This window comes from Opisthorchis viverrini, assembly GCF_000715545.1.
Source record: "Opisthorchis viverrini unplaced genomic scaffold opera_v5_41, whole genome shotgun sequence".
In the NCBI taxonomy this organism is placed as follows: Eukaryota; Metazoa; Platyhelminthes; class Trematoda; order Opisthorchiida; family Opisthorchiidae; genus Opisthorchis; species Opisthorchis viverrini.
In genome coordinates, this window is record NW_008751697.1 from 2,113,324 (window position 1) to 2,174,675 (window position 61,352).

General features: G+C 43.8%; 2 protein-coding genes across 2 annotated transcripts; one reads left to right on the forward strand and one right to left on the reverse strand.

Moving 5' to 3' along the window:
• Positions 1-18,865: 18,865 nt before the first annotated feature.
• Positions 18,866-38,121, forward strand: T265_03057 (hypothetical protein; the record flags this gene model as incomplete). Its single annotated transcript, XM_009167446.1, has 3 exons — positions 18,866-18,939; positions 33,965-34,049; positions 38,029-38,121. The coding sequence occupies 3 exons, from the start codon at positions 18,866-18,868 to the stop codon at positions 38,119-38,121; spliced, it is 252 nt and encodes an 83-aa protein (XP_009165710.1).
• Positions 38,122-39,806: 1,685 nt separating this feature from the next.
• T265_03058 (hypothetical protein) lies at positions 39,807-57,916 on the reverse strand (the record flags this gene model as incomplete). The annotated part of the gene is made up of 8 exons (XM_009167447.1): positions 39,807-40,155; positions 40,356-40,528; positions 41,573-41,890; positions 47,795-47,889; positions 49,446-49,599; positions 51,546-51,780; positions 57,523-57,836; positions 57,872-57,916. 8 exons carry the CDS (start codon positions 57,914-57,916, stop codon positions 40,092-40,094), a joined length of 1,398 nt encoding a protein of 465 aa, XP_009165711.1.
• Between the last annotated feature and the right edge of the window lie 3,436 nt (positions 57,917-61,352).

Genomic DNA, 61,352 nt, shown 5'->3' on the forward strand with positions numbered 1-61,352 from the left:
ATCCAGTTTGATTGAACAAATTCAGTGTATGCAAGGGTCACTTCATCGGATGCCCAATATTCTGACTGAGAGAACTGCTAGCATCTAATTACATCGAGCTTTAGCCTCTAGACTAGTCTAATGCGGCTCACTTGGTGAAGCAGTAATGTATGTTTCTCATGGCGATTCCATAGTAAGCAGCTTAAAAACGGTGTTTCAATCCAGTAAGTATAGTGAAGTCGTTCCTGGTCTTGTAGTATATTATTTGTATACAGACCGGATTTCCTGTTAGAATCACAGGCTGCTCACTGGTGTTGATTTCCAACATAGAACAACCGTACACTGCGGATCTTCCGCACAGATGAGCTTCGCTTGCTGAGAATGATTGAGAGTTGAATTTTCAAGTCAGCCTTGCCTTCAGACTAAAAATATTTAATAAAGGTTTCTTTTCCTGTAAAACGCGTTTTTTTTACCATGGAGACCTTCACGTTCAAAAGTTGATCGCACTTCAGCCGGGTTATTCTGTAGCAACGTGTTTCCTCAAACTTTCGTTAGAATGACGAAATATTTTTCAAGCATTTCCAGAGATGTGGGTTTCCAACGTAGCCGCAGTTCGTTCGCGGAATCAGTAATGAAATGTGAGGTATGAAATTATCAGGACGTTGATATTGCTTTGTCCGGCCCCACCAAATTGTTCGTTTAGCTTCCATTCTAGGCATCCTAGAACTTTTTCTCAAAACTCAAAGTCGTTTTTCACTGTATCAAGCCATAGTTTTGTGCATTTAGATTGCTAATGCTGACACTCACCAAACAATCTTTTGAAAGTTGTCAACATAAATTAGAAGGGGTGCAATGACTCTTCTACCGTCTTCTTTGGATGGCATACGTATTCCTAAGGAGATTTTTCGCATGCGCACAAACACAACAGCATGTTCACAAGTTTATCATTTATAAACCGCTGATAGCAGGCAGCTACTTTTGTACAAAGTCATCTGAAGAAACTTAGCATAGTGGTTTCCTTTCCTCAGACAGCCTCCTTTCCAATTAATCCCATTCCCATCGTGCCACAATTTCTCATCCGATCACCATCTTCTGCTGCGCATGCGCACTGTTTGAATGGTAATCAATCTTACATATGCGAGATATTTGTTCACCCGCATCATCGGACAAAACGAGAAACTTAGAGTGGTACTAATGATGGTGGAAGAAACTTGAGGAGAAGAATGCGGGCAGTTGTACCCCGAGCCGCAGGTGGCTTGGAACAAACCCAGCTTCCGATACCAACCACATCAATGGATAAGTGGTAATGACATGCGCTACCTTGTCAGCAATTTGGTGAGTTTCCAAAAATTACGGCAGTGCACCTGCTGTTTGACATTTGTTTGCATGTTCTTCCCATTTTCTTTTCTCCTCAGATTCCTACTCCTCTTTCTTGTGTGCTCGAAGACACACATGTATGTTGAAATGCGTACAAACATGCTGTCAAGTGCAGGCATTCTCAACTTCGTCCAAGCCATATCATTGTTTAAACAGGACCATCATAGATTATTTGTTCCCGCAACCAACCTGTTGTTAGGTTGATAAATCGGCCCATTAGCTCTCCTGCTGAGTTTGATTGAGTAGGTCGGTGGGTCAACAGATGAGTGCGTGCCTATGTATTTTACTCGCAGCAATGTCACCAATTTGGACCACAATGGGTTTCGTGTCAAAAAGTCATTAAACCGACGTGTTAGAGGAATAACTAAGGCTGGAATGGGTGGTGGGATTTAGCACGGGTAAACACAGTAAATTTTGGAGCATGCAATCGTTAGAATAATACTCAGACACTCACACACCTTCGAAGACACAATATTTATCATGAAACGTTCAAAATTGTAAACTTCGTTTTCAACAGTCAATCTTATTGTATCCTAGAGGAAGTACAGTATGTACAGACAGATACAATGCGTTTAAACTGTGAAAATCCTCGAACGGAAGACGACCGTTGCCCCCGAGAGATTTTGCAATCAACTGCTGTGGAAAATTCACAGAACATTGTGCCTCTGTGTTATGTCAAACGAAGACTCCCCATGAAATTTCCAAGTTAAGCCCCATACAAATAACCACAAAATATCTGCTTCCAAGCTTTTGTTGCCACACTTTTTAACTAAGGAGAGAAATGCTTCTACGAAAAATACAAAGGAAATACCCGGCGTGGGATATCATCATTTATTTTTGAAGAGCATGGTCACAAACATAAAAAATGAATGCAAGCGATGAATGCGAAAGAGTAGCTGGAGAATATGGGAGAAAATAGAGAAACGTCTCAATCGAAATCATGCCAAGAACATTTCCAGTCTGATGAGGTGAATCTCGAAGTATGTAAAGATTTGATATGGAAACACGCGTCTAAAGACCAACAACCGAAGAAAGGACAAACAATAGTGAATTATTATTATTTCCTCTACCGCTTACGGATCCAAATACCCGCCGTAGGTGCACTTTTGCGTAATGCTAAAGGACAGGAATATAACCACACATATGGGTAAATAAAATGTAGTTTGTCGGAACTTGACTTTAGGTAGCTGCTTTCATGGACGCTCTGGTACTGAAAAGTCCCAGATGAGGAATGTTACTGTAACAAAATTTCACAGATCTTGATGACAGTTGGTTCATTTTGGATATGCATTTTATTTACTTAGATTTCAATTGATATTTCGTACTGTAATCCACACTGTAAAGCTGCTTCTTCCTTATGGGGAGTCCTCACCAATGCACATCTCACAAAACCCAGGGTTTCGAACCCGCGAACTTCGGCCAGTGGCTAAAAGTTTGGTTGGTCGGCTATGGGAGATTAAACAGCAATGTGATTAGCTCTGTGTTCAGTTCTGCCCTTCGAAAATGGGATTTTCCTTGCACAAAATTTGAATTTGTGGTCGTTTCCTACATAGCCCAGGATGTCTGTTTTTGGCGGTGGGACAGACTACCTATTTCACCTACTTTGACTGCCCACGCTCGCCGATCGGTAAATATGCCTGCGGAAATGTTTGGGTGACCGGTTTGAGGCTCAAACCCACCGGAACGGGACGCTATAGTATCAAGTCTTGTGGACTCCTAGTCCTTCAAGTTTGAGTTCAAGCAACATAACTCCAACTTTCTTGTAAGGAATGTGAGAACGCAAGAAGTATGAGACAATGCTTGTGCATGCATATTTAGGCCATGCATGCTTCAATCTACATTTCTCAAAAACCAGTTATTAGTAACTAGGTAAAAATCCAACGATAGAAATGGAATTTTGACGTGAAAAACTGCTCATCAGTATGTGATCGATTCTACTCAGCTAATACCTTGCAGAAAGCACCCGAAGAGGATTGCCAACTAGATTTGAATTTATCGTGATATCTGGCTCTCCGAATTAATTGCTATAGAATCATCCGGTTGTCATAAGTAGCACAGAACTCTTCTCCATATGAAGAACGCAAGATTATCTCAATATTCTACGGGTTAGCTTCCGTCCAACTCCTATTGGTAGCGTCTTCCTCATAGTAGGGCTGCCCTGTTCAAAACCTCAATTCAGAGCTACACAGTTACAGCTAAAGGGCAACACTTCAGAAACGCTTCCGTTCAGTACACTGCCTCAACATTTGACAACTCGCAACCGGACTTACCAGGAAAGGGACAATGACCTGAAAGTACCGCAAAATGAATTGTTCGCGTTGTCGTTGTGTGTGTGTGTGTACGGGCACGTGCTGCTATTTCGGTTGACCGCTCATTCTGGTCACCCTACCACCGGAACCGAAACGGAACAACCAAGCGATTTACCTTCCAAATGTCCACCTGGTGGGCGGAGTGACACAGAGAAAAAGGAAACCAAACTACAGCCCTCAAATTCAACGTGAATGTGGGTTCATTTGAACCGCAACAACCATTCTGTTGAGGTAAACTTGGTTAGTATGCAAATGATGTTTCACTGCCGGAAATCGCTGTCCCGCACATTCGCTCTTTGATCAAGCCTGTTCAGCGTGCTACTTTGTTTTGTCTTTTGATTCGGATTCCGTTGCAAATCAGCTGGGGCACAGTTTTCCAAAATGTCATTAAAAATTTTAAAACTACCAGGTGACTATACACTTAACTTTGTCAATATGTGGTCTCAATAAATTTAGTTCGCTAGTCGCTGTACCCACCTCCCATAAACGGTGATCATATATGTTCATAAAGGAAACTTCTTACAAGGTCGCTGAAAAATCTTCGACAGCCCACGACCGGTTTCGCCCTTGTTGGGGCTCATCAGGTAGGCACAGTCCCGAGTTTCCGTCAAACTTATGTTCCACCTGTTCATATATCATATAAAAACGCAATAATACTAAATGTTTGAGACATATTTGTTCTTCTCAGAGTCTATTTCCTCTGTGAGGATGACCGTCTCTGTGTAGCATATGACGCCTTATTTTCAGTAAACCTGACGAATCGCTGCGCACATATTTATTGCTTAACCTGCACACTCCTGGGATTTTCGTGTTCTATCAGCACACAATTAGAAAGGAAACTGCAAAGGACCACACGGCTGTTGGCACGCATCGTACTAGCGAAAATTCCATAAAACGATACAGTAAACTTTTTACTTGTCTTCATTCAACTCTACTGTCTTCCCAATACACGAATTCAGAAAGTCTGATAAAATGACAAAACTGTGTGCCGCTTTGGCCGGATGCAGAATGTTATCACTTGCGTACCGGGTCATTTCACACATCCCAAATCAGAGCTGTCATATTATATGCCTTGTGCACGTTGTTCCAAGCCATTGCAACAGAGCAGACAATCAGTCAATTTCTGAGTTCGTTAGCTTCCATTAAAACTGTGAACAACCGAAGAATACAAGATTAAATGGATTCAACAAGCGTTCACGACTAGAGAATACTCTATCGCTGGATTACTGACAAACACAGTGGCAACCGATGCTTTTAAATTCGAATGGTTCACAGATTCAAGACAGTTAACTGTATTCAAGAACTGGGGTCTTCGTGAACTTGCGAAATTTATGAAATAACCACTGCAGCGTAAAATCGCACCCATCGATGCCCATGTGCCATGCTAAGACGTAATGAGCATTTCAACGAAAAAGTGCAACATAAACTGGTACAATGGACACACGTCACCTCACATGGGTCGTATGATGTTCGTAAAATGCTGAAAATGTCGTGATATTTGGGATTTTAGTGATCCGTCATTCACAACATATAGTTCTATTTTTACGCTGTTGGCTGAGAATACAACCTTTTCCGTTCGACCGGCAGTCCCGATATGAACACGGATCAACTGATGACTGAACACTGACCAAACCGAAATGGCTCGAGTTAGGTTCAGTGCACATCAGGATATCAAGTAACCAGGTGTTTTCTGTTGACCGAGAAATAACATTTAGGGAATTAACCAGTACACGATCATCCCATGCGTGAGTGATAATGAATAGTACATGTTTATTTCAACTCACCACCGAAAACGGTGGTACAGCAGACTCCTATCTTCTATTTTAACTTTGAAAAGGGATGGGCGAATGATTTCATGTCGATAAAAGAGAAACTTCAGTCTGTAAAATATACATTGTTGACTCTGAGTTGGGTCTCAATGCGAATTTTGCTTCACGCTAAATTCCTTCTGGATGCGCCTGTCTAGGTGACTAACTTACTAATCAGATTTTAAGAAACAATACCATTCTAAATCTATCTAGGTTTCGTGAAGCAATGCACGATGTGGTGCGAACAACTTACTCAAATGGCAGTGTGTAAAATTCACCATTTTAAAACATAACAACAAGGTGAGTTAAAATTGATGTGTACATACACGTATCCAGTTTTGTTGCTTCGATTTTTAGTAAAAGTTTTTGGCTTTTGTGGCTCGACCCAGGTTTATGTAATTCGCACCTGAGAGATGAATTAGGAAGTATAAATCTTCCACATTGTTCATAGCAAAATCCGTTAAAGTATCGGAAACTCGGTACATTCACCTCACCAGCATGATAGATGTAGTCTTTCCTGATATTGTGAAAAGTGGTCAAATGTGACCAGAACAACGCAACCAACCTTAGTCAAGTAAGGCTTGCATACCTGTCTAGTTTAGCGAGATGTGACGCTCGTGTCACTTGTAGTGCATTTTACTAGTGGGCAGGTTACTTATAGTTTGCTGATTTTATAGTTCCACTGGAGTGCTGATTATATAAAGAAGGAAAATATGTGGAAGACCAAACGAGGAAGAAATGCCCTTCGTAGTCGTAGAGAGACTAACTGTTGAAAAATGTGACCACGCTGGAATTGATTCGGCTAATTTTGGACACAGATGAATTCCCATTGGAAAAGAGACCGCACAATCATTGAAGCTTCCGTGCTCCGCATGCGGGCTGATTTTCTGCCTAGGTAGTGTGTGGGATCCACCTGAACTGCACCGGATATTGAAAATAACGGGAGAAAATTATAAAGGCTTCTGCGAAAATTAATTGAAACAAAATTTTAAGCAGTCGCTGGATGCATTTATTCTCTGATGTGACTATTATGCCACTTATGTCGAATACCGGCTGTTGTTTTAAATTCAGTTACACAGGGACCTCAGCAGTCAGAGTTGTTTAGCATCAGCCAGGCTTTTCCGCTTATTCTGATCTCTTTTTTAAAGGCAATCGTACTTGCCTACCAATCCATGTTTAATTTCTCATTAGTAGAAATGACGTCCTAAATTCAGATCCATGTCCACTTGTGACGGAAACCATTTTTCTGCATAGGCGAGGAAAGACTACTTGAGGACAGTCAATGTTCGAAACTGAATCTTGGTTTTGTGATTACATGGTTTTGCGTTAGCATAGCCGACACAGAGAGACACGCATAACAGTTGCGAGAAACTTATGTCGTAATGGAGGACTAGCTATTAGTCTTCTGTTTCCGCGCATTTGACTAACAATGTCTTTGAATGAATTCACTGCCTAGACGATTCTGGCATGGTCATCGTAAAAATATCAGATTTGCCGAAAGAGTAATTAATGTCTATTAGGTTAACCTGATGGGGACATGAAATCCACATGATCAACTACCGCTCTCAAGTTGTTCAAAACCATTGCTGACTTGAATGTTGGGAGGAAAGGCCGTGACCCAATAGCAGAGGCACAACATACCAAAACGGTATGTTATGGGATTTCCCCACCAATCTGGCTGGCGCCTATATGATTAAGTGTGTACGTGGCTATAAAATCTACAAGACATATCCCGTAACCACCTTCGTTTTGGGCATGTTTTATGTCTCATTTGGAGGTAATCAAAGTTGAATGGGGTTCGGAAAGCACGCCCCACCAGTATCAATCATGCCGCATTGTTCCAGATGGCCCGAGCACCCTTGGCTTTTACCCGATACCTCCATTGTTCCCTTCTCATGGCTATGAGGCACTTGACTGCCAGCATTTACTTATGCCACACTGCCGTCAATGACGGTTTAGCCCACTTTCACCTAAAAATAGTCGTCCAGCATGACTATTAATTAATGCACACATTCTGCGATGGCAAACTACAACAACCAGAATACGGAGTTTTGAATTAAGGGGCCAAAGTAACATCTTTAAAGAGTAAAAACTTGGGCCGGTTGTTACCCTTTGAAATGTTAGGCCATTTTCAAACAAACAGGATATTAAGATATTCAGCTAGCTTGAACACGCTCTTTTTAGTTTGAAGAGAGTTACTGCATTGAATCGCATCCCAAACTTGACTAATTCAGGGTTGCTAACCCGCCTTGAAATCTTCCAGTAGATCAGAAAGAAAATTCAGCTCCCTGAAACATACGCGCAGGATCTTTGAAAAAATTAAAGTTGACCCATTTACAGGTGGAAAAAACTTAATGGGGCTCGCCTTCTAGGAGTGACTCCTTGTTGGGGGAGCTCCTCTCGAACGAATGACTGTAGAATCCATACTGTTTATATAAAATTCTGTTCTATAAAATTCTTCATAAGTTAAGCATGGTCCTCAGGAAACGATGGTGCTCTAACTAAGACATATCACTCCTCGGAGGTGAGACCTGATACCTCACTGATACTTTTGTTGGAACTCAGTTTCTGCAACTTCAAATATTTCAGAAAGATCAACAAGAAGAAGTCTGACGAAGAGAGACTAATCTGGTCAAATCTATCTATCTTACTGTGGGGCGTTTTGGAGGCAAAGGTGTATTTTTCATTGCGGCGAGAATGCGCAAGCAATGTGGTGTTTTCTCAGGTGATTACTAACTTCGCATCCATAAAGCAGTGCCATTTTCTCCCGATGAGTGACGCTTTAAAAAAGACTAGCCAGAAAGTTCGCACGCGTCGACTGTGTAATGCTTAGGCGTGTGTGCCGGCTTATTGTCCAATGCAGTGGAGATATTTCTGAAAATCTGGTATCGCTCAGACAGCATGTGTTTTTACACAGCATAGCACAGTAAACATGCTATCGTAAGTTATTCCTTTTGATCTGGGGTTCGATCTGACCTGTGGTTCAGACACTTTGAGCAAAGTTCCGGGATACAAAACCCAGAATGGGCCCCCTGTTTACAGTTAAAACCGGTCACCAAGAAGCAGAAAGCGCTTCTTCTAAGACTCAGCCTGAAAACTGAGGACTGAGATGACGTGCCTCAAGGACAAACTGCTCTCGTTGGAAAAACCGAAAAGCTATGAGACAGACTTCACCATCTCAAAGAACACAGCTGACTGAGTGCACGGAACTACAAGATGTTAGATTTGGCTGTACTTTCTGTGACAATGAACCAAAATACATCAATTTGAATAAGATATCCCACTGCTTACAGCATTTTTGGGAAAGGTTCGTTACAATTATCAAATTTTTTGCTTTCCAAATCACGATATTTAGACGAAAAAAAGAAGGAATTCTAAACCACGGGCCTATTCAGATTTACGTTTTAAATTTTCTGCCGTTTCCTGTTGGATGGACATTAAAGTGAAAATGTAAAATGTGTATAATTGGCAAAACACTCGTTTACAAAGCACATGTCAAAAAGTAGACCCTTTTTTGTTTTTTTTTCACGTGAATATACTACATAGTGATAGCCTCATGCTTCACTTGGTGTAATATTCGAAATATCGCAGTTGTGTAATACGGCTAGCTCGGCTGTACTGCATGACTAGTAGCCCGCTTGCCGAGCTCAACAACTGGACTGCAAACGTTTTGTCACCAATTGAATAGACATCGTCAGTGCGCTGACTACTGACAATGGAAAGGCTGCAATCCAGTGACCAAGCTCCGCGAACAGACCAACAACCATATCGCGGTGTATTTTTATATATACTACTCATATGGTTGTTGAAAGTATTTCCGGAGGCGATTCAATTCTATCAGTACACCCAAAATTCCAAACTTGCGTTGATCAAAAGCTTAGAAGCTTATCAGTAAGCTCACACTCACCTACTTTCTATACCAAATCAAACTTTGGTTATCTTATTCTATCCAGTAGTAATTTCTTGTGTGACACGTCGTCCAACAGATGAAAATATCCATTTTTATGGTAATGTGAGGAAAGTTGGCCAGAGGGTTGTGGGTTTGAAACTCTCTGAGTTTCATGAGACTGGTGGACTACAGTGTTCTTCGGCTTTTCAGCATATATTGACTTCACCGACAGAACGAAATTCCTTTTCCACAATCCATATAGCTATTGCAGATCATCCGTCTGTAAGTTTGTCAGTGACGTCCCTCGGAACCGTTGGCCCATTGCTATGATGGGTAATTTGTGTTATTACGTTAAAAGTTACGCGAGCCGAAAGGTAAAGCAGGCAATTCGAAAACGAATAGATGTTCCTTACCGGCTTTCAGTGACATACAACCTTGTTTAGACCTTTGCCCGTAATACTAACATTTCTCATTTCCTCCGTTCCACAGCTGAATCCAGGACTTCCAAATAGCACCAGATACTGCTGCCGCCAATGATATTGTGGTTTAATATGTGCATGTGTCCAACAGTCTAACCAGTTTTCTTACCGGAGAGCCCACCTCATATGTTAGCCATCTGTGAACAAACGTGTGTGAGATTTCCCGGATTGAAAGTATCTTCAATAAAGGAGCCACTTTACTCTTTTCCCCCTTACAAACCTTTTGAATGAGACACGTGAATGGCGGAGATTTTCGCCTCAGTATTCGCTAACTAGGGCAGACTTACAGGCTGCTTGGTATGGCAATCGATCCCCATTTAGCTTTGATGGGCCCTGATACTCGAACACCATTTTGGCACGTTTCTAGTACTGCGAAATGAGCCTGACAAATAAAACTTACCTCACGAAAGAGTGGTCTTAGCAAACCATGTGATCTATACATAGTTAGCCTAATTCTTCTGGTCAACGTTAGTAAAAACAACGTGTTGGTGTTTGAGCTCCGTTCTGCGGCTCTTAATTCAGCTTACTGGCTCAGGTTGTTGAACAATCATTCCATATTCCCTGTAGAAATCATTCTCTTTAGTCAGAAAGACTTCACGGAACACTGCTCAGCTGGCGTTAAAAGATGTCGGATAATGTTGGTATGACAGGAAATTTGTGAAGTTAGAAGATTCTCGTTTGCCGTTTTTTTGGCGATAAATGAATAGAACACGTGGTCCCACATAACCACTACAGATTTCCCGTTGATAGGTCAAACTTGATGTGACGGGCAGTTCCCTTGGAGAAGAGCGTGGGTGTGTGTGCAAACTTGTGATGTTGATGTGCGTCTTGAGCATCACCAGTCAAGATGGCATTGTAATGAGCAACGCCATTAGGCCTTTTATATAGAAACTCTGGTTTTTCTCATCATTTTTAGAGCTTTGGGTAACAAGCACCATTCTTATTGCGGTAAGAACGCTTTAAGAAGGTGCATATTAGCGTACCATTTAGGAAATGGATAAGTGGGCGACGAACCAGCAGTCGGATAACCACTGACATTGTCATCTCCTTCTGACGGTATGGTCTACTAGGTACTGATTTAAAAATAGGATAAAGCTTTCGTGCTCGCTAGCCTTTTGCAGTAGCACTATTTGGACTAACCTCGAGTTAGCGCTATGTTCTTAAATTGACCTTAAATGGCGTTTGGGATAGGGTAATACGTATCCGTTTAGCTGAACGATATCTACCGAGCATCCCAGGTTGCGAAGACAGCCTCAAAATCCGATAAATTTCAACCCTATTTTCCACGAACAAATCGAAGTTGCTCCAAACGCATTTACATGGGTGCCCGAATACAGCTCTTGCCTTGGTAACACAAACGTTTAGCCCAGTATCGATCATCCAGTCTATAGACGGGGTGATGCCTTGGTAACGGGGATCTAAATAACAGTGTATTGCGCAACCATTAAGTTGGATGAAAAGTGTTTGTTGTTGGGCTCCCAGGACATATCATTACTACGCAAGTGTTCTAAATGAATTTGTATTTGGGACAACTGACACAGTTATGGTTACTCCCTGCAATAATGCTTCTAGACGTACAAATAAGGCACATTCATTCAAAAGAAAACAGCGAACGTCTCTGGTTTGTGCTGGTTTGATTTCACCCAGACTTTTTTTCGAGCTGAATGGATAGCCACTCAGCGGATAAGCAACGTTCCGCAAACGCCTTTGCACAAGCCGTAGTCAGATGCCGATTGATTACAGTGAAAACTTATTGGGAGGAACTTTTGGACATGCAAGTATACATGATATTTTCTGTTGTATCGTGTTACGTATTAATATACATATTCAGTACTTCACCAGATTGTCTCGCTCCTGGGAAGGTCTCTCACTCAACTGAGACCAGTTTACTCCAGGCTCGCCAACCATGACCTGAAATCCGTGGCGTGGGTGAGCACTGCAGTCCCACTGATCTAACCTTTTGTTTAGTTTACAGGCTTACTTCACTAATTCAGATGTACGGGAAGTGTTATTTATCTATTTGGTACATTTTGTCCGAAACCCTTAGAATGCTTTCGCACTTGAGGAACGTCCCATTCATTGGCCCTCTGGTGAATTCCCTACGACATTACAGATTCGGCGTGTTCAGATGGACAAAGCCATTCAGCCGGATAATTCCATGCAAATATTTTAAAAATAGCAGTATTGGTCCATCCAATTAGACCACGGCGAAACAACGAAGCTGAAAAAAACAAGCGTTGGCTGCGGTTTTGTGACATTAATATAAACAGTCGAAAGTCTTGGTCCCACCACGGGTGGCAATTCACTATCCTCCTAACACGTCTTATTTACAGAAACTTCCGGGCTGTCCAGTTGACTGGCCCGCGTGTTCACTGTGCACCACCGAACACCGACGACACGTTCTAAATTCCGAATCAAAACAAGATTAATGATATAGTGTGACTTTTTTTAATCTTTTTTTTTGAATAACACGCGTGTATCGTTGAGGTTTCTATCGGACACAGGTGACCACATATTGACAAACCACTGCACTGGTTTCCAGGCTAGTGACTACGTCTTGGGTCGTGAGGCTTTCGTCGAACGTGCCCCATCTTCGTTCGGGGCGCATGACATTGTTGATGTATAGCTCAGTCTCGAAGGGGAAACACGAACTTTTCAACCTAATTCGAGGACGTTCATTTATGTGTTGTCTTCATATGTTCATATGAATCCGGTTCATCTATGGAAAGCAGAGGAAGCTCGACTGGTTTCGAAATCGTTTGTGAAACTGTTTGGTCTAATGACTGTTTTATAAAGCAGAATGGTTTCATTAAGGCACTGCTCACCGAGAAAACAGTAACTCCTAAGGAAAAGTTTGTCCAAACATGAAAAGACCTGTTCAAATGTGTATAGGTACGCACATGTTGACGAATCACCGTTTAAGTAGCAAATTGAAAATGTAGGTAGGAAGCAAGCTGTTTCAGCAGTGTGACATCAACGATTATGGCTCTGAGTCCTAGTAAGGACGCTGTACTTATTCTGACTCAAGAACTCTGCTGCACAGAGGATGACCACCTACCATAATAAAATCGATATGGATTGTAACTCCATTTGTACTGATGTCACGAACGTAAGAGTGTACCTTCCGGAATTAAGGTGACAGCGTGGTATTGTCGAAAATCCTTACATGAAGAACGGCAGTAATTCAGGACCAATATCCCCCCTACCTTGCAGAGTTCACTACCTGCATAAAGGTAATATTGCACAAGATGTGGACTGCGACAAAAGCAGTACATGAGCTGTGCCTCCAGAAAGCCCAAAACAGGACAAAGCCGGTAGGATACTCATCAAAATCACATGGAATATAATTTAATATCACTATTAGATGGGGTAAAGATGTCATACTTGTTAGCACATCCCCACACCTCGCCACCTGCAAATACGCGTTAACAATTTACTCGCAGATGTGATTTTTAAATGTCTTAGGCCTCCATTAGTTTCTTCTATATCTTCTGATATCAATTCATATATTTTGTGTAGCAGAATAACATTTGAGTATCCCTAAATCTCCATCCAAGCACAAGAACTAAAAATAATCAAATAAACCTATCCTAGTGAGTAGGTGATGATATCGGGTGTGTTGGAGCACCGTTGGTATCCCGTTTCATCACTAATCTACACAAATCTAGAGGCCACCCACTCTTGACTCTGTGCTGCACATCTTCTCATCGCTGGACTGCGAGTGGAACGTATCGGTTTTCAGACCGAAAACCTCATTTACATTGCTACATGGAAAAACCAAAAGCGATACACACGCACAGATCTGTTTGCGGTAGGTCAGACACATTGAAAATTGGTCAAATTCATTCGAAATTTATGAAGTGCTCATTCTCTTTGGCGCGATTGCCGATAATCTACAGAATTGTTACGATCTTGCGGTAACATGGTCGGGTGTTTTAAAAAATTCCCGGTCCTCAAGATCACATCTATTCATCGGTTCGAGTCCAGAGTGTGCATCAAGCTTGCAAACTGCTACTTGCAACGGATGATTTAAAAACAGAGCTGGAATGTTGTAGACTAATTCATCGACCTGTTTGTATTAGGCTACCATTCTGATTCATTGGTGAAATTCCCCATGGTTCCAAGTCCTGGAAGGACGCTTCGGGAGAAAGCAAAGTTGGAGTGAAGGCTTGACCAGTTAAGGTAACTGTTGCATTACGAATTATCCTCAGATTCCTAAATGAAACTGGTAAAATTGAACAGAACTTTCTGTGGGTTAGTTGGACAGGTGGAATTTGTCACCATTGGCAATATACATTCTGTTTTTAAATAATCTCATCAGCGACCGTCGATCGGACTGTCGAAGGACGGGTGTTTCAAAAATCTGAACGTTGGCTCTGTTCAACCAACATCCACGTTTCTCCGTTTATATAGATAGCTGGCGAAGCTTGGGATTAGAGTCCATATGCCTCTTGCCACAAGCCTATAGTAACCTGTCTTGTTAGAGTAATCGTCTTACCAGAGTAAGACGAGACCGCTGTTACGGTTTTGAGGATTGATCGTTGCTGATGCTTTTATTGGGTTTCAATTGCTTGCTGCTTTGTTCATTCCACCTTATGTCTAAGCGAAACTTTTTACAGTTTTTCGTCAAAGGGCTTGCATCGTTCAATATATACAACGTAGATAAGCCCATGTAAACAGTGGCTTAAAAAAACTTTCCACAATATATTTCTTCAGGGACCTAACGCTTTAAGGTTCCAGCCAGTTTAAGTGCCTGTTAAATTTTTCTGTAAAGTAGATTGTATCTCTTACTGAGAGCTGTTGCTGCTTCTGCCGATTTTTGTGCTAAAAATAGATAAGTAGTCTCCTGAATAAACGCAGCCCATAAGGTTTCTGAAAACTTCTCTTCAATCCACGGCCGGCTTTGCCCTTCATGAATTTTATCAGCTAGGGGCATTCCCCAAGTTCCCCCAAACCTTATACCCTGGTAGAGTAAACCTGGACGAAGTTTGCCGTATACACTCATCTGTACACCAACTTGGCATTCATGGAAGACTCACCTGAAGCCCAGTTGAATCTGTCGCTTAGGATAGTCATGAAATAAATGTACAACGTAAAGAGACCCTCACGTCTTAGATGATAGACCTTCGATATATCACATCAGATATTTTTGAAACAAACTGCTCCAAAATTTCAGTGAAAACTCAGCCTATAACTTCCTTGTTCAACAGATTTAGTTGTGCGCTGTTGACACACGCTGCTCTTCAGACTTCCTCTAGACGGCAGTTGGTCGCAGGTGGGTTTCCAGGACCCTGAAATGATTTTTCGTTAGATTCTTCATCGTTCCAATGTTTAGAAAGCAGGGCAAATCACCCAGGTTTTAGTGCAGTCAGCCCGTTCCTTCATGACAAAAGTGTACCTAGGTTCGTTTCAATTGTGCCAGCAAATTCCCTGAATAAAGGTGAGCCACGTGAAAAAGCTTTCTTCATAACCATTTTATGTCTGGGTCACCTGCACAACTGCAACTATTTCGGCATTCACACTGTGATACTCGAAAGCATGTGAGACATACCGGTCCGAGAACGCATTAATCACTAGAAGAGAATAGCTTGATCGGTGGTGGAGAAACGGTTTTGTTATACTGTGGCGCGTGGAGCATGTGGCTGACCTGCGTCTACCCAAAGTGGCTATTGTATTGAGGCCACCAAATTCTGTAGGCGACAGTAGGGTAATTTGCTAGTCTTTTGTATCTTATACATGCATACAGCCACAGGTAGAATGGGAGGAGCGGCAAGTAGCTACCCACCACGTCGAAGTAGGCAGTGCATAGCACACATTGCAAGCATGCAAGAAAGCATTTATAGGCATACACACATGCGTTAGCAGCGTGTATACTAACACTGAAAGGCACAATACAATAAGTCGACTTAGATATAGCCGCAAATCACATAAAGGGAAAAGGCACACGGTGATTCGCAGTGGCTTTTGGAGAAAAATTGCGATGCCACCCCGCGCAAACGTGCTGCTACTGCCGCACAGTGGCTTCCGGATTAGTACTCTTCCTACCACGAGTAAGGAAGCGCGAGAACAAGTTGCCAGAACAAAAACCTAAGCCATTGATTTTCATAGGTCCGCATTAAAGAGCCATGGCAACGGTTTCGGAAACTCGCAAGAGTGAGTTTATAAATCAAACGGCTTTAGGCGAAGCAACTGCGAGTCCATGACCTGATGCCTGGTGAAAGCATGATTTGTTTTTCTCATCTTATCTACTCATACACAGTCGTACGGAGAAGCCTGCTTGTTTGCGAAAACAAAGTTAAATTTTGACTTCTACTACGTGTCTTTGGTATATGATTGACATGAACTCGGTTGATGAATGTGGCTTAGACACAAACCATTAGGGTCCAAGTTTTGTTCTTTTTGCGTTCGAATTCTCATCGTTCAAAATACCAGCTCACACAACCAGCCTACTTCATCACACGTACTGTTCAGCTCGGTTCTTTGAATAAAAAATTGAGGAAAACATTTCGCTCGATTCTGAAACGAATGCTGCGTTCCATTAGTAAGAGCGGGTTACTGATTTAGTCCTAATTCGGATCACTATAAGAGTGATTCCATGGTAACCATTCCAGCAAGCAGTCTGAGAAAAGCACTGAACGATACCCTCTCAAGGGCACTGTAGTTCTTGACTACTTGACCTGTCATCTACAAATGACCTACGGTGCTACTTAGTGGAGAAGTCCCGACAAGCAAGCCAGTCGACAAAGCCAAGACAGTTATTAGTTGGTTGTTCGGGGTGTTGGGCGAGCCACGCACATGCCCTGCTGAGACATGGTAATTCAGCCGTGTAGAGCATGAAGCAGTATAGTTGTAACAGACTATCGCCGCGTCCGGGGTTCAAATTCCGCCACAAGCAAAGGGTATGCTCTGCTGACGAGCTCTGATGAGAGCAAAACCTATTTCCCCTGCTTCACTCATTGGTGTGGAAGCATCAGATCAAAAAGACGATTATTCTAACCTCCGTAAAATGAAGGCAGTATATGGTAAATAAAATAAAACGATCAATTCAGTAGCACGGAGGGATAAAAAATTGTCAGGGTGGCCCATATAATTGTCCCAGGGAATTCTGTCGATTCTGTAGACGAGTGTTCATGCTTTAACCGGTAATCTTTCTGTTCTCGCTCGATTGTTAGGGTCAGATCAGCCCGAATCCTGATAAGCTGAAATCAAGTTTGCTCCTGTTACAACTCGCCATGCTGGGCTGTGAACTCCATGCATACGAGATACCAGAGGCAAGCACGTTACCACAACTTGACCTAGCGCACGCTGACGATGAGGACATCTACTGCATCTTCCTTTCAAGATGAAAGATTCACCAATTAAGTCGCTTACAAGAGACAACGTTGGATAATTTAAACGAGACAGGTTTCTTTCGATACGACACCGGATGACATTTGCCCCAAATATTAGATATCCAGATTTTAACTGCAGGAACCTCCGAGGCACTTTTAAGGCACTGTTAATAAGCCTCTGTAAGGGCGAATTCAACACTATCCGGCAAAACAAAATAATCCCACCGAGGCAAAAGTAGGACACTGACAAGGATGCTAAAATTCTCGAGACGTTTTACGAGCAATCTGCTAATTCTGGCTAATGTCGAATGCATCACTTTTATGGACGGTATTTCAGTAAAATCCCATTAGACAAACACAGTGTTTTATTCATCACCCATGAACAAGCAGACTTCACTATACGTGAACGTTAATTTCAAGCCGCGCGACAGTGATGAAGAAATCGTAAGGCAATCAACTAGTATACCAGAAGAAACTTAGGTTAAGTTACCGCTGAGATAGGCATCGCCAATGAGATCAGACAAGACCGGAAGTCGAATCCGATATTACGCCATGGTCTGAACGCAATGGGATTGTCGCGTCAGGACAAGAGAACAAATTTGACAGCCTATACAAAATTTGCAACCATTCATAAGTACTATGGCCTTGTAAAGTAAGGCGACCTATAGCTGGTCGTTTTATTCAGCAGACAAGCTGATCATTACCACCTCTTGAGGCAACTGATAAATTGGACAAAATAAGTGGTTGATTTAACTGTTTAGTGATTTTACTGGACGATTGGGTGAACAGTTTGTAAAATTGTCAGTACTTGCCACTTCAGATAGGAGGGTGATAAATCTATCCACAGTGTTTCCTTGACTTTAGAATACAGCTAATACAGCTAACTTTGAGAAATGTCGCCTTAGAAAATGTGGAATTGGGCATGTCCAAAGAAGTTACCTGTTAATAGAGAGTGCGCGTGCAGAGCCACCGCTGACTGTTGGTTGTTGTAGATGCTTCTGGCGAGTAACTTCTTCCCTTAGAAATCTCTGATCGGTGAAGTAACACATTTGACAATGGCGCTTTCAGAAATAGCTGTTTGACTGGTGTGGGTGAATTTCAAAACACAAATTTTAGCGTCACTCAAAATTATTAAAGCTGTAGATGAAATTCACTGAATGAATCAAATATTTTACCAGTGCTGCTACCCTAAGTGTTACTTTGAGAAATTCGGAACTCTTTCAGAATGAAGTCGCTCCCGCACTTGTTTTCCCGTCAGAATATTGGTATTGAATATTAGTTCTGTATACTGACAAGTTGATACAAATAAATCGAACGGTTTTGAAATAAAGTGCATGGAATTAATTCATGTCCACACTGAACAAGTTGCTCAAAACATAGATATAAAGACATTGTTGTTGCCCAAAACATTCGAAGACGCCAGCGGCAACCACGGAAGACATGGCTACTTCGTAGTCTGGTACTTTATTCCCCTGTCGGAAACATTCCTTGTCGCCACGCGTACACTTCATTTCTTCTAATTCATGCATACCAAAACGTATGGTGTGCATACGAAATTTGCGGATAGCTAATTTCATCTGTGTACTAGCGGAAAGCTTGGCGCCACATGTGGGTGTGCCCAAATAGTAGTTCGCTCCCAATAGCACCGTGCTGGTTGCTGTTGGCAGGTGAGCGAACAAATAGACGAAGAACTATGAATGTACCAGCTGCTGTGATTGTCACCAGACTATTCGAATCGGATGCGTGTGGCGCCTTGAGTTCGTACAAGTACGTTTGAATGGCATTCGGATGAGATGAGGTTTTCTCACCTCCCTGCTAACCCGCACACGACAAGTAGGCATGTGCTCACAAAACACGCGGGTAAACGGGCTTGGAAATGTTTTTTTTTTTCAATCCACATTTTATCCGGCTTCTACAAGTTGTCTGGTTTGTTGCAGAAAAGTTACGCCTGTGTCGCTAAGCTAGCAGGAACACTAACCGGTAGCAGCGCGTATGTGCACGTATCTATCCAGGTGTTCGCTCCATCATGCGCAGTTACACCACACCCTAGGAAAACAGTCGCTTGTGTCAGTGGTCAAAATACTCACTCACCTTGGTCCTTAGTGGAATCGAGGCGGGTGGAACATGTCAGAAAATGTACAAATCTATAGAATCGCTTCCACATTCCATTTTCAAGAGGGTGGGGATAAGTAACTGCGGTCCAACCCAAAACTCATTGCCGACACTTTCGCAGAAGCTGAACCAGCAACATGGAGGGAATGGCTGTCTACTACTACACAAGCTAAATTAGTGGATAAAAGAATGAATTGGATTGGCCCAAATGGGCGTGTATCCACTACGACGTAGGAAAAGATTATTTCCTACTGATTTGCTCTGCACGCATATGGTGACCGAGGTGGCGAAACCAGGTTGGTCACGCAAATCATATACGGCGTTTTTTAGATTAGAGAAAATTCCCGTAGTAGAGACTACCACTTATTTGTTCTGTGTATGTGTGTGGTTTTCTGGGGACGCATTTATCGAGACTGATCTTCAAAGGTCATCACTTCTATTCTTTATACCCAACCCAAGTAAATCGAAGCGTAATGGGTGATTGTGTCCTTAGCAAGCCCTCTAGTGGAAAATAAGCAACACGAATATTTAAGAATTACTTAACCATACGGCCCCAAATGGAAGACGAATAAGAAACATAGTTTTGAATCAGCTGGATTTGTGTTCGATTGTACTTGAATTATCCGACAATTTGGCACTAGTGATACACCAACAAGCAGCCTTGAATGGGTTGCAAAATGTTTAAAAACCAGCCGTTGGCAGAGCTTGGGCTGAAAATGCTCAAGCATCTCCTCGTTTGCGTATAATTTTAGCGTATATATCAGGTCCAAAATATACTCCAAATGAGAAAGGCTGTTGGGATGGAAACATTCCAGAAAAAGGTGCATTTCTAGGGTTACTACAGAATTTCCTTGAAAATTTAAGTTGTCCTACCTATAATCTGTGGCCTAATGAGGTTTCTCACAATTACAGGATTGAATGTCTAAGATCAATCTAGCAGATGGCTCAAAACAGTTATTCCTATTTTGGCTTATCAGACTGATCATGAGCTCCATCTTGAGCGTGTTGAAGAGCATGTGGGTCCAAAGCGTTAGGTTGGTATATTCCGTCAAAAAGACGAACTTTTCCGTCTTTCTTGCTGTCCAAACTTATTTGTCACTGATTCTATTAAGAATATGAAATAGCATCTTTACTGGACAGGCGGGGTATCTAAAGCAGCTCATAATCTTAGAATTTCCAGATGTATCTGTCGCTAATCATCAGACCATTTCTCAGCATTATCGAAGGCATATTTCGTATAAACTAGGTGACAATGTCTGCTAAACCCGAATTAAATGCTCATATACAAGACCGAGTACTCTTCTTTCCATTCCGTCACATGGTGAAGATAGATAGACGAGCTAAAACGAGCGTCCCACGCTATAAACGGTTTGAGATCAACTGGGCCTACCTTCATTCCAGGTTACAATTAATAGGGAAAATTTTGGGGTTCTGCGGGATAGGTATTTTGTTCATTGTCATACCACTCTCGTTTGAACGGCCGTGTTCCTGTTCTGGCGTAATCATCCCATTGAGTCCACACCAAAGGAAGCACTGGACTCGAGTTTCGCTCTTATTAGAGCTCATCAGTAGTGCATATCCAATGGCCGTGCCGGGATCTGAACCCCGGACATCTGACATGCGGGGCGAGCGAAAAGTTCGGGAGTTAATTTTTTAACGGGAACTGCATGGCAATAGGGAAGCTATCCCATTGGTCCATTGATAATTTTGTGCCTCACATGTCCAGTTGCACTTCGGTTCATAATACGACGTCCATGGTACGCCATGATCTGTGAGATGGCCCAGCAGCCAGTACAAAAGTTAAGCAGTTTTTTACCCTAGGTTCAGATTTGTCGTACGCAACAGATATAAAAATGTTGCACATTGTTGGATACCGGAAGCTAATTCATCACAGTGCGAAGTCCTTATGACTATTAAGTCAGTATCACTTGTCTTCCTGAGGATTTCTCGTGGGATTCGTCACACGAAGCATCAGAATTCCAGAGGAATAAAAGCATCCTATTGGACCTACCAGGGTGGACTAACCGATGATTTTGCCCTTCAGGAAGCGACATGTGTCTTGAGTAGCCATGGCAATGCAATGCTTATTGCTCCGGAACGGATCCAACAGGTCCTTCCTCCGTCTGACTGAAACAGTCATTCAGACCACGTTATTTTCTGATATTTCTGTCCAAGATCGATTCCACAGGTGAATTCAACGAGTGACTAATTGACCACGGCTTTCTTTTAATAGCTAGCGACGAGAAAGCGGAAACCAATGCTAGCGATAGCATTACCTGCCCTAATTTTAAACATTTTGGCCCCGAACATTTCTGTTGAAACAGTAATCTCCGATTCATGTTCGTGTGTGTGGGGTTCATTTTGTCGCAGCCAGCACCCATTCCAGACATCAGGGATGACATAAACTTACACGGCTGTATCCCAACGTTCCACACATTACTCCTAGCGGGGCGAGATGGCCCAAGTGGTTAGAGCGCGAATTTACTGACCGGAAGGCCCGTGGTTCGAATCCGATCTCCGCCACTCGACTTCCCCTGTCTAGGCTTGGGCAACCTGGCAGTATCCCAGCCCTCGTGCTCGCGGTTCGAATCCGACCTCCGCCACTCGACTTCCCCTGTCTAGGCTTGGGCAACCTGGCAGTATCCCAGCCCTCGTGCTTCCTTCGGGTGGCATGGCAGCTAGGCACCGGAAGGGTGCTACAGCTGAACGCTTTCTTTTCTTTCCTAGCTTTTATCCTAGAACAGAGACGGTAAACAGCAATGATCAAACCACACTCTTACTTGCAAAGATGAAAATTCATTTAACTCCTTGACCCATGAAATTGGTTTCAAGTCTGGCAGGAGGGTAAAAACGAATTCTCATCATCCGGTGTTCATCTGTTCAAGTCCGAAGACAGTTTAGTGGAAACATTAGATTGGCCAAAAAACGCCAATACAGTATGCCGTTTCTGTGAGGTTAAGGCATATTTGCTCATGTTGAAATTACATTTTTTCCCAAATGGTTAAACTACCCGAACCAAATGTGCCTCTACCACACCCAACGTCTGCAGTTTACTACGCCAGGCTACTGGCTATACAAGAAGAAAGCATTGGAGATACTGTCAACAACCTACCTCTGATATAAATGAAGTTTCACATCCTGGCAACTTCTCGAACTTCTTTCGTTCGATCTGTCGGGCTTCAGGCTAAGACCGTGTTCAACAATCTATGTTTTGCAACACTTATAGTGAACTGACAAGCACGAGGAGCCAGAGAAATAGATATAGCGTTTCAGGACTCTGTTGAGCCATCGCTGTACGCATCGAACACATAGTCCGGTCAAAAACCGCTGAAATCGTGGGCCAAAAATTATTAATCTCCGGGCAAATGCCAGAAATATTCATTCCACTCAAAAATAAAACGGTGACTTTTGAGTTTCGACTGATCTCGTGAAGACAACAGTCGAACGTCTTCAAAAATCGCCCTGCTTGTTATAGAATAGTGAAACCATTCCGGACGAATGAGACAATTCAGTACTATTTTCCATACCCAGGAAAGACAACAAGATAATAAGTGGTAGTCATTTTTAAACCTGTCTGATAAATATCACGTTGAGGCCATTTACCGATTTACTCCTATTCCATCCGAGAGGAACGAGTAATTCGCCCTAGCTGCGGTTGTGTTGACCATGTATCCACCAATGCACTCTTTCGGAATCTCCCTCAAGTTCCAGCAACAAAAACTAATTTTAGAGCGCTGTTTTTGGCTCTGTTCAGAGAGATATGTCGACCATTCTTAAATGCAATGGTAGGTGTAGATAGCTGACTTTCTTTGAAAGCCTGTCACTTAGGAACAAAAGCTTGAATCTGCATTTATGTTTGGCGCACATGAATTCCCGATGTGGCTCTACAGAGCAACAGCAACGTTGTTCACTGTTGGTAATGTTATTCAGTTTCTCGAAGAACTGAACAGTGGATAATCCCGTACAAAATTATCTGGGTATTCAGCTCAACTCAACCACATGACTCATCCTATCTTATGCTGATGAATCTCTCATTCTGATTAACTCTTCAACACAGCTTCACGCGGTGCTCGAGCCTTTCAGCCAATATGTATTAGTTGCTGGAACGGAAATCAATTTAGAAAAGACATTTCTTCAGTACAGGTTTGGAGTTTGTCATATGGATGTCCAGGCAGACTACCTAAATTATACCCCTCAGATAGTGGAGATATGTCAGTTGTTCAAATAAAATAGGAGATTAGCTATCAAAGCGATGACGCCAGTTTTGTGTCCTGTCGAAAACTTCGTCTATTCCTGCTTGCGCATCCCGTTCCACCCGGGTCGCTGTTATCCATGTGGTGTGCGTAGGCGAGTGTGGTCGCGGTCTGATTCAGCGCGTTGATTGGCTGCACTTATGATCCACTGAAAGGCAAGAGGCCAGTTTATGTCTTCAATCTTTTACTGTGATCCGCTGATGAATGGTCGGTTCGTACCATGTTGCGTTCTATGGACAACATATGAGGGGCAGGATAGTGTATGCAATTGTACAGTGCCTTATCGCGAAGCCATGAAATTAACCCCACTACAACTCTCGTTTACAATGCAGTCGTTAGGATTAAACGTGGCTTCTTCAAGCTGTTGATTTACACAGACAAGAGACGTTTCATCACCAGTGACTTCAGTGCATTTAAAGGTTTGCTGGATAAAGCATTCAATAATGATTCAAGACGAAGTTGTCAATATATTCTTTGCCCTTCCAAACTCGTCAATCAAAGTTATCTGCAGGTATGGTATGGTATGGGTGGCGCAAATCTACCACTGAGTTATCAAACGTTTTCCCGTTTCCATGGTTCTGTTCAAGATAGAACTGTCACATAGAAAAAACGGATGCAAATATGGATATCAACTGTAAGAAGCAGATTTGAACGCCTGGGAGTGGATACGCGACATACAGCTAATAACCAGTGTTACGACCATTCAATGGGAACTTTTCAGAATTACGTCACTTTCCCACCTATTTTATGAAAATCTCGGTTAATTTTCAACCGAGCCCTGGATTATATAGCAAAATTCGGCAATTTATCTTTACTGAATTTCCAGAAGAACGTATCACTTGAAAGTCCTTTGAAAAAAATCTTATACATAACGCTAAACTCTAGATCCATTTTTTTCCGTTACATGGAGTCCTTTTGCAATATGTTTTAGGGACATGGAAATTTCTGTAATCTGCTTGTGGAATTCAAACAGCGTTCATGGATTTGGCCGCTTTTATCTACACTGCTTAAAGCGCCAACGGTCTCCATGCATTGTATGGGCATTTTATAACCGTATTCGCTCTGAAGAATTTCTGATGGATACAATTTTTTTGGGGTCATAGCAACAACTTGCGTGATTAAAAAGCTTTACCCATACGATTCTATCTGGGCAGATCTAGGCTATACTGTTATTTCCATTGTATCGTTGTATTTTCTGCTGAATAATGGTCATCTATGGGGAACGACGTAACAGGTCCCATTTGAGGCTTGGTCATTTTGGAGGAGACACCCTCTGTTGACCTTACGGGCAACCAGTTGATAATACTGCACTGATACACTGAAGCTATCGTATTGTCATTAAGATCCTGTTTCATAACACTGACATTCTCTTACAAAATCACTAGTCGCACACGCAAACCACCCTTGAAGCAAAAGTTTGGAAAATTCTTGCAGAAGATCGCCACTGAGTGTACACCCGCTGGAACGGCACCAGAGACTAGTTTTCGTGTTCGAAGTTGCATGTGATCTCACTGTAGGTGATCTTACTCTGCTGTAGGCTATCTGTTCACTGAGGAGAAACTCTATTGTCGAGACTATCTAAAGATGCACCAAATGTTTAATAAATGTCAACAGTGAGATGCACGAATGTCCTGTTTTTACCCGTGTATCACCATACTGGTCATCCTAAACAGAGGTCCACTAATATAAAAGATGCTCCAATTGGCCCACGATGCACATTTAAAAAATGATCTACCAACAAGAAGTTGCCGGCTTTGGTCGCTTCGATGAAGTTGTCTATCAGGAGAAAACAAAGGTATACCTGTTTCCTTTCAAAGAAGGTCACTTCTAAGAGGCTCTTTCAAGTCGTTTTCCCGGATTAAGAAGTCCTAGTAAAGCCATTTCATTTTTATGCGAGGAAGTACTAAAAGTGATTCCTATTGATACCCATTCTATTCTAGGAGGGATGCAGCCCTTCAGAGGACTCACATGAGGTGAAACGCAAGTGGTCTCGCCTGAAAGCCAGCCTTTACAGAGGAGGGAAATTGGTTTCCTTTACTCATGTAATGAGATGAGGTCGCATAATGCCGTCGCTATTACATCGGTGTAAAGATAAATAAAACAACTTTTCCATTCATATTCTTATTGGGACGGTGTTTACGCCCAGAGACATTAACACTTGTCATTGCTCGGATGTCCTCTCTTCAGAGATGAGAGCTTCAAGCTTCTTCTAGCGAAACTTGAGTGAAGGTGCCTTAATTCGTGGGCGGGGATAGGTCTCCTTGAAAGTAAGGACTCATAGATATTTACTATTATTGATATACTTAATCAAGTAGTAGCTATTTTAGTTTATCAAGTGGCCACTTTGAGTCGTCATCCTCGTAAATACAAGACAGTTTTTATGCAAGATGTCTTGCAAGACACTTTTCAGAGATGTCGCCTCTTTTATCTCTGTGAATCATAGTTTTTAAGTGTGTAACCGAACTTTTTGCTGTTAACAGATGTGTGGTTATCAGAGTACCCTCGTTTGAATTTATCTAGCCGTGCTCATCAGGTTTTTTTTAAACTTTTGTCTGCCCCCGATAGGCCTTGATAGGATATTTGTAATTGCCGGTGATCAGTAGCTACCCAAATTCCTCGTGCTTGTTCAACACAGTCTTTTAGGTTCGCTGTTTGACGTATTTTCCTCGTGTTAGCTGTCCGAACACAACTGCTACCATTGCTGCCGCTGCTGTTGTTGCTGTTTAGTCCGATGTCCTCTTGGTAGCATACGGTGAGAAATGTGCTATTCACAAGCTCATTGATCGATAAGCCCTGCTTGGAGAGGTGCTGACCGCAGTTGTAGCGTTTCAGAACGCTTACGACGCCAAAATCCCTGCTTTCTGTTGAGTAAGATGGATATTAACATTACCAGAAAATAAAAATACTTCGTAACTAGTGTTTGGGGTCTTCGAATTATGAACTTATAGCCTTTCTGGACAAACTCCACCAACTGTTGCACGTGATTTTAGAGTAAGCTAAAGCTATTCTCATGCCGCCACTAAATAACCCCTTTTGAGGAGGGTGAACTATATTCAGAGAGATCACGCTTTAAATCATTGCGATATGATTGCTTTCGATACTATGCAGACGTTTTCTGTCAATTTTGAATCTGCTAATCACGCAGTACATATACAGAATGATATTGTCGTACATCATGCGCTAACACAAGATGAGCTGAAAAGTTCCGGAACCATTGGATTACAGAAAAACAAATTTGTCTGTGAATAGTACGTGGGTTACAAAACCGCATTAATTTTCACAAATTGGGCTGAAAGTTTCGTTGGTAGGATCATTATAATACCTTCACAACTCAGTAAAAGTTGGTCTATTTATGCAATGAAGAATGATGGAGAACGCAATTTTGCTGGCCTCACAATAACACCATTAGATCAGAACTTTTTTGGGTCACTGCCGTCATCTTTGGGATTCACATGGCCCAAAATCTTGTTCGTAACATTAATTCGCTTTGAGGATATACCTGTGTGCATTTAGTGTCTTGGTGAAAGAGGGAATACTGTTCATCGGGGACGCATGAAATGGGCTTTGTTGCAAGTTTGAGGGCGGTCCGCCAAAATATTTTGGTTCCATGCCGTACCTAGCAGGACCGAAGTGAACTGATCTTGATTTAGAGGGCGGTCTCTCTTGAAGGTTGCTTAATGGGAGGGCCGTCATATTTACGGTGTGTTAACGACGATGAACACATGCAGACCTAGTTTAGTAGTATCAAATTTTTTGAAGCGCAGTATCTCCGCAGTTGCGTAAGCATCCTCAGCTGACCTCAGCACTGGTCGTTTTTAGATTAAAACCGCTTTAGCATGGTTTTCAAGGATAACCATACAACCAGTCACATCAGTATGTCCATGTAACCCTTTACTTACCCGTAAATTGAGATCTATCCTAATTTATAATCTAATCCTTCCCTTGGTGGTTGAGGCACAACAGTGTGCTATAGTTTTCTACCTGGGGGTGAAAATTTACTTGGGGTGAAAAATAGCAGTCTCCGGGTGCATGTTTGTTGCTATAGAGTGGTAGTTAACTTGATAGAACAGAAGGGTTATCTGAAACTTTTCGTTTGCAGGAAATCAGCGGTCTACAAGTATTAAATTGCACATCTTACTGAAGCAAGCACTCTACTGGTGTTATCCACAGAGGAAAACACGTGTGGATCGAACAACTTTTGGTTTCCAGAGATGCTTGTTCTTGCAACATTATGACAAATATTAGGCAAAAGTGATAAGGGATAGGCGCTACCATGCACCGTCATTTTTTTCTAACCTGCCATCCATTGTTCGCCACTTCGTAGGCCATTGTCAAGCCGATTGTGTCCAGCCAGGCAAAATACTTGTCTAAGGAACACGTGACTTATCAAAATTGCTATGTGGTTGCCCACACTCTGGATAACTCTGAACCACCATGTGGTCAAGAAGTTTCTTGAAGACGGAATCTTGTCATGTTATCGCCAAACTGCCCAACGCCCTCCCCCGTCCAGCCTGAACGTGACTAGATGTGCGTGATTTTCGGTCCAAAAACTGGTCTCTATAACACCCAAATACGTGAGTGGAGAACTTATTGTCACCATATCCCTTGTCCACCTCTAATTGCTACCTTCTGTGTGAGTAGTACATACACGATTCTATCTACTGTCTTTTGCAGAAGCCTGTCATGTATTTCTCAACCCTTTCAAACAGCACGGCTGCGTGGCCCTTTTAAGCTAACCCAATGTTTACCCACCGATTCACGTTGCTTTATTTACCGTGTTGATAAGAATGAGTGGCTGTCGGTGGTTTTAGTGATGAGATACTAGACTGTATATCGATAGTGTACGTCGGTTTGATGAAAGGATAGTGGAACTGGTTAATTATAGGTCATTCGGAGATCGACTCACCATATGGCAAACGTGGGAAGACCGAATCTTTGACCGTCTGTTCACTGGAACATTTGTGGTTTGCTCCCGCGCGCACCGTAAATGTTTGATGGCTAGAGGCAAAACTTACCGTCGACTTGGAATCAGAAAATTGCTTCAATTCCCAGAAGCATCGGCAGCGATTAAGTTACAATATTAGGGTGCTCCTCTCATGAAAGAAGATGTATGGAGTCCTCCTCAGGAAACAATGCGATGCTGCACTCCCTGTTACACTTGATATAGAGATGGAAGGAATGTAGACTCACCGTTGGTTGCCGTGAAGTGCTCTCTCTTTGTAGCCTTAGTTGGTGGTAACAGGTAAAGTACGCTGCTTTATACCAAAATAGAGAAACTGCAGTTGATCAGCCGGAGCACCCAGTCGAAGAATGTTTAACAGGTACTTAATTTCTCTGGGTGGAAGCGATTGCTTTATGAGGCCTGCTTGTTTGGACTAGTTGCGTGGCAGGAAGTTAACAAACGACGTTACGCAGATCGTAATGAGTACAATAATCAAACCAGCGGTCGTGCAATCTTGAATTCATTACTTTCGGAGATACCTTATGCTATCTTCGGGTTTCACGATTATGTACTGCGTATAGTTATGCAAGTATTCTCTTTCTGTGACGAGCAGAAAACGAAGGTTGGTGGTACCTTAGTTACCGAATTCGATGTACACTCAAACCGAGTGAGTCGGATCAGACTGTCAGCATACTACGATGAACACAACAACACTCAGCCCGCACATAATCGATTACTCTGATTTCAGTGGTGAATGGTGAAAGACACTATCCGACTGTTTTGACTAACCGACAGTTTTGCACAGCTAAGTGGTCAAAATACAATATAATTAGCAACAAATTCATGGATTCATATAACTATTCTTTCACCTTGCGATAGATGTCGGATATTTCGGTCTTGATGATACTAATCCGCGTACCTGAGCTTCGGAATTCTCAAACCACAGAGCTAAGCTCCATTTATTGATAACCGACTGATCATATGGCCACCCCTTTTTAGGCTTCAGAAGTGAAATGGCGAATACACCAAAGGGTGGAAACGAAACGGAAGACCCTGCCAGCATAAGAAATATATTATGTGGATTGATTTCCGAATTGAACAAAATGAGGGCCGCCAACTAAATCGCTGACCTATATGGCTTAACTCTAAGTTTGTACGCTGTAAAATATGAGCCGACACTCATCAGCGTTATTATTAGGCCTCATTCGATTTCTAATAGACACCTCCCTGACTCGAATGTCATACTATTAGGCAACAGTGCGAGAACTAACCAAACTACTTGTTTGCCGCCCAACCATCCACGCTCACATAGAGCGCGGTAATGGAACTGAAGTATCCCGCTAAAAATTGGAGGAATTAACGGATGATGTAAAAGAACAAGCGATGATTAGGGAATTATACTCGGTTTTAACCAGTGAATCACCTGAATCCAAGTTGAATCTCTCGTTTTTGACCAACGGTAACTTTTATCATTATGCCGGCATGCCTAGGCCAGCTGATGACAATCAGCTTGGATGACTGCGATTGGGTTCGACAACGCGACAGTTAGACTTATGCGGGATTTTCCAATTCGTCAGCCTAGGTTTGGGTCTCGGCTCGTGCACAGGTCATCTATTTTTCGGTCGAATTCGCATACGTCCATGCCGACGGTTCTTACTTATCCCGTCCACTTAGTTTGACGACAAAATGCGATTTGAGTTACTCGTTTTATGCATGCTAGTTGATATATCTGGTAATGTACTTATGAGACCACGAAAATTACTCCCTATAGACGAACAAGTTTTTTTCTCCAGCGTTAAAATAAGCAGACGAGGAAACATCAGAAGGCATAAGGAAAACATGTGACCAAGTCGAGGAGCAGACGGAGAACTTTGTATTTGATAACACAGTCGTTTCCCTTCGAGCTATTGGCGATTCCCACACACGGCTGCAAAAGGCAGGTTTATGTTGCACTAATTAAGACCCAATGAAAGTTTTCATGTGTGTTACAGATATCAGCACTCGACTAGTGATTTGGACTATCAAAAGGTGAATGCGTTATAACGCTTCCCATGCTTCTTATCCAGCCTACGGTTATGTAATGACTGACTTACTCGCTTTATAGAAGTTTTCAGCCATCATATGAGTGGTATGCTACGTTCAGGTTAGTTTAGTTACACGTGGATCCTACTGGTCATGCCTCGAATTAACCAATCCGTTGAAAAGGAACAAGTTTCTATTAGATAAACTTGTCTAGAACGAAATACAGAAGTCGCTTGACTGAGAGTGAGCAGAACACAACTGCGTTATTGAATTATCGTTGTGAGACGGATAACGGGAGTGCCACACCTTTGAATGTGCGTAAACATTGGGGTTATCGGAGAGAGTAAAAAGGAATAAAAGACTTGTAGTAAACCTATTCGGGACAAACATAAAATTACCCAGCTTACGGTACTTATTATCTCACCAACCAAGTTATGAAGCACCTAATGAGAGAAAATAGAAACGCACTCTGTTGATTTCACATGCTACAACCAAAAGAATGTTACTGCTGAAAACCGATAGCCCAGAACTTCGACAAGCGCATTCAGTGAAAACCGGAGATGTTGAAAAAATAGGAGGGGGATTCACTGAAATAAGATGGATGTCCAAGTCTACACAAGATAGTGGTTAACTGGCTTTGCGATCGACAGTGAAAAACTGTCCACCGAAATGACAGGGGACCTATTTTACTGCGTTTACTGCTTCGATTACATCCCACCTCTATAGCGGCCATCTCCAAGTCCAAGTTTCATGATAGTAGTGCTTCACAGATCATCCTAGGTTGTTGTGTAATGTCGCAACCCGTAACCGATCCTGATACGCTGGTTGATGAGTCCCGTCGAGGAGAAAACCCGTGACGGATTTCTTTCCTTTCCTTTTACCTTTACATTCAACATCATCAAAATATGCGAGACCAACTTACACAGCCAACGTCTAACCTGTGCTATTGGATATGGGAAAGCTTACGGAAGAGAATATTGGTATTGTTCGGTAGACGTTGCAAGCGACTTGACATCAAAAGAGGTGGCAGCAGCGTGTCATTTCGTGTCCTTGCTCTACGGGGGAGAATATCCACCACATAACACTGTACACATGATTTGATCTCATCCTGCAATCCGAACGTCCAATCCACAGGGAATCCTTTCCAGGTTTTCCTTAATTTCCAGCATGATATCGCAGCGAACTCATGATTGGAAAAAGGTAGCAGTGATTTGTATCATAGTCACGAGTTAGATGCGAATGATGTTCAGGCACGATACTCTGTGAAACCAGCTGATAGCTCCCAGTCCAATGTAAACGTAGATTAAGTAGTGAGGGATAGAATAGGTCCAGACAGTATCTTCGAGGCGGGCGCGTTAAATAACTTCTGGCGTCGTTGAAACTACTGTGAACGGAAAATCCTTGCAATCGTAAACAATGCTGCATAAAACAAGTTTTTCTTTTAAAACAACACTTAAAAACATCATTTTTCCAAACACGAGTAAGATTTTCAAGGCTACATTTTGCTCAGGTTTCTGGTACTTATAGGTAAATTTTAATACTGGAATTCCCAAACCAGTTCAGTCCCTGGTCATTCCTGGACAGTGTTCAGGGTATCATGCGAAAATATTACTGGGAAGTATCCCAAGTTTTGCAGCTTTTGTCTACACTGGGACGTATCAAGCATAGTGATCTAGACAAACACTAGGATAGATACACCCGCTTCTCGTTATCATTTTCTATCCTGCCCAATCTGGCCCACTCGCCAGCTGGTAAAGTGCCCGCATTTTCAACTTGGAAAATAAGGTTGCTAAGGTAAAGATAAAAAATGCCTCTACAGTGCTATCCCCACATGGCAATTTTATCAACCATCTTCTCGGAGCTAGCCAAACCAAATGTGTTCCACTTAAGACCCTCTGAGTAGACTGTTATTCTACCCCAACCCTGTATCACACTACGCACTTGTTATGGAAATAAAGCCCCATTACACGCAGTCGGTTGAGCTGTAGGTTTTCCACACTGAGAGTTGATATATTCTGAGGATATTTGCGTGCACACACACACACACACACGCAGACACGTAAGTGCCTCAACCAAGAAACTATCTTATCAATGCTTTTTATCACAATCCTCATCCGCTTATATGCCCATTACCAGTTGGTATTCTAACTCATCCTACAACAAAATTATGGTTGTCGCCTGCCGTCGTATGCTACTCATGCACTATATGCATTTTCTCTCGGTATGATCAGTGAGCATCTTCCGACTGGGCGTAACAGTTTAATGAGAGCCATTAGCATAAGCGGCCCAATTTGATGACCAGTTAACATCATCCAAGCAACAAGCATGATTATTGGCAAAAAAAACCACGGCTTATCATTTCATCATCAGCTTTCTTTGGGTTTGTCCAAGTGACCGCAGTCAGCCTCAGGGAATACTGACGGCGGTCATTAATGGAACCAGTTGATCATATCAGTCGTGGTCCCAATCCCGGGTGGAAATGATGACACACATGAAGTCTCCAATGCCCGTGTGTTTCCTTCTGATTCCTGATGAAATGTGAGATGAGTGTCTCCAACTTCTCCTTGGTTTAATCAAGTCTGTATGTTGCTTTCGTCCATACTCACAATTTCGGTCAGAGGTTTGTGTGAGAAAGTAGTATTGAAACCACTGAACACTTGGCTGTTTCCGAGTAAGAACGCTTAAGTAGTTTATTTTTAGAAGTGTGTATGATGAAATCTAGGCTTTTCGTCCAATGTTCATTTTTATTGATGACGAAAACCCTAGTCGGGTTCAACAGTGAGAGGAATTCTATTGCTGAACAAGTGGAGTAACGATGACGTAAAGATTCCACCATGTTATTCTGATTTACTCGACAAACCTCCGAAGATAAGACGACTATCACAAAAGCCCATCTGAGATACTGTGACGATGAAATTCTCCATTTCCCCATATCCGAATACCCGTGTGATTTTTCTGGTGACACCTCTGGGCAGTTTGTTCCGTGAACGAACAGGTACGGATCAAAAGAGACTGTTATCGCTCAATATATTAACCCTCCTTCGGTAGGCCAGCGGACTTTGCGAAATGAAGTTGCGCGAGGTTCAACGTAGAGCCGACAAACAGCCCTACTTATTGACAAAGGTCTTGATTTCTTTCACCGTTCCAGTTGCAGTTGAACCTCGATTTTCTCTCCATCCGAAGAGTCGATCGATGAAAGTGCCATTTTCCGAAAGATGCACCACCAGTTTCGTAACTTATAAATGACTAACAGAAAAGCGTGCCGAACAAACGTATGATTAAGGTCCAATTGCCTGGGTTTAAACTTGAACTTCGATAGACGTGAATTTGACACGCATCTAGGTAAGAACAACCTACCAACCTACCTTACAACCAATTGCATTAAATCCTTCGTTGTCATTCTCGTTTAACCCAGCTGCGAATTCTCGTTCTTCTTGTTTCCTTCTTCCTGTTTTTTTTCAAGAGTCAAGAACTCGAAGACGTTTTTTATAGATAACCCTTCAAAGGATAAGCCGCCATGTAGAAAAGGCTCCAATTCCCTCCCAAGGGTGAGCTTTACTCGGCGGTCAAATTTCCCTACATGATGAATCTGCAACAAACGTTGCAGCCTCTCTGACTTCTAACAAATATGGTCATTGTAAACTGGACACCTGGTCATTTCAGAAATGGTGACTCTAGTAAAAGAACTGATGGACTGATTTGACCAGCCTTTAGGCAACCGTTCTTTTGACTTGATGGGTAGCACAAGTAGTGTAAACAGCAGTAAAATTTAAAATGTATGTTAGTAGTTGATCAGGTGGCCGTTGATCTGTTCACCCAGTTTGACAATCAGCTTGCGTAATCAGCCGAGGTAACATCACCGAGCACTGAAGATGTCAATTCGATTGCTGATGAAACCTTAGCAAGCCAATGACCAAGCTCGGTTACCTGAGCAACAACAACAATAGATGCACCCGAATTACAACTATTCCGGCACACTTCCAATACGTTAAAGTGAACCGGTTGTTGGCCAAGACAGCTCCTAAATCATAATCCTGTAAATACCCTATATGTGTAGCTGTTTGTTTTTTAATCATCACCAGCACCATCGCTTGTGAGACTGTTCCTGTCCAGGCAGCTTTAACCTTACCTCATTTTGAATCAGTGACCGCGGAGCTAACCAATTTAAAGTCATTCTGAAGCACTGTAGTGATTCCTCTGTTACATACTGCTTTTGTACGATCCGGTTGGGGTCACTTCCGTCCACCAGCAGGATTAAACCACTCTCGATAAGCCTTCACTTGTCTCACGAATCACATTTAACATTAAGGATACCATTGTCACCTTAGGCTCAGTCTGTCCATTTTAAGCCGTTGTGAATCTGTTGAGAATAAATACCTAGATTAGATGGGTTTGTCTCAAAAAATTCACCGCATAATACATAGAAGTCCACGTGATAACATCCCCGGTAAACATTACCCTACAGGTATGATATGCCGAGATCATCTTAGATCTTTCTGGCTTGTTCTTTCAACGGCCTTCTCGAAATATAAAACCTATGGAAAGCCGACCCTCTAAGGGGACAGAAATGTCCTCTCGGGTGACGTTTCGGCTTCTGGAAGGTGAAGCTGCCTGAAGCTTCATCACAGCTGTCCTGTAAGGGTTGGCAGAACTAGACCCCTACATTGAAGCAGCGCATACTTTCTGATAAGTTGACATTAGAGTGAAAGGCTGGTTCAGTTGTCATTCTATTTAACCGAATACGAATGTGGTGTACTCTTCTTATGGATCAACTAGTTTTATACTGAAGTAAATATGTCTTCAGTGGGATGACATTAAAAGTTGAATGAGATGTGCAGACAAGAACTGTACATTACTGTTCCACACAGTTCCGTATTCATTTCCTTCTACAGTGAGGGACTCCCGTACATAACTTTCTGTTTGATTTCCAACGGTTTTGCTCCAAGTGCATGGCAATGAGCCGTCAGAAGACTTTCTTATGCACAGCCTTTCTGTCTAACGAAAACAAGCTTACTTGAGTACATCTGACTATGCTGGCACATTATTCAAGTAGTTTCAATTGATGGATGACGCAATGAGAACGCAGCAGTACAGGCGTACCTACGGTAGTAATAGTAGTGAAGATCCAAAGGTAGCAACAGCTTATTTTTGCATTAAACATACATAGTTTGACATGCCTGTGGTATTTCGCATGCCGAGTAGGTTGGTTACAGCGGTAAAGTATATTTCGCATGTAGAAACTTTGTATACTGTTAAAACCGCGAGTGTCAGTTTTTGGGTTGATCCGGTTGCTTTACTGCGACCGAGTATTGAACTGATTTAAGTCTTCATAGCAAGCGGCATGCATATCCTCCACGGAGATGGAGATTCGATAAATGACCCTAGTTTGCCCAGCTTTACCTTGTTGGTGAGTAGAATGACTTGTATTCGAATCATACACTCATCTGGATCCCACTTTGTTTTTGACGGGAGACTCGTCTAGAATCTAGCTGAACTTATCATTTGTGACATGCTTCTTCAAATCAATGTGCTGTACCAGATTGCCTTATGTTTCAGTGGGTACGATATTCAAGATAACGCAATACATTGTATAGACATAATACATTACTCATAAGGTTACTGAGGTTACAGGTGTATGCAACTTAGTGTACCTCGCTAATCTCGTGTAACTTGGGTTCGATTAGAACATCAGGTTGATGGAAACCCGGAGAGTGCGCCTACCTGACGAGTCCAAAGAAGGGTGAAACCTGTCAGAGAAACCTTATGAGTAGTGTCTTACGTCTATAGAATGACCTATACCTTACTCGAAATTAGCATAACGCGAACTATGGCTTGACTTCTTTCTCGGTACGTTTCCTCAGAAGCACTGTTATTGTCTCATTCTGCTAGACATGGCTTCAAGATTGGTAAAATTCCAGGAAATGAAGGCAACACTTAATTTTGTTGGCGCTTGAGTATGGAAGGAGCAGACTGGATGACCGACAATTAGGCCGTATTCCGGTACTGCGGTTCGGTTCACATGTTGCTGGTTGAAATCTCCCAACCGCTCCCCACCAAGATTAGATTTGGGAGTTGTTGTTCCCCCCCCCCCCTTTCGCCGTACCGATTTGGAGTTGCCCCCCCCCCCTTTATCGCTTAACTACACCCGTCTGTCAAGCAAGAAGTGCCCAGGTACCACAAACCAACAGGACGACACAAATACTCACAAATGCAGCACACGTATTCCCACAAATAAACGCGTAAGCGGACTGGTAGCCACCGGAAGCCAAAAACTAATGTGTGTATAGCTGTAGCATGTTCAACAAGGTCGCGTACGCACACCCCCTTTGTCAGTAGACAAACTGCTAAGTATGAACTTACATGGCGCAGCTAATGTGTACGAACCAAGTGAAAACACCTCCTTGCAAATGTTAGATGAAACGCTTGGTATATATCAGATGAGTTTCACTTTCTATCACTACTTCAACTAAGGCGTGTTACAGATTGATTATCTCCAACAAAACAACTAATATGTTATTCGAGCAGGCTGGCTAGATCACATTTCACTGAAATGAAATAAAAGTGCGTGCGTAGCGACAGCGGTGAGCCACTAGATACGGTCTTGTAGAGTGGTCCTACAAAAAGTTAATTGTTATAAGTTTATTAGGGGCTTTACCTTACCCCTCCTTCATTAACACACAATGACATCCATGACAAATAGTTTCGTTACCTTTCGTAGTTCAGGGTCAAATACGGCAATCCGCGTGGAACGTTTGCGAAGCACAAGGATGTCGACTGATCAGAGAATTCTCCAAAGGAGTGAGATGTGAAAACTACCTACCAAACCCTAGGCACCTGAGAACCGACATCACTCCAAATGGGGTGAAACATTGCATGTGCAGAAAATTCAAGAGGGTTTAGTGTGTATGATCATCAGTGTCTCTAAAGCACCAACGAAGTTTGATAGAAACACAGGATGAACAGTAATGAGGTGCGTAGGGTGGTCTCAGAAGCGGCTCATACACAAGAGACTGGTGTCACACAGGATACGCATGCCAGACAACTGCTTGTTTCACATAGCCATCCACAAGCTGAAAGAACCCAAGTCCTCACGCAATGATTGGCAAAAAAGCATGCGAGCCCTGAACAGTAAGCCCACTTATGTCAACAACCATCGCCTTCCTGGATGGAAATCAGGGAACGGTACAGACCAGTTGTTGGTGTCACTTGCAAACGCGGCTCGAGCACGCAGCTAGTGATATATGTATAGTTAAGAAACCATCTCCATTGCGTAGGTGCCCAGGTTCGATCACCGTAGAGTTAAACGATTCGATGCCAATGAACTCGCTATTCAATCGCTCCTATTGAACACTTGTCCTCTCGTCATTCGACTTTAATTCTCAGTGAGTCCAACTGTTTCAGGTTGTTCCAGCGTACCATGTGGTATATCACATACTGCTGGGAGTCATTCAATAAGTTTGCAACTAACGCACGTATGCGTGTATCATTGCGTCGGGCCTAAAAAGGTTCTTTACTCTTGTCATTTAGGCCACTGCAAGAGTAACCCTGGAACTGGCCAGCCAAGAAATCTTCGTGGGAGTGCCCAAAAGACAGATTGCCGCTAGCGATCCCGCGCCGTAGCTTTGATTCAGCTATCATCCAAAGAGAAACGATTGGTCATGCGTAGTAGCTTATAATATCGTTTCATGCTCTTAGGAACCAAATCGTGTAGAATAAATCAGGTTCGCTCACTGTATGCCCTCTGGTTGTATTATGCATCATCCAACTTCAGGTTAATTCACGCCATGTTTTACGCGGGTTTCGAAGATTGAGTCTGTCGTTGAAAGGAACTGGAGCACGGCACCCGCGCTCCAGGAACTCAGTTTGGGATCTTTAGGGTAACCTAATGGTACTTGTCATCTGAGCAATTTGTTCCGGACTACATACTCGTGCCATTCGGTCGTGCAAGTGTGCGCTGGCACCGGGAATAGTCTAGGAAGCCGCCAAAATGAGCTACTATAACGGTTATCAGTAGTGCAAAAAACAACGGAAGACAGGTTCCAACAGACATAGGGCCAACAGTTTCCCGTTTGAGTGAGCAGTACACTCAGAAAATGTAATGCCAATCGGTAGCAACCTTACGGAAATACGAAGCATTTTTCCACTACACACAAAGTAATTATAAACACAATATCTGAGCTTGGCAATATCGTGGAATACCGGCAGCTCGGGCGCGCTATTTGGTCGCTAGTCCGTTCGTCGAACATAGCGAACCAGATTGCCTTACCAGTCAACTGACTGTCGTCTCCCTGGATATGGAGAAGCCAAATGTTATTGAAAGTCCCTGTCAACAAGCATCTAAACTTCTCCTGTCTAGGCTTGGGTAACCTGGCAGTATCCAAACTCCCGTGCTCCCTTCGGGTGGTAAAGCAGCTGGGCAAAGAAGGGGTTGCAGCCGAACGACTTATTAGTATTCAAAAAAAACCAAAGGTGACTCCGCACCAAAGCTATTGCATTCTACGTATAGTTCTCCAACACCCTGGTTCTTAAGAAACTGATTAAGAAATGGCCTCCAACGAGTAGCTGTCATCCCTTGGTTCTCGGTGAGCAACTGGAATCACTATACCTTGCCATAGGGTACGGCTGACTGAATCATACTTGGCGTGTGTTTAGTTTTATGCCTTCAGGAAGCAAGCAGCCGAATGCAGCATTAGATTCAAATGTTAAAATTAAGGAAAGTGATGTAAACACCAGAAACAAAACCTAGATGTAGCTTCGAAAGAAAACGAGATAGAAATCAACTTGGCTTAAAATCTATCATTCTTGAACAATTGTCATACCACTGCAAAAATTTGGCTTAACGTTTCAAAAAGCCCTCGTACTTCGAAATACTGTTTTGTACACATTTCGCAGTCACTACATAAATGATTATCGCTGATGGTACAGTTCTTGAACAATAAGGCAGCAACTCGCTCGCAATTACATTCTTTATGAAGTTTTCTGTCTGTGTATGAGCCTGAAGAAAGGATTACTGACTACGATTCACCACCTCAAAGTTTTTGCACCGATAACAGTTGACTGGATACTCCAGCTTGGCAAACAAGACAACGGGTTCATTCGAACGCACTTCTTGGAGGGCGAATCACCATGAGTGAGTGAATCACAGAATGCCCCTTTCCTCGACTGGATGACCAACATCCAGCACTGGCAACAGAAAAACCACTTATGGACACGCAGAACATCAAACACGCTCAAGAAAAGTTGCAGGAAGACGTACAGGAACCTCACCATCCCAACCCATTGTAACGCAAAAGCATTTGTTTACTCCAGCTCTGATATAATTCACAATAGACATGTTCCCCACATTACCGACCTCATCACATCTGATGCAACTGAAGACGCATGTACAGAAGGCACCAAATAGATTGAGGACTAATTCAACCAGGGATTCAAATGTACATAGAGAAGGAACCGACCGCAATTGGAAAGGAAAATCAAGGAGAGGAGTAGAACAAAAAATAGACAACTGGGAAAGAAGTGGTCGTCAACGTATAAATTGTCAAATAGAAGGACCATGATGTAGATATGCTAGTTTGAACCAGATTGAGTCATTATTCCTCACACTGTATTGGTTGAATCGTGACACCACGGAGTATTTTTCCCCAACCGATAAGTCTGTGGGAACAAAAGATGCAAAATAAACGTTCAGACAAGCCACAAAACCAGGACATTAAAACAAGATAGACTAGCCTGATTCAAATTAAACAATGAACTGCAGCAACATAAAGTAAAAGTTCCTAGAACGGAAGGTGTATCCTACATTTAGAAGATAGTAAAAAAACAATGGTGCCAAAGTACATCATTGGTTTTCTTACCGCCAATGCCGCTCAACTCGGCGACTGAGAGCGATTTTTTCACCTATTTCTGTACACACGGGACTGTTGAGAGCGATCTTGGTGAGATCACCCTTGACTGCAATCACATGTCCACCACTAGACAGCGATCCTATGTTGACCATCAGTACTTCACCTTTGGATAGCTTTTGAACCTAAAAGGATGCCAACAAGGAATAATGAGCAACACTCCTGAACAAACTGACGGAGAAAAATAGCCATAGCTGGGTACATTTCTTCGGAAATAATAAAAGTAACGGCAGTTTAATAGACGAGAATGGCGAAGACTGGACGCATACAGGTGTCGCTGACATGGCAATCTAAAGTGCACGAGGGGACGGCACTCAGCTTGCAAATGTTGAAAGTTCAAGGATAAATAGATGGATTCAGAATAGGTCAACAATGATACGAAAGCGATAAAAACCATCACCCATCAAACCCATTCCAATTCACTGATTGTTAGTGAACAAAGGATAAGTGGCGAGTGGAGATATTGTCTCAATTAGATTAGACAGCAACCCGTAAAGCAAAAAACGAAACACTGTTGATCATTTCTAACTAAACATAGACTGGAGGCGACGTAATAGCCAACATAATCAAATAAACAGTCATAATATTACTCTTCCGCTGCTCCGAAGTAAAAAACGGACAGTCAGGAAGTGAAAGCTTGAGCATATACAGAACTGGGGCAAGAACATCTAGGAATCGTAGGGTCAAGCTAAGGGTCATAAACCGTCGATAACTAAATTAAATCCAGTCGTAAGAAAAAAAGGTCTAAGTCACTGTTAAATACCTCTGGGGCTGGTCAACGACCAGAATGGTGGGTATCCAGCCCACTGTGCGCCAAAAACTAGTGATGACTTCAGAGATTTGTATTCACATCAGTCGGGTAGCACAGAATACATGCGGTTATTAAATGACGAGAAAAAATCGCATCAACTGCTAAGCCGCGTGTTTCAGCGTATCCTACCATTTGGAAGCCCTGTACTGGAATCTTATCTTGTCAAAATGGCTATGTTTGCCTGTTTCAGCTCATCAGAGGCCAAGCCAAAAACTGGATTCTACTTTGTATAAACGGACAAATACGCCTGCCAAGAACATATGGCTGGTCGGTAAGCGAACTGCTTCATATAGAACCAGATCCCATAAAAAAATAAAATACACATGGTAAATTTAGCAAGGAAGATGGCATAACTAACCTTTGCTCCCTTCCGGTCCCCCTCGGTGCGTACACCCAGTAGTCGACGCAGAAGAAAGAACGATATTTCGAGTTCAACATAAATGTTTGGCAGCGTACCAACTTCACCCAAGACATGTCCTACCAGACGATCGGCTCGGCAGAGTTGAGGATCAATTTTGGTCCCCACACCGATTAGACCTCCAGGAACGGCATAAGCAAGGTCATTTTGCTCAGCAAATAAGGAGACAATACAAGAAATGATGGGGCGGCAAGTAAGTCGTCCGGTGTCTGCACTTTTCGAAACAAGTCCTGGTCGGATCTCGATTTTCTGTCCAACCTGAAGGTTCATTCAATAAACAGAATACAACATATCGTAGTCAGAGAGACCAAAAATACTGAAAATTCTAAAGGAATGGACATGTGAATTACATTATCTGTAAAAACCGCGTAATTGTCGTACTACGGTAATAATCTGGCAGTTTCCTTTACCAATGATTTGGGGAGGTGGAGTACACAAGTACGTACTGGAGGCTGTAACTGCTATAATTAATGCCTAAATAGGGGGTGTTAGTGAACTTTTCATTGGCGACATCCGAAGAGGAGCTATGTATTGAAGGTAACAACGTGGATGCATAAGCGCCATTTAGGGCGCGATTGGGCCATGTCTCTAACCATTGATATATCATCTCGAGATCCCCATTCACGAAGACCGCAACGACCAAAGCAGTTCAGTTCATCGGTATTTGCTTTCACACTTCACTGCCAAAACATTGTTTGACCTCCCGTGGCTCGTTTCCACACTTCAAGTGGTTGTGCAAGAAGGAACCTTTGAGGGATTCAGTCAGCTGGCATTGGGAGCAGGTGACCAAGATGGTGCAACGTATGGAGTGTGACCAGTTCATCTATCGTGGGCGAATTCCCTTCCAAAAACCATTCAGCGTACCTAAGCATTACTAATCCAGTGTTTGCACCAGACCCAGAGAGTGCTCTGAAAACATCGATGATCAAGAACTGAAGGTTCTTCAACGCTGTCAGCTCACTGTAGCCTGATTTCTGACTCATATAAATGTGGCACACCGGAGCATTGTAAGCTCAAACTTGATAGACAAGCTGACGTCATGCCTGCGCCACAGGCGATGCAGGTTAAAAAAAACCCGCTCTGGACTTTTCAAACTGAATGGAAACACGATCTTTGAGTAGACCATCGGGACCGATACAGATCTCATGTTGGTCAATCGGCTCATCGGCAAGCATGAGGTTAGGGTTCCAGCTCACCCCGTTGTGCAGCAGAACTTTACACTTTGCAGATCTGAAGTGCATGCCAAACCATGAAGAATTGTTTGGATTTAGTGTGTAAAGTACAGTGGTGTCAGATCAAAGAAAAGCTGTCTTCTGCGTACCCGATATCTGCAAAATACTGTTGACCCCAGGCTCATTACAGACTGGGAGTTAGTGTGAATCATAGATGAAGTGAACAGAAGAATTGGAAGAGCTCCGAAACTAAGCAAACAAACAAAAAAGTTTTTAAATGGCATACGAGTTGGAAACAGAAACGAAAACTAGCTGCCGCACAAGCAGAAGAAACTAAATCATTAGGCTATGGAAAACTTTCGGTGCATGGCCGTCATTCAGCCCAAGGAAAACACAAGGAATAACATAACTATTGCTGTAGCGCACACGGCCTAGAATTCTCGGGCATCCCGGATCTACTTCGATCCTCTAGGTAGAGTGGTTTGCTGGTCACATCGGAGCTAACAGTAAGTGGTTTGGTGTTATTTCCCGAGGCTCTACTTATGGAATCATAGCAAGTCAGTCATACCGGTGCAACGGATTTTGCTGACGAATGACATGAGGAGATCACGTCTAAGTTACGTTAAGGCTGCGATCGGACAATCCTGTCAGAATGGTAGAAGTTAATAAACAAGAGGTGGTTATGTAATCAATCAACCGGAAGATGTTTGAGAACGGTTGAGTAGCCATCGTTTCAGAGAGATTTGCTAGACCATCGATGGACTTATTGCTAGGTAACTCTTCGCTTTTGATACAAAAGGTTTGTCAGGTCAACTGGATAAGCTACCAGGTTAGCCGAGTTATAGAGTAGTCAAAGAGCCAATCGGTGAGATTTCCTACGACCAGCCAAATTAATCAATGCTGGATGCCAATCAGACGTTCTCGTGTGTTGGTTAGCGTGGACGACTAACATGCACGAAACCGGTTAGGGAGGATTATTCTTAATGTGAAGTAGGACTATGGGGTCGCGCTTCTCCAATCTAGAACACCTTTGTGGTATATTCCTTTTAAGTGGAATTCACGTACATTGTTGGTCTGTATCAGGAGATGTTAGCACAATGGGACTGGGATTGGGGGGCTTCTGGGCTTTCGACCCAGAACGTTTCGTTGATAACTGCACACCACCTCATACTATCTCGTCTGGTCTCAAACCGATTGCCATTTTTACGCCTTCTAATCTAATAAGAATAATTATCCTCCAGTTGTAACATCCTTTCAGTGCCTAGCTGCCACGCCACCTGGAAGATGCATGAGAGTTGATATACTACCAGGTGGGCCAAGCCTATACAGGAGCAGTAGAGGTGCCAGCATTGGGCTTGAACTACGGACCTTCCGGTCAGTAAGTTCGCGCCTTAAGCATTGAGCTATCTCGAACCCTCTAATCTATTCACACTGGGATGCTTGGCGATTGCCACTATCTCGGCCACAAGCCATGAATCTCAGTCCTCGTCTCAAAATTTCCATCTTTCCCAAATTTATCCTGTGCCTAACGAACGCCTTGTCATCGCCTAGTTCTTGACTATTGTCTGATATCCATCTACGTATCTGAGTGGTTCATTTATGCACTGCTTATGCTCACCGACTGTGGGCGGTACTTAAAGCGTACTTTTGACTTTGGTCCAGGCTGTCCGATCGACGCTGGGTGACAACTCCCCATTTGGCCGTTTAACGTAAGATTATCGGCTTGAGTGAAGTTGTGAGGGTTCACCGGTTTTCTGACGCGATCCATCCAGCGTCTCCGTTGGTTGTACTTGAACGACATGCAGTTTCTACATCGACGATCTTACGGATTATTTTGGGAGAGACTACAACAATCCAGTTTCGGTGTCCAGGGCAATCATTTATCACAAGCACACGGTTTCCGGCCCAGAAAGCTGGTTTCCCTCCTGCTGGTGTTGACGTGCATATGGTGTCGAATTTGTGATGCTGAAGGACGCAAACGACCGATTCTGCCTATACCCAAGAGGCTAAGCTGACAAACGGTAAGGTAAATAATGGCCTGATACCTTCATCTTACAGTCGAATTCACCAATCAAATGAAGCTCACGCTCTGATGCATTTCTGAGTGCTCATTGTCGGTCTGTATTTTGGTGATCCAATGTATTTCCAGGTGCGACGGGAAGTAATCGTGATATCGGAAGCAGTATCGAGCTGCAATCAAGTAGTGTTTCCGTCTGCTTTCATCCTAACAATTCCGGCGAGTCTTGACAAGGTTATCATAGGCAGCAGGTAATGCGTTCAACCGTGTTCTACCTTGATCTGAGGGTTTGACTGACAGCTCAACTAGGTTTCCACGTTCGGTACCGCCTTCCCCTGCACACTGAACACAATCGCACGAAATGCCGTAAGCCGCATTGTCGGTATACCGACAGAGGCTTTGCTGCGTTCAAACATGCAGCCGCGGGGATTGGTCTCGAAATTGTCTTGGAAATACTGAAAGCAGAGTCGGATAATGGTCGCTCCAACATGACCGTGTCATGTTTGAGATCCAAGAGTTGCTAGCACTCGCGAGTAATGTCTGCAGCGTTATTTCGGCAAACTGTTCAAAACTTCCGTTCTGACAGCACTTTCTGAACGTGATTGGAGACCGCATATGAAAATTGGACACGTGGACTGGTCTTCCGTCATGGTGGTTAGTCGTTCAACTGTAGAACCCTTTGGGTGCCTAACTACCATGCCACCCGAAGGGTGCACGAGGGCTGGGATACTGCCAGGTCGCCCAAGCCTAGGAAGGGGAAGTCAAGAGGCAGAGGTCAGGTTCGAACCACGGACCTTCCGGTCAGTGAATTCGCGCTCTAACCACTGGGCTACCTCGCCCCACGGTAGGTACTTTGAATCGTTCACATTCAACATTTACTCTAACAACACAAGTGGTGCAGCCATCAAACTGCCCTTTTACTGGTTTCATACATCGATAGCGAATATTAAACAAGGATATACGCTCGCCGAAAATAGCTGATAGTTGCTGCACGGTTACGTCAAAGCTGATATCTCGTACGTTTCTTGGCAAGGTGAAGTTGGAATAACTTGTCCCGCTGTGCCAAGTTTCCTGAGCAATGAAAGCACTGACCAGACATCATTCTTGTGCTTCAGGCCGACTTTTAAAAATATATTGGTAACATTTGAACCACGAATAGATTAGACCAACAGCATGCTCATAATGGAACTCCGTGATGTCGGCGATTGAGTGGACGGAAGTTGCACCTGGAGCGGAATTTGGTGGCTGCACTGTGAGTTGCCGCGTCAAAGTTACTGTCATATTTGCATAGGTTTGAGATCTGTCAATCTGTTGTAACTAACTTCTGTTCTAGCTCCAGTGCCCTAGTGTCGTAAAAGACTCGCCAAGAATAACTTGTCCCGCTGTGCCAAGTTTCCTGAGCAATGAAAGCACTGACCAGACATCATTCTTGTGCTTCAGGCCGACTTTTAAAAATATATTGGTAACATTTGAACCACGAATAGATTAGACCAACAGCATGCTCATAATGGAACTCCGTGATGTCGGCGATTGAGTGGACGGAAGTTGCACCTGGAGCGGAATTTGGTGGCTGCACTGTGAGTTGCCGCGTCAAAGTTACTGTCATATTTGCATAGGTTTGAGATCTGTCAATCTGTTGTAACTAACTTCTGTTCTAGCTCCAGTGCCCTAGTGTCGTAAAAAGACTCGCCAACAAGGAACACGGCTTTATTGTTAACAAGCGAGTGTAAAATTACACGGGGCATCGCGGTATTTAAAGCGAAATTTTGATCTTGATCCAGGCTGTCTGATTGGCGTTGGGCGAACGCTCATCATCATCGGCCATGCTCATATGACAAGCCTGAACACTCATCATCGCCGTCCGTAACCGAACTGATAGGCTGTTTGAGCGTCCAATCGGTAGTTTGTTTTCCTGGTCGGGGTACTTGACGAGTTTCTTACTGAAATTTTGGTGGGGTTTGATGGCCGCAGTAAGTTTCGGGCATTCTGAGATTCTTTTTGGGTATCTGACCTCCCTGACAAAAACCCTCCACTAATTTTACACTGCGTGTGCACCCTAGTCAATTAACTGTAATGGTGGATTTCGGAAAGCCTGTAAGACATAATTAACATAAATAACACTGTTACATTGAGTTGCTGTGTGTAGTGCTCAGTATATTCCGACATATTTCTGATCAACACCCCGAGTTTATTGGACAGGTAGGGATTACCCGGTATTCTCAACTAAGAGAATTTCGTAGCCATACATCTCTTAAGCATTCCAGAGATCTTGGAAACAAAAGGTCTTCTAACGACCAAAAAGAAACAAAACTGACACGCTAAGCTTAAGCTGACTCAAACCCATTGTGTGTATTACTCATTGGTGAGTGTCAGTCAGGATCCAGCTTGACGGAATCTTACTGGTGCATCATCAATGGGTGGATCAGCGAGCACTACGAACGACGAGTGAAACACAGATTCAACTGAAGTATAGACCGGGTAGACCTCATAAAGATTCCCATACACAACGACGCAACGGTAGGTTATGGGATTTCTGGATACAAAACTGCAACCAGTTGTGTGCAGGTAGGGATATCGTAAACTGAGCAGGAACGGGTAGAAGAAAGAAGTACAGCGACCATAATAACATTTGACACATTTTAATGTCGCAGTACAACTTGCTCTCGCGCACCATAAGCAGCCAGAGTCAGAGTGTATGCTATCTGTGTTCGGAAGACTCAAAGTGTACCATAGTCTGGAACACATGTTTTCTTCCGATCGACATACTATCCACAAAATCCGACTGAGGCAGCCGAACGCCGTACGAGGATCACACAATCTACGCAAACAAGTCAGGCTAGAGTAACTAGGAAAATACATGCAAGCAAATTGCAAAGCTTAGGAAACAGATCAACAGCCACCGGATCCATAACCAGACATGTTAGTCAGCCCAGTTGGGCGCTGCCACGAGAATGTGATAGCTTTAGCACCTACTTTCAAAACTCCGCGAAGTATGCTCCCACCAGCAACGCCACCCCGCAGATCGTCCACCTCACACCCTGGCTTGTTGACATCAAACGAACGGATGACTGAAACAAAATCCAAGAACGGAGAACCAAGCAATAGCATTGAACTACGTCTGTTGACTGGTCAGGCCAAAAAATAGGAAAATGACTTCGTCAACCGAGTGTGCCAACAAACATGGACAGTGGGATAAGGTTGGGAAATCGATGAGTGAGAACACTCAGGGCACAGATACGCGTCAATTGGGGGATCTACATGTTTTGGCAGATAAACATTTCCCTAGAATAAATGGCTTGTGATAATCCATCGTCTACAGGTTGCGACAAGTTGATCAGCTGGTCGCTCACAGTAGTCACATGGGGACAACATCACAATGGACGAAAAAGGGTAAGAAGCGCATACAATCTACTATTATGTAGTCCGGCGAAGCTCTGCGTGTTGGTTCGTCGCAGGGTCGATCGTCGTCGTATCTTCGATAAATATTTTCAGAGGTTTGTCACAGGTACCGTCGCAAAAGACGGCCCGAACGACTCATGACGGTTTAGATTGGTTCACCCACTCCCAAAAGAAAATATCTATACACGCTCCACCAGACCTTCAAATGGATAGTATACCCAAAGTTGATTAGAGCATCAGCTGGTTCACTTTTCACAGACGTATGTGGGAACATGGGAGGACGTGGGGACAGAGCACACTACTCATATGGATGGGGTAAATTCTTCGTCAGCACAGCCGATTTCGCTCTTCTTAGGCTCCGTTCCTGAATTTCCTTGTCTGTCCCTCTTGAACACTAACGCGATCCACGAAATATCCTCCATTGGAATTTTAAACGGGAAGCTCAAGTGAATCTCGTGGACGAGAGATTCAATAGGGATTAGGCTAAGGGTCCCGTTAAAACCTAAAATTAGGTTGTAAATGAATGTATTACGCAGATACTATGTTGTTTGGTCTCAAGAAACTAGTAGCGTGTATATGGGAGGCACAATAACTGTTTGGACAAACATCATCAAGCAAATACAACCCAAGAGGGGCGAAAAATTCGTCATCAGAATAGAACCTAAGAAACGGCATTCATCGACACAAACAGCACAGAACACCTAAGGGGTCAACCCATCCAAGTTCAAAAGCCAGTGGCTAAGACACGAGCTTACGGCGCGAGTCTTGTAGTCCCAACCCACCGCAGCAATTCGATGGATTCCCTCCAGCTAGGTTGGGCAACCTGGAACTATTTCAAACAATCTGTTTCATTCAGGTCGCGCGGTAATTATGCAATTTCAAATGTTTTCAATCAAAATAGAGCAAAATGATGGGTGTCCCACCGAAAGACCCTAAATAAATGGCCCAAGGAAGCGCCATCGGGAAAGCTTATTCTTTCTATCAAGCCAGCCAAAAATAAAATACATATCAAACCCAAACCGCAAACAACGCACCAAGTTAACATAATTTTTTGTGCCTTTATAGTTTGGAGGAACCACTGTGTAGAACCAGGAACCTAACAACCCCATTAAGAGAGAAATACCGGCCTGGTAAAGTAGCACAGGGGAACAGCATGACTAGTGTATCGACCTAACCTCGCTTGGACATAGAAAAGGGTCCGCTGAAGTGTCGAGAGATTCATTACCTATTAGCCTTGGGGCAGAAGTGAAATCCCGAATTGGCACAGGAATATGGTTCACAATGTAGTCGCAGACCACGTCGATATTGTACTTCAGTTGGGCTGAAATTGGTACGACAGGTGCACCTTCAGCAACTGTGCCCTTAATGAACTGCAGAATCTGAAACCAAGAATACCACATCGCAATTACCGCTTGTAGGAATGAAATAAAATCTGAATATCGGAGGAATTCGGAGTGACGTCAACTATTATTATGTGGAACAAGCATACATCTGGATAAAACACATTGATATTGTTAATCCGCGTGGAAAATGGAACCCACATCAGTCAGAAACCCGATCGTGGTTCGATGCCGCCATTTCGACTGCCCCTGTTTGCACAACCTGGCAGTATATTGGCCCTCCTGTTGTAGGGTAGCGACTAGACACGCGTGCTACAGCTGGACGATTATTGCTAACGTTAGTACTATTATTACTCATCTGCAATTTGCAGAGTTCCAAGCACCCCAAGCCGAAAGCCGAATCAAAGCGATGCCAAGACACTCAAATTTCAGCCACACCAAATAAAAATGTCAAAACTCCAAGGATAAAAGACCGTATTGCGATATCAACTAAACAAAAATCGCTGGTCGACGCATCTAGTACATGCAACGGCATCGAACAGTAGCTCGATCGTTATTTTAATCAACAAAGCAGACAATTGTGTGGCAACACATCGCGCAGGTGCTCATCATTCACAGCATCAAGGTGTGGTAAATAAAATGGAGTGAACAATCCGCTCCAATAAATGCATGGTTCACTACAATCCACAAAGGTGGTTTTCGCACTACCACACAGGCATCATTCGGTGTATTGGAAGACTTAAGTCGCGCCTAAACAATGACAGTGATAATCGTTCAGGTGTAACACCCCCTCGGTGTCTCGCTACCATACTGCCCGAAGAAAGCACGAGGGTTGAGATACTACCGGGTTGTCCAAGCCCAGATAGGAGCAGTTGAGATGCCGAGGTTGGGTTGGAACCACGAAATTCCCAGTCAGAAAGTTCGCGCCTTAATCACTGAGCCATCACGAGCCCACCTCAAGTGTTGCCGTGTTGAATATCAACAGCTCACTAAAGATGTGTATCAAGGAGCTGTGTCCACAAGTCATCCTTTAAACCATTCTCCCCTGGGCATAAAAAATCATCGTTTCCTACATAAAACAAGAGGCACAAAACTCGGGACTATCAACTGATATATCGTTTGTCGCGAAGTAGTCTGAGGTTGGGTTATAAAACCCAGTAAACGGGTAGATTAACTACTACTGCACCAGTCACACTAAATACATTTTCATCGGCAACCGAAACCAATCACAAGCACTCAACAGGTTCGAAAGGTTCAAAGCACCTTGGGCACTACCTGGATAGGAAGCCCTAACAGGTGGGTCACAAATCGGATCAACCAGAATGGTTACTGAGCAATCAGACGAAAAATACAATACAAACATCCACATTCACTGTGCCCTGACAGAATGAAGGTGACCACGGCTGCCAAGCGCGACAGGTCGAACTCTGGGTTATAAGAGAAGAGAATTATGATGAGCGTGCCATGTCATGACTACATAAACCATACCTTTGCACACACCATTAACTCGTAATTCTCACTCGATATTTTCAGCTCATGTACTACCGTTGTAAGACGATTAAAGCATACATTGCGCCCTTCTACTCTGTCTTTCTTCCAATCTCGTCCTGGAACTACTCGACTCTCGTAAAACTGTGAAATGTACAAAATAATGGCAAAAGTGACAATACGGGGGAAGGCTTTTTGGACCTTCCTTGAGGTGGCATCTCTTCAGATGGATATCGCGCTGAATCGTAGTTGATGGGGGACGCGAGTGGAAAGTTCTTCGGATGGGGTTACTGTAATCGCGTCGTAACGAGGACTGTCCGAACCAGGGTAAGGACAAAGTAATTCAAACAGCTACAGCAAAAAGACAGGAATGAGCAGCACAAAACTGTCTTAGTATTTAACCTAATTAGGACCATGATTGGGAGCTTCATCTCGCGGTACAGTATGGTAACATACCACTCTATGCTGAATAGCAACCAAAGACAGGAAAACCTTACTTGTTCGTACTGATCACGGGCCTGCGTCTCTTTGATTAGGTCAATTTTATTTTGTAGTATAATGATATACTTCAGACGCATTATCTCAACGGCAGCCAGGTGTTCACTGGTTTGGGGCTGTGGACAAGGTTCGTTGCTGGCAATGAGCAACAGAGCGGCATCCATTACCGCTGCTCCGTTTAGCATGGTGGCCATCAGGATGTCGTGACCGGGGCAGTCGACGAAAGACACGTGTCTGGGTGAAAATAGATGAAGAAATGGTTTTGAAAATAACGCGGCTTCCTCACAAATAGCGGCAGCACAAGGTAGCCTTTGTTGAAGGATCAATCTTGTTAGGAATTCACTACAGTATTACTGTAGTCACCGGAAAAGCTGAATGCTTAGGGCTAGTAATCGCGTTGTAGTTCACGTTTGAACTATAATTCATGAGCTGACGACCAAAACGAAGTTTGTTAGTTATCCCAGGTAAGAGCAAATGATTTAATACAACACAACCTTGCTCCAGATTGGCCGTTTTTAGCTCCTGACAAGTTGAGGATAGCATTCGTGTGGAATGGGAAATTTTTGTGGTAACGGGTAACTTTGCCATGAAATCTTATCCACAGCGATCAACTCGTTGGCTGAAACTGCTTATCAAACACGAATACAGTATCTTTACAATCGTCGGAGCTGAGAAATATAAGTCTAACACAACGCTGCAGCATCATGCTGCAACGTCCACGCAATGTTCTTAGGCCGGATATGCGACTTATGCAGTGAAGTTATTCCGGGAGAATATCGCAATCAAATGAAGTAGTAGGATATGCTGACGTTAGTTCAACCGATTCTCTGTTGAATGTGACATAAAATGAAGCGGGAATGTGGCTACCAGTAGGGATCTTCATTGACGGATGATTATTCGATCCGTCACGAAGACAGTGGACTTTGCTGTGGTGCACCTAGGCGAACCATCGAGCTATAATGGGAGGTGTCCGCGTGACATTCACAGTCTCTCATACCAGGTTGGCCAATGGTTAGAGGTCTGACGAACACAGTCCAGGTTGGAAGTTGAAATATGTGTGGCAACTTGTTCCTTAAAACGTTAATGTGTTTGCATTTCCGGCAAAACCACTGCCTGGCTGTCAGGCTAATGAGCCAAAGGCTTTGGTTGAGGACCCTAATCGTCCTCCTGTCTAGGTGTGGGTTCGCTGGTAGTATCCCAGACCATCAATTGCGCACATACAGATAAACTCATGCCACATCAGCCATCGTGTGGTACCATCAGCCGGGTTGCCTTGCTTCCTGCATACAGCACGGCGGGTAGGCGAAAACAGGCTACCGCTGACGGCTCCCTTCTTTCTCTTCCATATGCCTTTTCTTCCCCCTCTCCCTGCCCCATCAATAACCCTCCTTATAGGCCCAGCAAGTGGGACTGATGGCTCCGTTCGTCTTGCATCGGTTTTGCAGGCAACATCTGCGCGTCATCCTCAGGCATCTCGAAATCAATCTTTTAACACCGACACCCAGTCTATCTATTCGCCTTCAATGTCCGCACTCTGAAGCAAGCAGGACAACAAGCTGCTCTTGCACTCACGCTGGACTCGCTTAGCATTGATGTGTGCTGTCTCAGAAACAAGAATTCAGGATGCAAGCACAGTGATTGAGCTAACCGTCCTATCACTCTTCACTCGCTTCCAGCTACGCACTTTTGGTAATTCAGGGGCTGCTCCGGCAGGAAGTGTACGGGTTGGTATTGTATGGGTGGAAGGATATCTGCATGACTGGATACCCGTTGATAGTCGCCAGTATGCGGTTCGTCAAGCAACATCCGTGAAGCATTTTCACAAGCTGGAAGTTCATCGGTGCCCGTTTGTCGTGCCTCCTTACGCCCCAACTGACTGTAGCTCTGCTCCGAAAGATGCGTATTATGACGCCTTAAATGTCCTGTTGCCGCAAGCTCAAGGCTCGGATGTCGATGTGGTTGTCGGAGATCTGAATGCACAAGCGCACACGCTTAGCGCATCTGAGCTTACTCAGGTGGTCGACATGGAATGGACTCGGTACGTACCAATAATCGTGATCAATTGCTTCAGCTGTGTACTGACCGCAGCATTAACTTCCGAAATAGCCGAAGTCGTCGGGCCACATGGTATCCTCCAATGGCGTACCGGCCATGAACTCAAATCGATCAGATCGCTATGAGTTACCGAGGGCATGAATCGATAACAGACTACTGCTAGTTTTGGAACACATTTGTGGATTCCGACCACGCGCTCATCTGGAGTTGCTTTTCCCTTCGCGGTCCAGGGGCGGGTAAGGTGCGAACAAATCGCTTGGCAACCGAAAGACTGGTAGATTAATAGACGAGTTTACCAGAATTGTGGTCTAGAGTCTCTTCCAACTATTCCACCATTAAATGTGAATTGATACTAGGTCGTGATCGCCACCTTTTTCTACAGTGCTCGGAGTTTTGCGTGTGGCAGGAGCTAACAGGTACACTCAAGCACTGGATAACAGACCGTACAATGACACTACTCAAATCTTGCAGGAATATCCCAGCCGGTCCCGAACATAACCCGACCCGACGAATTATCAGACGTCAAGTGAAAGGATCGTGCGAGCCCTGGAGCCCCAAGCTGAGGTAGAACCCTTGGCGGTAAACGTGGAAACCCTTGCGACGGTAGAACGACACAACGAACGACACAATTTTGGTGTTCCTGGATTTCCAAGGTGCATTTCACTCAGATGAAAAGTCTCTAAACATAGTAAGTTCTTCGTATTCTCGGACATCCGGTCATGTGAGAGTATACGGGGAGCTCCCTAAAAGCGGGGTCCGTCAGGGATGCCCACCCTCTCCATTCCTATTCAATTCCTTGAACAATGAAATCATGGGACGAACGCTGAAAGGTCTTCAAAACCCCGGCGTTCAAATAACCTGTGACGGAATCCTTGCCGATCTGGAATATGCAGCCGACATCGTTTCCGTCTTCGAAGAGAATGTGCAGGTGCTTTTGGATAAGCTAACCAGTGATCGCGTCCCCTGGTATGAACCGTGCACCCACAAGGTGTAAGGTCATGCTCCTGGACGGACGGTCACTGATCAGGCCGCTTACAATCCAGGGGGACACACTAAGTTGTGAGGCGCTTCATGCGTTTTGAAAGTTGCATTAGTTCTCATTGTAGTGCGACAGATGAAGTCAATGCAAGCGTTTGCTAATCTGAGACAATTATGGCGCACCACAATCGTTGTCTCAGAACGATTGCTCGTGTGGATTGGTGTCGGCCAATCCGTAGCGAAACAAGTAGAGAGCAAGTTTTCAACTGTGCATCGGAGACTTCTACTGAAGAATGTGTTCAGAAACAGAAGCTGCGTTGGTAAAGTCATGTACTGTGTATGTCGAACCATCGTTTGCCAAAGAGTGCTGTCTTTCGTGCCCAATTCAGAATGGCGGAAGCAGAGAGTTAGCTGACCCTTAACCTGACGGAGGAGTATGAAAGGCATTACAAAACGTTTGGGTCATCATCATCATCATCGACAGCATGACATCAGTGTTCAACACCGATGCTTCGCTGCCATTAGGGTGGTGTCGGTGCTACTCGACTTTCAGGATGAGGCTGGTTGGAGACGCTGCAAAATACAGCTGTTAATCGAGGTCAGTGGTGCTCTTATCGTCAGTTCCATCCAGATTGCGTGAGTGTCTGCAGGTGTAAGCGCCTCAGAATGATCGTAGTGAGCTACCACTAATTCCTTTCCCCATCGACCTTTATTCTTTTCTTCACCATAAGGCTTACAAAAAAATCATGGTTGTAGGGCAGCGAGGCATCAATTTCGAACATCGATGTCATGCTGGCGGTGGCTATTATTATTATTCGATAAATCATTAATCATCAATCGAGGTTGAACCCGCTTACGACGGTACAAACTGGCCGACGCAAATCTGAATTTTTGGATTTTGTATGGCACAATACGACTTCCCGAATTTTCAAAGAGCTCCAAACTTCCTCCTACCTACATTCCGAAAAGTCTTGATCGTGTCGAGTTTGGACGGACACAAAAAGGTTCCAGTAAAAATGTACCTGTCATACAGACCGAGCAAAGTTCAGTGCATGTGTATCAAACGCCGCTGACGCACTATCATTCCACTAGACCAGGAGGCCCTGGACTGCAGCGACATGATTTTGAGACTCGAAGGATTCCAGTGCCAAGCGACTACGTTTCAGCTGTAGCATCCTTTCGGTACCTAACTGCCATGCCACCCGGAGGATGCACGAGGACTGGAATACTGCTAGGCTGTTAAGCTGAGGAGGGGGAAGTCAAAAGGCAGAGGTCAGGTTTGAACCAGGGACCTTCTGGTCATTAAATTCACGCCCCAACCATTTGAGGGGCGAGACGGAACAAGTGGTTACAGCGCGAATTTACTGACCAGAAGGTCCGTGGTCCGAACCCGACCTCTGCCTCTCGACATCCACTGTCTAGGCTTGGGCAACCTGGCAGTATCTCAGCCCTCGTACAACCTTCGGGTGGCATGGCAGTTAGGCACCGAAAGGGTCCTACAGCTGAACGATTTTTCTTCTAACCATTTGAGCCATCTCGCCCCAAGTACTATTGATGAAAAACCAGCGAATATTGTGCATGGCACCGAGCAGAAGATTGTCCTGTGCAAACCTCTCTCGTAAGCGGCATGATGAATATTTTTTCATCATAGACGATCCGGAGACAGCATATCACAGACCAAGAAAACGCGGAAATCTACCACTTCTTGTCGTGTTCAGCCCAGACATGTCACAGAGCACCATCACGAAGTTACACGAGCACCACTTTCTCTGAAGCAAACCACCAGAAGACCCCAGTGGGAAAACAACTCATAACACTGGATGTCCATTAACCACCAGGAGGGGCAATTTCCAATAGTTTAATGCTGATAGTCGCCACTTTGGTACTGGCCACTGTTAAGCTTCCTGTTCAATGAAAATTTTGCGCCACCAAGGCTTTTCACAAAAAGCGACCATGATAACCTCTATACACTACACCAACTGATGGATTCGACACAGCATGGATACATACATATAACCTTTGACTCAAAATTGGACGGGGAGCCAAAAGGAAGGCGTGCCAGCTGATATTATATCTTCTGGTTTTTTTAAAAGCTAATCGAGTGTGGCTCCAAACGATTCTGAATCATCTAAATGGCTTCAGTATGGACAGCAATCTTCTTGTCCTATGACGCTGAGCCATGAGGGCCTACAATGTCATCTCTAAATGCAGAGTATTCGGCGAAGTGCCAAAATGCATTGTCACAAGTCCCTTCCTCCAGAGCCCGTAGCAGTCAACTCATCGCTTTCTTGGCCTATGACCTCAAGACTCACCAGATCACATTTAGACACGGTAACTTTGCAAAATGACACCGACTGCAAAGCTCTCGCAGCAGAAGAGAATTGTCCATCCCTCAGCCTGAAAAACCCACACCACCACCAGCATCTCACATCGTGAAGTATGCCACCCAAAAAAGTTTCCTAAGGGATCTTGGACACTTGTGTGCTCATATACCAGAGCAAACCTGAAGTCCGGGGTGTATTGTTGGGATTACTGGGGGCCTTTAACCGGAGTTTTAACGGTAGATAGAAACAGCTGGTTAGTATCCCGGTCTGAAAGCAAAGACCTTGCGGAGTACAACTAACCACCAGTAGATCTGAAGGACTTCCATAAATGCCACCCTCCCCGCAGGTGAAATTGCCTTTCAGCAGACCGCTCGGACTTTCAGTCACACTTTGAACATCAACAACACAATCACAACAGTATATTCCGGTGACAAGCTTGTTCTTCAGGTTATCCCTGTGGATGCTAATGCCAGCTGAAATACCGCCGAATCATAGAAGTGCGAATATCCTACGCGGTGCTTCTGCAAAAACTGACAATAAACTCGAATATACACTAAAATCAATGCTACAAAAACCAACAAAAACCTTCTGAAAATATCCAGAAAGGACTGACTCTCACCTCTGAAGCAAAAGAGTCCCACCGCAGCCGGCTCTTGGACAGGGAAGAGTGTCTTCAGTCGCGCTGCCGAAAGATCGGTAGCAGGCGGGTCGAGGGCAAGCATCATTGTCGCATTTGTAGATCTTCGCATTGGCGTACCCCAACTTGATTGTGATGTTCCGAACTAGTTCGGTTTTGTGTCTGATGGTATGTACAGTTGAAATGGCTCGCACGACGGTGGTCTTGCCGTGCGCCACATGACCAATCGTGCCAATGTTGATTGTCGCCTGACGACTTATGACTTCCGGGGTCAGAGCGGTCAGAGAAGAAACATCCTAACCAACGTTGAATGCACAACTTTGTCACTCACCAGAGACTCCGCATCCTGCTTGGCCAGCTTCGAAGAATCATGCATCGTGCTTCGCCGGGCAAACCGCGCGCGGGAATCAAGGTCGCTTGCTGCAGTGAAACAACGAAGTAGTTTCCAAGGCGACTAATGGTAGGATTAATGATAGCGCAAAATGGATAAAGCCGGTGTAGCCCTCAATCGAATGGTTGGAATTATCGTATTATGTATGTATATATTACATTTTTGTTATTAATATATTATCATATATCACAGGTAAGAAGCGGTCACTGATCATCAGAAGGGGGTAGATGACCGCCAAGTCGGAGCAATTGTTATCGCGTTCTCAGAAAATGGTGTCCGGCCAACCTTCTGTTTTCTTGTCCGTCTTGCTTCCCGCCGTTGTTTTCACGCCTTTGTAGCTAAAGTGTGAGGCATACCTTTGCTGTTTCGGAAACCTGGCCCCAAACTTTTCCGGCAGGTTTAGTTTAAGCCGAATTATCCCAAACCAACTGAGATAAATTTACCTAAAACATTTGCATCTAAACCGCCCATCGGTATATAAACGAAGCAGCCAGGAGGGAACCAGCACTCAATAATTGTTTTTTACCTTTTCCCAAGCTTCCGAGAGGAAAGGCCTTTATCCAGGTTTAACGCATGCGATGCATTCCACAACAAACAAGACAGCTATGGAAAAAAATTCAAGCGCACAGTCTTGGGTAGAAAAGACCGGTGCAAATGTTCCGTTTTAATCGGATTGCTCGATAAAAAACTGGCATTTCTCTCCATATCCCTAGAGGATACAAACACATAGGACCAGGAAGTCTGGTGGAAGTAAATAACGAAATTTACTCCATAAACTAGCAGCTGGCGACATCCATTCGTTGTCCATTGGTGGCAAAGAAGGTTATCCGGTTCGCTGATGCGCAAGTGAAGGCCGAAGCGCGGCCTCTAGTGGGCAGGCGTACGAGAGAGAGCATGCTGACCATCTGAGTGTCATTCCCCAGGACAAGTGCGCCAACGAACATGGCACCATCGCTCTTTGATGGGCTTGTCACAATGCCCGAAAATGAATTCCTCCACGAAGAGTAGTTACCGGAATAGAAAGGCAAGCGATAACTTAGGCTACTAGTCGCTATTTCCTTACCAAATGCCAACAGCACTCAAAGTGTTTACAAAAAGATCAGGCGTACACCAATGAACTCCCCCTAAAGGCGCGAAGTTTGGGGTCCCAACAGTCCTAGAGGGGAGGCTAGCAAAAAGCTTCCGCTTGGTCACAGTTCTGCCGGCCCAAAAAGTTACGGCAAATCTGAAGATAGTCGTAGGCCCTTGTACCCTTGAAAGTACGCCCACGAGAATGGCCGCATCTCCAGATTGCAATTTTTACTCAACCGCCGAAAACCCCTCTCCCATAGATGTGGCAACCAGCGCATGTGAACTCACCGCCTGCTTTCTTTCTCGACGACAAAGGCACAGTGGTGAAGTTCACATGCAATTTAAAAATTCTTAGCTGGATTCGGTCAGCTTTGCTGGGACAAGCAATGGATGCTGCTAAGAGGTCAACTACGGCTCCGATATCGGTAACCACTGAGAGAAACCACACAACCATCAAAAATGTGACACTGCCATCCTCCAGCTCCACTCCATGAGGAGCAGCCTCTCCGATCGTTGGCATGGTCGTCGCGCATGACACTGATAACCAAAGCCACAATCCGACAGTCACAAACACCGAGTTGGCCGAGATTATCACGGACGACCCAGGAGTCACCCAAACACCAAAGAAGGAGTGACTGTGGCTGAACAAGCCAATCAAGAACCACTCCACTGAAGAGCCGTTGGCTAGATTCAAGATGCAGTCCTCTGCAGAAACGAGCCTTCTGTGGGTTCCACCGACAGGACCACCCTTTTTCAAAAACAGTCAATCAAGTCCCCAGACGCACACCTGCTCCACAACACGACTCTTGCGACGTCCGACTAAAAATTCCGCGCTAAGGTATTCTTATTAGACAGGATATTCAGCATGAAAGTGGGCTCGTAGTACCCCTCTCCGGCGCCAGTCTACGCAGGAGTGCAGAAAGACTCTGTTTTGAGACCGCTCTGACTCTTGAGCCACGCCACCAATCTTTTAGACATTCTTTGAAGTTCATGCCTACTTTTTGCGGACAACTTGAAATCTGGAGTTTTGCTAAGGTATTCTTATTAGACAGGATATTCAGCATGAAAGTGGGCTCGTAGTACCCCTCTCCGGCGCCAGTCTACGCAGGAGTGCAGAAAGACTCTGTTTTGAGACCGCTCTGACTCTTGAGCCACGCCACCAATCTTTTAGACATTCTTTGAAGTTCATGCCTACTTTTTGCGGACAACTTGAAATCCTGGAGTTTTAAGGGCAGCGCCATCCAAATGAATGTAGACGCTGCAAAGCGGAGGTCTCTGCACTGTAATTTTCCTCGGAATGAGGAAGTCTTTGTCCGTATGTAATTCGGGGGAGACTCAGCGACAGCTTTGGTGAGGACGGTGAGAATGGATCAGAAGAAAGTACACAGCTACAAAACAGGATTTATGTATCTGCCTCTATCCTTCTCACTGCAGTGTAAAAGTCGGCTCAAAACGCAGATGATTAGGCCAATCTTCCACCGAATAATTGCATGGACTCCAGGACACTATGGGACATACGTCAGGCCGCTTCTTGAATAAGCCAACCACATTGTTTAATCGGGATGTGAAAAAGATGTAACCCATTTTGAGCATGTCCATCGAGCTGCAACGGTAATGGTGCCAGCCTTAAATTTGTTTATTTTGTAACGAGCCTGTAAGTGCGTGACCTATTTCAACCGGAGTATCGTCACCTCCGGAGGGACCTAATAATTATCAACGACGCCTGAACTAATTCTGACCCAGGTTATACACGGTTGGACTTGGTAAGAAAATTTTCAGTCTTAGGGGGCACATTTCGGGTGGCTTGGTCTTTGAAGCATTTTTATGTGAGTTCTTGCGCTGGTAAGCTTACTGCCACACGCTGATAAACTAAAGGGTAGTGCTACACACTAATAGTTTGTGCTTTTTAGGTTAACAAAAGACGCTTAACAACAAGGACAAACTTGAAGGTAAGACTGGGGCCACAATACCGTGTACCACTGGAAATCTGTCAATCCGTGAATCGGTACACAATCATTGTTTTCTGTTCCACTACAATACATCCTCGAATCCGATCACCACGCTCCCGGCGTTATCTGACCAACACCCTTTCTCCTTACCAATCCCACACCTGCTCAGGAATCCCAGGCCGGTTGGCCAACTTTACTATTCTCAGTCATGCTTCTACTATCACTCTCATATCTCCCCTAAAACAGTTTGTGTCCCACATGCAGAGCCGCCACCCTACGTCTGGCTTTCATCGGCCCACCCAACCCTTGTCACGCCAGACAACCCGGCATACATTCCCCATGAAACGTTCGTTGGTCCTTCCGGTCAATAACAATCGTAGGAAGGACAAACAAGTCAGTCC